The sequence below is a fragment of the Salvelinus alpinus genome, chromosome 33 (genome assembly GCF_045679555.1).
Source record: "Salvelinus alpinus chromosome 33, SLU_Salpinus.1, whole genome shotgun sequence".
In the NCBI taxonomy this organism is placed as follows: domain Eukaryota; kingdom Metazoa; phylum Chordata; class Actinopteri; order Salmoniformes; family Salmonidae; genus Salvelinus; species Salvelinus alpinus.
Window position 1 is genome coordinate 9,169,710 of NC_092118.1, and position 72,089 is coordinate 9,241,798.

The 72,089-nt window shown below is 43.7% G+C and overlaps 2 protein-coding genes and 1 pseudogene across 9 annotated transcripts in view; 2 read left to right on the forward strand and 1 right to left on the reverse strand.

Moving 5' to 3' along the window:
- Positions 1-13,748: 13,748 nt before the first annotated feature.
- LOC139563303 (USP6 N-terminal-like protein) lies at positions 13,749-48,015 on the forward strand. 3 transcript variants are annotated; one of them, XM_071381881.1, is made up of 15 exons: positions 13,749-13,988; positions 20,141-20,214; positions 20,806-20,893; positions 30,948-31,033; positions 31,131-31,170; positions 31,844-31,924; positions 32,802-32,909; positions 37,132-37,241; positions 41,394-41,442; positions 41,665-41,785; positions 42,038-42,132; positions 42,619-42,684; positions 43,508-43,607; positions 43,802-43,954; positions 44,274-48,015. In XM_071381881.1, the coding sequence occupies exons 2-15, from the start codon at positions 20,207-20,209 to the stop codon at positions 45,050-45,052; spliced, it is 1,884 nt and encodes a 627-aa protein (XP_071237982.1). In that variant the 5' UTR covers positions 13,749-13,988; positions 20,141-20,206; the 3' UTR covers positions 45,053-48,015. The 3 variants fall into 3 exon arrangements, with proteins under 3 accessions (XP_071237982.1, XP_071237983.1, XP_071237984.1); XM_071381882.1 differs by lacking the exon at positions 20,806-20,893 and having other exon boundaries at positions 13,750-13,988; XM_071381883.1 differs by lacking the exons at positions 20,141-20,214; positions 20,806-20,893 and having other exon boundaries at positions 13,751-13,988.
- Positions 48,016-59,558: 11,543 nt separating this feature from the next.
- Positions 59,559-68,268, forward strand: LOC139562851 (ankyrin repeat and BTB/POZ domain-containing protein 2-like; annotated as a pseudogene).
- A 1,014-nt stretch (positions 68,269-69,282) lies between these two features.
- The window catches only part of LOC139563302 (serine/threonine-protein kinase BRSK2-like), a 178,083-nt gene continuing 175,276 nt past the window's right edge, over positions 69,283-72,089 (reverse strand). For 4 of the 6 annotated variants that reach the window (XM_071381880.1, XM_071381877.1, XM_071381879.1 and 1 more), the window contains one exon: positions 69,283-72,033. In XM_071381880.1, coding sequence (XP_071237981.1) covers positions 71,765-72,033 — 269 coding nt within the window. In that variant the 3' untranslated portion in view covers positions 69,283-71,764. The remainder of the gene's footprint in view (positions 72,034-72,089) is intronic. The other 2 variants (XM_071381878.1, XM_071381875.1) reach the window with 2 other exon arrangements.

Consider the following 72,089-nt stretch of genomic DNA (forward strand, 5'->3'; position numbering starts at 1 on the left):
AAAGCCAGTGTCCTTCTCAGGGGGTCGATTCTTTATTTTTAGCTTTACTTTCGCCTCCTCACAAACTATCCATTTAGCACAGCAATAACATTACCCTCCACAGTGCTATGAAACAGAAATGAGAAGAAGGAGAAACGCCCAGAAGTCATTGGTTTCAGTTCCAGCCGGCTGGGTAATATTAACACAGCCCAGGAATCTTATTTACTCTCAGAGCAGAGACATTCATCTTAACCAGGGAGAGAACTGGCCCAAATTACACTATGACTTATGAACGGCTGGGGACTCCCGTGTGTGTGTGTGAGTGTGTGTGGGCATTGTTACGTGACACTTTTGTCTAAATAAACTCCAGGATACAGTTGATTATTTGAGCAAGAGTTTGATGATTTATGGAGAGCGGTGTAGGATTTATACAATCATTCACACACATTATTCTCCCAACGGGACAATAGCGGCATCAGTCTTGAGGGTGTGGGGGACAGAGGGGGTGAGGATGGGGTTAAGGGTCAGGGGGAGGACAGAGGTGTACCACAGCTGCTCTAATGTTTACTGGAACCCAAAACTGCATGAAAGTATATTAGTAAGTGCATTAAGAATACCCAAGGATAGCAGAACACATTTCTGCATGTCCTCCTAAAATCATTGAACAGATCACGTATAACTGAGTTGTGCTGCAAACCCAAGGTAAGGAGTAAACAAGCATTGTCATCAGCCAACTTAAACTGGGCCAGATCTATCTAGAGTTGATGTGATGTGAGTGAATCTACTACCGATGTGAATGCAGACAAGGCTACCTGGGTTGTAAAGTATCTTATACGATATTATCAGGACCTGACAGCATCCTTCTTTATTCCACAGTCTGTTGGCCCACATTTTGTTATGAGGATGGAAGCTAATGTTTGCCGTTTTTAATATGATACCTGATGATCAGAGGATCCCACCCGGGTCAGTAATTCAACCATGCTTAGATAGCTGGCCGCTAGACTAATTTATCAATCTAAATAAATGTAGCTGATATGGACTAATTGAGTGACTGCTGATGCACAACCAAATATCGAAATTGCACCTTGTGTATTCTATTATTCGAACTCTCAACAGTAAGTTGAAACCCCGACTGAGTTCCCCGCCCCCAAAAAATTCTGCGGGCCTACAAAAAGGGAGTCCACAGGTCTACAAAAGGGGAGCCGCACGCCACCAGATGCCCATCCCTGAGCTAGCTACTAGCTAGTTCAATTTCTCTCACGCGTAAAAAGCCAACCATTTTTAAAAATAAAAGCAGCATATTATTGATCTGAAAGGTTAGCTGTGTTAGCCCAGTTGATAGCTTATCCAGGGTCAGTGATACATAGACCAACCATGTACTTTCTATCTCGGGAACAACTGCAGTCATTTTGCAAGCATCAATGCCAAAATGAATGAAATTAAATAAAATGAACTTCATCAAATGTTACCTGTAATGCTCATCTCCTGTAGCCTAATTGTCGTCTCCTTATTTTCATTCTGTACCTAAATGACAAAGGTTGGATATGCACTAAGCTATTTTATATGTCAGCACTTAAAAGGTATGTACAACATCTGGTATATGGTTTGCCTCATATACATTGTTTACTGGTATCATTTTAAATTGAGAACATACTGAGTGCACAAAACATTAAGGACACCTGCTCTTTCCATGTCATAGACTGGCCAAGTGAATCCAGGTGGAAGCTATGATCCCTTATTGATGTCCCTTATTAAATCCACTTCAATCAGTGTAGATAAAGGGGAGGAGACAGGTTCAAGAAGGATTTTTAAGCCTTGAGACAACTGATACATGAGCTGTGTTCAAATACTCATACTATCCACACTAACCATACTATTTGTGACATAAATTGAGTATGTGGTATGGTATGCTTATTGGTCATAGTATGGTTATAGTTAGTATGCCAAAAGTTCCTGGATGGGAACTTGACTACTAATACATCGAACGTGTCAGTATATTAACTATATGCTATCTAACTAACTACCCAACACGTACTGACTTAATTATTCACATCATTTTCAGCTTAGGCTGTTAATGGATATTATTAATTAAGTCGGAAGATGTCTAGCTAGTAATATGTTATGCTAACAACCTAGCAACAAGTTGCATAGCAACAGCATCAACTTCCGGTAGACAGGCGAAGCGCTAGTACACTCAACTGAAAGGATACCGTTCGTTTACAGTATACTAAAAGGAAATAATAGTATGTAGTATGTAGTATATACTCATTAAGTATGTAGTATACAGTATATTAGTATGGGTATTCGAACACAGCTATGGATTGTGTATGTGTGCAATTCAGAGGGTGAATGGGCAAGACAAAAGATTTAAGTGCCTTCTGAATGGGGCATGGTGGTAGGTGCCAAGCGCACTGGTCTGTGTCAAGAACTGCAACACTGCTGGGTTTTTCACGCTCAACAATTTCCTATGTGTAAGAATGGTTCACCATCCAAAGGACATCCAGACAACTTGACACAACTGTTGGAAGCATTGGAGTCAACATGGGCCAGCATCGCTGTGGAACACTTTCGACACCTTGTAGAGTCCGTGCCCCAACGAATCGAGGCTGGTTTGAGAGCAATAGGGGGCGGAGGTGCAACTCAATATTATGAAGGTATCCTTAATGTTTTGTACACTCAGTGTATAGCTCAACATGTAAGCAATGTATGAGTTTAGTTATTCCACGCTTCAGATGAAAGATGCCCATACGGCCAGTAATGTAGGCCTATGGTTGCATTGGCGATGCAGGCCATATGATAAGCTGCTAAATGGATTCAGATAGCTGATATACTGAGACAGTGACAACCAAACAAAACAGATTGGAGATCTTACAACTCAACAAAAAGGAAATGTACATTTGAGAATATAACACAGAAACACAGACACATTACAGACAGAACCCCTTCCCCTCTTTAGTGGAGGATTGTGAAATATCCTTACAAAAACAAAATAATGGGCAATCCTCACAATATATTTGGTGGTAGAAAAGCGCAGCCAGCAGCCATGTGGACGAACGGAGACAACAAGTTTGTCACCAGAGCTCTTAGAACGTGTTGTGACGTTTGACTTCGTCCGCGTAATCCCATTTTCAATTTCAATTTCAATAAATCGCTAACAGTCGGCTCCACTTGATAACTTGAAATCTAGCACTTGAAACTAGCATAGGTAACAACTACAAAGACGGAAAACCGTGATGCACATAACACACAGCTCCCCTTCTACGGGCGTGAGGGGGAGGGTTCTTGAAATGTAATAGCCAATAAAAATCTTGCCTCTGGGAGCCAGTGGACCATTATAAACTTGGCCCAATCACTGCCCCCTGGTGTAGCGGAGGTTACTACTAATTGTGGTGAGCTCCGGGGAGCAACACTTCTTTCGGTATTACTGTATGGCTCAGTTTATTGAGCGTGGCGCTAGCAATGCCTGGGTTGTGGGCTTGATTCCCCGGGGCCACCTATAGGATAAAAGTGTCTGCTAAATGGAATATATTATTATTTATACATATTATATTTGTACCCATAATCATAATGCTGTCTGTAATATAACATCATTGAGAAAAACTCACTTGTATTGTCCAAAATGACAGCGTTTCGGTCAAAGACCTACTCTCCGACATGGGCCGTGTCATAGGCCAGGAGAACTGCCTGTTCTTCAATGCGTGGACCCCCACCTTTAAGCCTGAGGCTGGGCCACCTGTGATGGTGTGGATCCATGGTGGCTACCTCCACATGCTAAGTAGGGGAGAGGAGGGGTACTCCCTGAAAGAGGAGCTGGCAGCCATGACTGAGGTGGTGTACATCAGCTTCAACTACAGGTTCAACTCCCTGGGCTTCCTGACTCTGAAGCTGCTGGGAGAGTGCTCACCCACTAACACGTATAAGTTCAGGTAGTTCCCGTTTCGGCCCTTTTGCTTCTGTTTGATGAACTCTAGTGAAGGAATACAATGTATAATAACCTACAACAGTACAGCAGAAGATGCCAATTCATAAATTCGTAGTCGCACGTGCCAACGTGACAAACTGCAAACGTCATCGGCATGAAGAAAAATAGATCCTCTTCTTCTTGGCATTTTTGCTGGCAACTAATGTGCAAATAACCCTTGACCTTCGGACATTAACAAAGATGATACATTTTGTATTCCTTATCAAATTCCCTCATCCCTGCCCTCGCCACAGTTTAAGGTTATGAGCATGCATAACTGCAAACTCCTGGCCCAAATAATTTAGCACCAACTTAGCATTGCAAGCGCTCAATGTCTACAGCAGTTTTCTACCAGATAGCTCATGGTGTGTTCAAGTATGATAATGTAGCCATTTTACAAACTATTTACCGCACTTAACAGAGCTTTAAAATATTCATGGTATTTATATTTGTACTTCCGTCACGTTGAATATTTTAAAGTGTGTATACCTACCCATTAAGATGTGAATATTTAATGTTCTTTGTCTTGTCTTGGTACCGATGCTGGGAGAAAAGGTTTTCTTTCTTGCACGCTAACACAGATACTGTACACACAACACACACACACATCTATGTGTGTAGGGAGCATGTAGAGTCTACATTCTTATAAGACTCACCTCAGCTTGGGCGACTTTCAAGCCAACAACTTAACCTGATATGACCCGTTAAATCAAATGAAGCTTTTTCATGGTGTAACTTTGGTGTAGCTTTTTCATTGTGCAACAGTTTTAACTCTCGAGGAAGCCGTACATGCACGCACGCACACGCAAGCACACAAAAGAGGTGATCTAAGTCCCCTGTCCCATGTCCTATATCCGTATCCTGATCTGAAAGTGTTGGGTATTGGCACAAGCTTTCAGGTACCCTAGGTTAGATTGGAGATCCTGAAATAGGAACAAGGATATGGAACATAGAAAATGAGGCCATGTCAGACTGGGATTGAGCCAGGCTTCTCTCATCTCTAATTGGTGTCCCGCCTTTTTGTGTCCCCCAGGAAACTACGGCTTCATGGACCAGATAGCAGCGCTGAAGTGGGTCCAGAGGAACATCCATGCGTTTGGAGGAGACCCCAATCAGGTCACCATATTTGGGCAGAGCTCAAGTAACGTGGGGTGTTAAAGAATTCTCTTTTATCTGTGTGACAGACATGGAGAGTTTGGTCGAGTCACTTTAGAGATTTTTAATTTTATGGTTGGTACCAAAAATCTTGTTCTTCAAATCAAATCACATTTTATTGGTCACATACATGTGTTTAGCAGATGTTATTGCGAGTGTAGCAAAATGCTTGTCTTTCTAGCTCCAACAGCGCAGTAAAAACTAACAAGTAATATCTAACAATTTCACAACAATACACACAACACACCTAAATCTAAGTAAAGGAATCAAATTAAGAATATATAAATATATGGACAAGCAATGTCAGAGCAGCATAGACTAAGATACGGTACAATATAATAGAATACAGTATATACACATAAAATGAGTAATGCAAAATATGTAAACATTATAAAAGTGAGTAGTGTTCCATTATTAAAGTGGCCAGTGATTTCAAGTCTATGTATATAGGCAGCAGCCTCTAATGTGCTAGTGGTGGCTATTTAACAGTCTGATGGCCTTGAGATAGAACCTGTTCTTCAGTCTCTCGTCGCAGCTTTGATGCACCTGTACTGACCTCGCCTTCTGGATGATAGCGGGGTGAAATGGCTGTGGCTCGGGTGGTTGTTGTCCTTGATGATCTTTTTGGCCTTCCTGACATTGGCTGTAGGTGTCCTGGAGGGCAGGTAGTTGGGCAGACCGCACCACCCTCTGGAGAGCCCTGTGGTTGCGAGTGGTGCAGTTTCCGTACCAGGCAGTGATACAGCCCGACAGGATGCTCTCAATTGTGCATCTGTAAAAGTTTGTGAGGATTTTAGGTGCCAAGACAAATTTCTTCCTCCTCCTGAGGTTGAAGAGGCGCTGTTGCACCTTCTTCACCACACTGTCTGTGTGGGTGGACCATTTCAGTTTGTCAGTGATGTGTACGCCGAGGAACTTGAATCTTTCCACCTTCTCAACTGCGGTCCCGTCGATGTGGATAGGGGGCTGCTCCCTCTACTGTTTCCTGAAGTCAACAGTCCACAATCAGCTACTTTGTTTTATTGACATTGAGGGAGAGCCCTCACCTCCTCCCTGTAGGTTGTCTCGTCATTGTTGGTAATCAAGCCTACTACTGTTGTGTCGTCTGCAAACTTGATGATTGAGTTGGAGGTGTGCATAGCCACGCAGTCAAATCAAATCAAATGTATTTATATAGCCCTTCTTACATCAGCTGATATCTCAAAGTGCTGTACAGAAACCCAGCGTAAAACCCCAAACAGCAAGCAATGCAGGTGTAGAATCACGGTGGCTAGGAAAAACTCCCTAAAAAGGCCAAAATCTAGGAAGAAACCTAGAGAGGAACCAGGCTATGAGGGGTGGCCAGTCCTCTTCTGGCTGTGCCGGGTGGAGATTATAACAGAACATGGCCAAGATTTTCAAATGTTCATAAATGACCAGCATGGTCAAATAATAATAATCACAGTAGTTGTCGAGGGTGCAACAAGTCAGCACCTCAGGAGTAAATGTTAGTTGGCTTTTCATAGCCGATCATTAAGAGTATCTCTACCGCTCCTGCTGTCTCTAGAGAGTTGAAAACAGCAGGTCTGGGACCGGTAGTACATCCGGTGAATTGGTCAGGGTTCCATAGCCGCAGGCAGAACAGTTGAAACTGGAGCAGCAGCATGGCCAGGTGGACTGGGGACAGCAAGGAGTCATCATGCCAGGTAGTCCTGAGGCATGGTCCTAGGGCTCAGGTCCTCCGAGAGAGAGAAAGAATGAAAGAGAAAATTAGAGAGAGCATACTTAAATTCACACCGGACACCGGATAAGACAGGAGAAGTACTCCAGATATAACAGACCGACCCTAGCCCCCTGACACATAAACTACTACAGCATAAATACTGGAAGCTGAGACAGGAGGGGTCAGGAGACACTGTAGCCCCATCCGATGATACCCCCGGACAGGGCCAAACAGGCAGGATATAATCCCACCCACTTTGCCAAAGCACAGCCCCCACACCACTAGAGGGATATCTTCAACCACCAACTTACCATCCTGAGACAAGGCCGAGTATAGCCCACAAAGATCTCCGCCACGGCACAACCCAAGGCTGGGTGAACAACTGTCATGGGTGAACAGGGAGTATAGGAGGGGGCTGAGCACGCACCCTTGTGGGTCCCCAGTGTTGAGGATCAGCGAAGTGGAGGTGTTGTTTCTTACCTTCACCACTTGGGGGAGACATCAGGAAGTCCAGGACCCAGTTGCACAGGGCGGGGTTCAGACCCAGGGCCTCGAGCTTAATGATGAGCTTGGAGGCTACTATGGTGTTGAATGCTGAGCTATAGTCAATGAACAGCACTCTTACGTAGGTATTCCTCTTGTCCAGATGGGATAGGGCAGTGTGAAGTGTGATGGCTATTGCATCGTCTGTGGATCTATTGGGGCGGTACGCAAATTGAAGTGGGTCTAGGGTGTCGGGTAAGGTAGAGGTGATATGATCTTTGACTAGTCTCTCAAAGCACTTCATGATGACAGAATTGAGTGCTACGGGGCGGAAGTCATTTAGTTCAGTTACATTTGCATTCTTGGGTACAGGAATAATGGTGGCCATTTTGAAGCATGTGGGGACAGCAGACTGGGATCGAGAGAGATTGAATATGTCCGTAAACACTCCAGCCAGCTGGTCTGAGCATGCTCTGAGGACGCGGCTAGGGATGCCATCTGGGCCGGCAGCCTTGCAAGGGTTTACACGCTTAAATGTCTTACTCACGTCAGCCACAGAGGAGAGCCCACAGTCCTTGGTAGCGGGTCGCGTCAGTGGCATTGTGATATCCTCAAAGCGGGCAAAGAAGCTGTTTAGGTTGTCCGGAAGCAAGACCTCGGTGTCAGCGATGTGGCTGGTTTTCCTTTTGTAGTCCGTGATTGTCTGTAGACCCTGCCACATACGTCTCGTGTCTGAGCCATTGAATTGCGTCTCCACTTTGTCTCTATACTGACGTTTTGTCTGTTTTATTGTCTTATGGAGGGAATAACTACACTGTTTGTATTCTGCCATATTCCCAGTCACCTTGCCATGGTTAAATGCGGTGGTTCACGCTTTCAGTTTTGCGCAAATGCCGCCATCTATCCACGGTTTCTGGTTAGGGTAGGTTTTAATAGTCACAGTGGGTACATCTCCTATACACTTCCTGATGAACTCAGTGACCGTATCAGCGTATTCTTTGATGTTATTGTCGGAGGCTACCCGGAACATATCCCAGTCCGCGTGATCCAAACAATCTTGAAGCGTGGATTCCGATTGGTCAGACCAGCGTTGAATAGTCCTTAGCATGGGTACTTCCTGTTTGAGTTTCTGCCTATAGGAAGGGAGGAGCAAAATTAAGTCGTGATCAGATTTGCCAAAGGGAGGGCGGGGGAGGGCCTTGTAGGCATCCCGGAAGTTGGAGTGGCAGTGGTCGAGGGTTTTAGCAGCGTGAGTACTACAGTCAATGTGTTGATAGAACTTCGGTAGCATTTTCCACAAATTTGCTCTGTTAAAATCACCAGCTACAATAAGTGCGGCCTCAGGATATGTGGTTTCCAGTTTGCATAAAGTCCAGTGAAGTTCTTTGAGGGCCGTCGTGGTATCGGCTTGGGGGGAATATACACGGCTGTGACTATAACAAGTAAACACACATATACACACTCTCACATGCTCATACACACACAAGCTTGCACACATACACAATCCACCAGACAGATACTGTGGGTATACTGGATTCACACAGTGATTTTAAAGTCAACAGTGCCAACCTACAGATAACTGCCAAAATAAAGGAAACACTAACATAGTGTCTTAATAGGGTGCCAGAACATCTTCAATGCACCTTAGTATAGATTCTACAAGTGTCTGGAACACTATTGGAGGGATGCGACACCATTCTTCCACGTGAAATTCCATCATTTGGTATTTTGTTGATGGTAGTGAAAAACGCTATCTCAGGCGCCGCTCCAGAATCTCCCATAAGTGTGTCCTTTCGTTAGTAGGCAAACGGAAGACAGTCCTCCCCTCCTCGATAGCCTTCTTTTGGTGAGGAAGCACAAGTGTCTCCTACCGCGTAAGAGTTTTGCTATCTGCCACACCTCATTTGAATAAGCTGTTGTATTGCCGGAGGAAAAAAGCGTGCGCACATTTAAAAAACGATATGATACTTATCCTTTAATCTATCAAATGTCTCGCACAACTAGCTTAATTTGTTTTAATCAAACCTTTACACATTGATTTTGGGATCCACTGTAAACGTAATATGCTCGAGGGTGCGTGAGTAGAGAAGGAGCTTCTCATTTCACACAAGCTGACCTTCGTAGACGTTCCCTCTCTTCGCCGTCGCTCTTCGATTACCTTTGACCTTTTTCCAAAAGAGGCGAGAGAGGACAGAGGATGCAGGAGTTGAGCAAATGTAACTGAGAAAATGCCGTTGTATCCCTAATTTACGTGTTTCTTTTTATTTAGGCAGTCACCTGTATTCTTTTCATGGCATTGTCTTGCCACCAGATGGCAACTGTGCACAGTACAACATACATTGACACAATAAAATCGAGAGTAACTGTCACTATCTCGCTCTCTTTCTCTGTCCCTGCCAGATGACCTCCTACACCTGCCAACGACGGGGAGCTTGGTGGTGGACGGTCACGTGGAGGAAAGAGGTGACTACAATGATGTTCCCTTCCTAATAGGAACCACAAAGCAGGAGACTGACTTCAGGTGAGTAGTAATGGGCTCTGTTTCCATTACTCTTAAACGTAGCCTCTCTTCCTCTCTTCCTTGAAGTTGATCTGACATGACTGGATTGGTGTAAGCAAGCTCGATTTTGCATTGAATCCAACCTTTATTTAAAAGGCCATGGCTATGGAAACCTCTTTCTTAAAGCCAATTTATGCTTGCTCCAGCAATGCGTCCGGAGGCTCCGTACATAGGGTGTGATGCAATTGCGGAGACTCGGGAGGCTTGCGGAGGCCAAATCGAGCTCCGTACGGCATTGCGATGCGCCTCCCAAATTTCGTAAAATGCTCTGCATGGTCAATCCGACTTCTACAGTGGCCATTCAGCATTTACTGCAATGCGGCCTCCGCAGAAGTCAGAGAATTCATACTTTAAAATAAAGGTGAAAATAAAAAATGTGAAAAATGTATTGCGCTTCGCGGAGCAGAGCTGTTGTGAAGGAAGTTGTCAAGGAAGTCAGTTTGTGTTTATACAGGACATCCCGCCCCCACCTACCGTCAACCAATCATGTCAAAAAAAATTGAGGCGATGCGGTACGGAGCTCCATTTGGCCTCCGCAAGCCTCCGGAAGTTCCGCAATTGCTCAAACCCTCCATATGAAGCCTCCGGATGCATAGCCAAAGCAAGCATAACTTGGCTTCAACAATGCAGAGGGCTCCATATAGCTCCGCATTGACAGAAAGTGGGGGCGGGAGGTCTTGTATGAACACAAACTCACTTCCTTGACAACTTCCTTCACAACAGCTCTGCTCTGCAAAGCGCAAGAAGTATGAATGCCCTGACTTCTGTAAAGGCTGTATCACAGTAAATGCTGTATGGCCACTGCAGTAGTCGGATTAACCATGCAGAGCCTTTTAAAGCTATATGGATACGAATCATGACTTACAGTTACTTATTAGACTGAAGGTACCTCATGTGGATGATCATGAACGTGTCTCTTAAGTGAGTATGTGTGAACCTTGAGTGACACTGTTTGAATGTGTTCATGTGTGTGTGTTCCCAGCTACCCTGAAGAATCCAGTGTAACTCTATGTTAGGCTGCTGGGTACTACATAGAGCCATGACTACATGGAACTCTATTCCACATCAAGTAACTCATGCAACCAGTAAAATTAGATAAAAAAACGGATAAAAATACACCTTATGGAACAGCGGGGACTGTGAAGCAACACAAACAGGCACAAACACATGCACACACACACGATAACATACCCACTATACACACTTGTACACATGGATTTTGTGTTGTAGTTATGTGGTAGTAGAGTAGGAGCCTGAGGGCAAACACTTAATGTGTTGTGAAATCTGTTGCGAATATATTGTTAATGTTTTTAAAATTGTATAACTGCCTTCATTTTGCTGGACCACAGGAAGATTAGCTGCTGCCCTGGCAAGAACTAATGGAGGGTAATCGTATTTATACAGTATTTTCCTTCTTTGTTATTTTCCCCTGAATTACAGTTCCCTCCCCTAATTGGAGTAAACTAATGGACAACAACACTTAGGCTTCTACTTCCAGCTTATACATACTATAAACATTTAAAACACACTATATTTTACATTAGTTATCTTGTTTTTTTGTTATTTTTAGTCCCATCCTTCAGCTCCACTCAACCACTCCCATCTATCTCTGAACACCATCCAGTTTTCATTTCTATTTGCCATCTATTTTTCAACTGTGCTGTGATGTTTCACAAGAGTTCTGAACCTTTCTATTCTCATAGGTTCTACAGATTGCAAATTAAAGATAACACTTTTTTTTTGTATTATTAAATGATTGATTGATTGACTGACTTTTCAAATCACCCTGCAGAGTTAATTCCAGGTAAATGTTGCAATTCTTCAGCCCTTCCTGAAACTGCGACCAAAAACAATCTACATATGCGCAGTACCAAAACAAGTCATGTAATGATTCTGTCCCTTAGCAGCAAAATCTCCAACTAGTAAATGGTGACTCCATTTACAAGTTGGGTGGAAATTATCCAACCATTATGTTGAAATTATATACAAATATAAATGCAACATGCAACAATTTCAAAGATTTGAATGAGTTACAGTCATATAAAGAAATCAGTCAATTGAAATAAATGAATTAGGCCCTAATCTATAGATTTCACATGACTGCGAATACAGATATGGATCTGTTGGTGACAGATACCTTAAAAAAAAGGTAAGGACGTGAATCAAAAAAAAGTCTGTATCTGGTGTGACCACCATTTGCTTCATGCAGCGTGACACATCTACTTCACATAGAGTTGATCAGGCTGTTGATTTTGGCCTGTGGAATGTTGTCCCAATGTTGTCCCATTCCTCTTCAATGGCTGTGCGAAGTTGCTGGATATTGGCGGGAACATGAACACTCTGTCGTACACGCCGATCCAGAGTATCCCAAACATGCTCAATGGGTGTCATGTCTAGTGAGTATGCAGGGCATGGAAGAACTGGGACATCTTCAGCTTCCAGGAATTGTGTACAGATCCTTGCAATACGGGCCTTGCAACATGGGGCCGTGCATTATCACGCTGAAACATGAGGTGAGGGTGGCAGATGAATGGCATGACAATGAACCTCAGGATCTCATCACGGTATCTCTGTGCATTCAACATGTTATTGATAATATGCAATTGTGTTCGTTGTCCATAGCTTATGCCTGCCCATACCATAACCCCGCCGCCACCATATGGCACTCTTTTCACAATGTTGACATCAGCAAACCGCTTGCCCACACGACGCCATACACGTGGTCTGCAGTTGATGGACATACTGCCAATTTCTCTAAAACGACGTTGGAGATGGCATATGGTAGAGCGTTCAGTTCTCTGTCAACAGCTCTTGTGGACACTCCTGCATTCAGCATGCCAATTGCACGCTCCCTCAACTTGAGACATCTGTGGCATTGTGTTATGTGACAAAACTGCACATTTGAGAGTGGCTTTTTATTGTCCCCCAGCACAAGGTGCACCTGTGTGATGACCGTGCTGTTTAATCAGCTTCTTGATATGCCACACCTGTCAGGGGGATGAATTATCTTGGTAAAGGAAAAATGCTCACGAACAGGGATGTAAACAAATGCGGGCATAACGTTTTTGTTCGTATGGAAAATTTCTGTGATCTTTTATTTTAGCTCATGAAACATGAAACCAACACTTTACAAGTTGTGTTTATATTTCTGCTTCGTGTAATAATAAACTACATTTATCAATCTGACTCCAATATTATGTGAATAAATGCTACAGCCCAGTTAGCAATGAGCAATCGGGAGGCCGGCATCCTTCCAGAGCTTGTTTGTCCATCGCCTCATTCACAGGGCACCCGTGATATGCCGCTTGTGCATATCATACAAAACATATGATACAAAATGGGTGATGGACATCCACAAATGAATACACATCATACTTAATTGAGTGACTCGGATTTACATACAGAATAATACAAAATGCTCTGAGACCAGGTTGCCTTATCAGTCATTGATCAATTCTTATGTAGTACCACTGCAATGTGTGCAATTATAATCATTTGTTTTTTATGTTTAGTTTTCAAAATATAAAATCATTCTCACTTGCTTGTTTTGCACTCTGGTGGTATGCTGAACATCATGCCATATTATGCCATGGACTAAAATACAAGGTATATTGCAATCAGTGATCGATGATGCGAATCAACACTCTGGGTGTATGTTTATAATCTTTATTGACACAAATATAATATCTTATTTATTTTGTAGCCCTGAACACCTTGGCTGGTGTAAAGCAGCAGTACAGCCATGAGAGGGCGCCAAAAGCACATCATATACTTCACATCAGCCTCCATTGCAGTGTACATGAGGTGAGTCGGTCCGTAATTTAGGACTGTAAATGCAGGAGGACTGTACCTTTAAGTCATCATCATACAGCGTGCATATTTCTGTCACGCATGCCACGCTGCTGCGCCTGCTCAGTGCACCCACCACAGACTGTTCAGTGACAAATGAACCACTATCCTGTTAGAAGTAGGTAGCCCGTGTGCTCCAGTATGGACCCACTGTAGACGTCGCGGCTATTGTTGCGATTCCGCGATTTGGGTGACAGCTCCCGTGGATCTAAAATTCCAGGAGCGACGGAAAAAATGAGAAAAGGGAATTATAATATTTATACTGCACGGATAGCGCAGAGAGATATCCACAATAAAAGGTAAATAATAATCTATACATTTCCTTTATTGTTTTCTCGTGTAGAATTATCCTGCTGGCATAACGCTACGTTATAGGCTATGAAAATGTTGAGGAATGCCACAACACTCACTCGTGCGGTTTGGTTTTGCCTTTTGTGCGTTGCCTGTATTGCTTTTGAACAGGCTATAGTTTTGCGTCTCCACAACCTTGCAGTTATGCTCTGACATAGTGATCATATAGCAAATACATTATAGGTATAGTTATAGTTACTATTTTCTTGTAATTTTCCCAATGAATGATGGAAGGTTTGTATTAATCTTCCTTTTCAGAACAGTCTATTTCGTAATTCTGCTCAAAACACCCTATTAATATAATTATAAGCTATGAATGTAATTCCATTTGATCCACAACAGGCAAAATCCCCTTGATATCAATGTAGCCTTTCTCTGTAGCATGGCGAATATGGTTGTAAACAAACACCACAGATGTCCTGCTAAGGATAAGATTCAATAGATGGATTTGCATAGTTTGCCCAACGTGAAATACACAGGAACACTTATTTCCTTCCTTTTTTTGTTTTAAGTTCTGGAAAACAGTATCTTTATTGTTTTACAATATTATATATTACATTTACATTTACATTTAAGTCATTTAGCAGACGCTCTTATCCAGAGCGACTTACAAATTGGTGCATTCACCTTATGATATCCAGTGGAACAACCACTTTACAATAGTGCATCTAACTCTTTTAAGGGGGGGGGGGGTTAGAAGGATTACTTTATCCTATCCTAGGTATTCCTTAAAGAGGTGGGGTTTCAGGTGTCTCCGGAAGGTGGTGATTGACTCCGCTGACCTGGCGTCGTGAGGGAGTTTGTTCCACCATTGGGGTGCCAGAGCAGCGAACAGTTTTGACTGGGCTGAGCGGGAACTGTACTTCCTCAGAGGTAGGGAGGCGAGCAGGCCAGAGGTGGATGAACGCAGTGCCCTTGTTTGGGTGTAGGGCCTGATCAGAGCCTGAAGGTACGGAGGTGCCGTTCCCCTCACAGCTCCGTAGGCAAGCACCATGGTCTTGTAGCGGATGCGAGCTTCAACTGGAAGCCAGTGGAGAGAGCGGAGGAGCGGGGTGACGTGAGAGAACTTGGGAAAGTTGAACACCAGACGGGCTGCGGCGTTCTGGATGAGTTGTAGGGGTTTAATGGCACAGGCAGGGAGCCCAGCCAACAGCGAGTTGCAGTAATCCAGACGGGAGATGACAAGTGCCTGGATTAGGACCTGCGCCGCTTCCTGCGTGAGGCAGGGTCGTACTCTGCGAATGTTGTAGAGCATGAACCTACAGGAACGGGTCACCGCCTTGATGTTAGTTGAGAATGACAGGGTGTTGTCCAGGATCACGCCAAGGTTCTTAGCACTCTGGGAGGAGGACACAATGGAGTTGTCAACCGTGATGGCGAGATCATGGAACGGGCAGTCCTTCCCCGGGAGGAAGAGCAGCTCCGTCTTGCCGAGGTTCAGCTTGAGGTGGTGATCCGTCATCCACACTGATATGTCTGCCAGACATGCAGAGATGCGATTCACTACCTGGTTATCAGAGGGGGGAAAGGAGAAGATTAATTGTGTGTCGTCTGCATAGCAATGATAGGAGAGACCATGTGAGGATATGACAGAGCCAAGTGACTTGGTGTATAGCGAGAATAGGAGAGGGCCTAGAACAGAGCCCTGGGGGACACCAGTGGTGAGAGCACGTGGTGCGGAGACAGATTCTCGCCACGCCACCTGGTAGGAGCGACCTGTCAGGTAGGACGCAATCCAAGCGTGGGCCGCGCCGGAGATGCCCAGCTCGGAGAGGGTGGAGAGGAGGATCTGATGGTTCACAGTATCAAAGGCAGCCGATAGGTCTAGAAGGATGAGAGCAGAGGAGAGAGAGTTAGCTTTAGCAGTGCGGAGCGCCTCCGTGACACAGAGAAGAGCAGTCTCAGTTGAATGACTAGTCTTGAAACCTATATATGCGCTATCAATCGTTGTGGTCATGCACAATTAGTTATGTGTTCTTTTTTTTTTCATGCGTGTGTTCCTGTGCATGTTCATCTGTTCGTAACTCGTTCCCTTTGTATCTATGCATGTGTGTGTGGGTCAACTTCCTCTGTACCAGATGTAAAGTCAATCAGTTGGGGCACGACCGGCTCCTTAAACCCTCTCTGGTCTCTTCCGGCCTCTGCCCTGCTAACAGCGACATTCTCAGTAACTCCATATGCCTGCTATGATTTCAGACCACTGACCACATGGCAATTCCAGCCAGATGCTTTGAATAGTATGCAGCGCTTTATAATAGCGAGGATCGCCATCGCCTGTGTTCCCTCTCCTGAGAATGTTGTTCTGAAAGTAAGATCAGAGGTAAAGAGATGAAGCCGTTACTGACCAGCAGTAGCCTACCATATTGGTATTGATGTGTCCCGAACTGAGACCTCTGTTCCTTTGGTTAGGAAGGGTGTGTTGTCACTTTTCTTTTTGCCCGTTAAGATAAACAAACAAATGTTAGGCTACACAGTGGAGGCCAGGAGGGTCAAATGTCGTTCTCCTTGTGGTCACTGGTTGGACAGACATCAGTGTCTGTTGACCATGTAGTTCCAGGTGTACTGTGTAGACTTCAGCCGTGGCCTCAGTCATCTCCCCTGCTGTGTTTTGTTTGTGCCAATGAGTGACCACCATCTGTCTGGCAGACATGTGCTACATCCTCTACCGCACTGAATTATTCAGTAGGTCTAGCCTACATTCACATTCCAGACATTTAGTCCTGTCTGTGTTACCCTAAAGCTTCCAGGCAGTCTTTGTAATTGTATTTTTAAATCATTACTGTATGTCTAATAAATCACTGTGTGTGTTTTATATTGATGAAAATAACGCCAAAATATACTTTTTATAATTTATTGTCCTGAGATTCCTTGAAATGCTCAGGATGATCGTGTGGGCGTTAGGAAACAAATGTCAAGATATTTACATACACAGCCCTGATTGGCTGATATGATGGTATTGAGCTCACCCCTTACCCAGATGCACAGTCTATTATAATCAGATCACATTGTGATGTCATGATGTGGTCCAAAAGTTCCATCCCACCTGAACAGGCTGACATTCCAGGCATTTTTTAAAACTGATCTTACACAAAAAGGACATTATTATAATTTTCACAATTTCAGTGTTATTTCGACCTCATGGAAATATATAAATGGGAAATCACGTTTTTAACTGCACTGCCCCTTTAAGTTGGCTCCAACGTTCCAGTGTGTGTGTGTGCAGGGTTTTGTTCCAGCCCAGCATTGCCAAACCTGATTGAAACAATTATGATCCTCAGGTTAGACCACGGTTAGCTCAATCGGATGTTTTAGGGCCAGGCTGGAACAAATCAAATGTTATTTGTTACATGCACCCAATAAAACAGGTAGACCTTACCGTGAAACGCTTAATTACAAGCCCTTAGCCAACAATGCAGTTCTAGAAATATAGTTAATAAAATATTTCCTAAATAAAGTTAAAAAAAAAAAATATATATGTTTATAAAATAGCACAATAAATGTACACAACAATAACGAGGCTATATACAGGGGGTACCGAGTCAATGTGCAGGGATACAGGTTAGTCGAGGTAATTTGTAAAGTGACTATGCATAGATAATAAACAGCGAGTAGCAGCAGTGTAAAAACTAAGGGGAGGGGGGTTAATGTAAATAGTCCGGGTGGCCATTTGATGGATTGTTCAGCCGTCTTATGGCTTGGGGGTAGAAGCTGTTAAGGATCCTATTGGTCCTAGAGTTGGCGATCCATGCGGTAGCAGAGAGAACAGTCTATGACTTGGGTGACTGGAGTCTTTGACAATTTTTTGGGCCTTCCTCTGACACCGGCCCCAGTGATGTACTCCCTGTAGCGCCTTATGGTCAGATGCCGAGGAATTGCCATACCAGGTGGTGATGCAACCAGTCAGGATGCTGTCGATGGTGCAGCTGTAGAACTTTTTGAGAATCTGCGGACCCAGGCCGAATCTTTTCAGTCTCCTGAGGGGGAAAAGGTGTTGTCGTGCCTTCTTCACAACTGTCATGGTGTGTCTGGACCATGATAGTTTATTGGTGATGTGGACACCAAGGAACATAACTCTCGACCCGCTCCACTTCAGTCCCGATGTTAATGGGGGCCTGTTCGGGCGCTCCGTTTCCTATAGTCCACAATCAGCTCCTTTGTCTTGCTCACATTGAGAGGTTGCCTCCCCACACTGTCTCCGACCCTGTTCAAGCTGCACGTGCCTGACTGCCTGTGCTTGAGGGATGTGTGCAGGGTCTACACGTGTCCAATACGTGCCCCCTAAAAATGAATACCATAAACAGTACAGTTATCTTTCATTAGACTTGTGCCATGTTGATGTTGCATGTATAAACAACATTATGGAAAACATCTCCACTCAGTGATTGAAAGCCAGTCACATAACTTACGCTAAGAGATACCAGAGTGATGGAATTACATTTCCTTTTTTTCCCCCGAAGCTGCCTTTCAATCAAGTTGGAAAATAACAACCATTGGTTGTGTAATCCTGGCCTCAAAGATAGTGATAAGATGTGTCCTGCTGTGGTCCAGATTATGACTGATCTGGGACCAGGACACTGGTAATGATGCAGCCCGTAGAAAGTGTGGATTAACTGGGATTAGGCCTATCCCACTGTTTTGTTTTGGACAGTACAGTATTGACATTCTTGTACTGTAGCGATCCCACTGATACGGTCTGTTCATATGATGGATTGAGTGGAAACCAGTGCTTGTGGTGTGTAGCACCACAGAGGCATAGGCATAAACATGCTACACTCTGTCATGTGTGAACAGGTAAACTCAGTGAGGGCGGAAAGCTTTGTAACGGGTTGGCGGGCCGTGAAATCAATATTCACTTCTCAAACCAAACCAAAACTTCTGTAGGCCTACACTGGCTATCCATCTTCTCAAACAGGCCTACACAACGTACAGTTGAGGACCCTTGAAATTATTGCCTTTGTACTTTTTGGAGGATTAGCGTTACGTAATTTCATTGTGCACAGACGTGTGTGTGCGTGCGTGTGTGTGTGTTTGAGGTAGATTCCTGTGTAGGAGGGTGGAGAGAGACAGGGGAAGGGAGGAGGAAGGTGGGGTTAGCGGTGTTAGGTTCTAAATAAACAGAGTAAAAAACTCACGGACGCTTAATAAAGCTCAATCCAAGTTTATTCATCCATTGGCTCCTCTACATCTGAACAGCCGACACATCTCTGTTGCTCGACAGAAACGTAGTGATATCTGTCCTTCCTCACTTCATCGAACCCGACCTCTACCCAAATTGCTCGCTCCTCCTCAACTCACGGCTGTTGACTGGTACCAGGCGGTGTCTCTTCTCCTCCCACAGGATCCCCGACGGCTAACAATAACATATCCTGACAGAATGTATACGTTCTACATTCTTCTCTCTCCCTCAGTGACACATTTCATATTTTCAAGTGTAAAAGTCAGCTCCCAACAGCAGGTACTGTCAGCCAAACACTGGCAGGAGTTCTTGGTTCCCAGGTGGCTTATATTACAGATCCACAGAACAGACAGACACACCTGACACCCTCTTCACACACTGCCAGCATACTGTACATCCCCACAGCTCTCTGCTTCTCAAACCTGAGTTCTGTTTGGCTTTCACACGTGCAAACCTGCAGTTTTTTACTATGTTTTTATTATCCTACTCAATAGACACACACAATGGCCCACCGTGTTTTAAACTATGCCAACACGAAAGGCATGTGAAGTGCATTCAGCCATAGTGTGACACTGTGTCAACGCTGAGCTGAGGAGTGGACGGACACATGCTGGTCAGGGCTCTGTAGGCACAGTGGCAGGAGACGGGTTACAGGCTTACGATCAACAATCGCGTGAATTAGCCAACTGAATGGACAAAAACAACACCGCCTCCTCTTTTTACAGACATAACCACCGCTGGTTTTAAATTCATCACCAATGCGTATCCAGTAGTCAGTTGGAGCGACATCTAGGGTTGGCTCGCTAGCATGCGGTAAAATTAAGAGCATGTCTGTTATATTTTTGCCAACACATTTGCCCCACAACCAATGCTAAGCAAAGCATCTCGGATTTGACATTGTTTGTTTTTTATTTTCCTTTTCAGATATTGACATGAAGAAAGACATTGAGACGTTGATATCAGAGGAACGCGCTGACATCATCTCGAAATATGATACGGTGGGTGGCGTTCAACAAATATACTGTTCAGAGGGTTTTAGGACGCTGTAAACTGTTTTTAAAGCTCTAAAATGGCCATGGGCACTTCCACCTTAGTTATTTCCCAATTACCGATGACCAAAATAACCCAAGCGACCTGAAGCCTCTCCACTTAGAGAACTAGATAAGGTTTGAAAGTTCACAGACATCAGTTCAGTCATTACAAAGTTCCAGTAATAGTCATATTAGTCACATAGCATAGCATAGCATAGCAATAGTGCTGTTTATCTGCAGGCCTGCATTGATGTACCCATGAATAAGTTCGTCTAAGACTGGTCTTCTTATGTCGGTAGACGGCACCACCTCCATCACCTCCATAAACAAGGAAATAGATCAACCACACCATTCAAAAACCAAACAGCAAAGGTCTTGTTAGGTCCACGCAGGCCCAGTTTGTAATGCACATCCTTGATGATCAGACGTTGATTCACTTGGCCTGAGTTTGTACATTTCAACAAGATGCATTCCATCTTCAGGACATGTCATGGAGTTATCCCATCTGACTGTACACCATGTCTTCTCCGTCTGTGTGTTGTCCGTCTGTTCCCGCAGGAGGAAGAGTTCGCACTTCTTTGAGCGTGTTGTTAGAAAGAGTGACCGTCGCTCTAAGAGGGATAAGAAAGAGAAACCGAATTTGAATGTGTGTGTTGCTAAGCATTGTGTGTGTGGGTTGCTAAGCATTGTGTGTGGGTTGCTAAGCATTGTGTGTGTGTGTGTGTGTGTTGCTAAGCATTGTGTGTGTGGGTTGCTAAGCATTGTGTGTGTGGTTTGCTAAGCATTGTGTGTGGGTTGCTAAGCATTGTGTGTGTGTGTGTGTGTGTTGCTAAGCATTGTGTGTGTGGGTTGCTAAGCATTGTGTGTGTGTGTGTGTGTTGCTAAGCATTGTGTGTGTGTGTGTGTGTTGCTAAGCGTTGTGTGTGTGTGTGTGTGTGTGTGTGTGTGTGTGTGTGTGTGTGTGTGTGTGGTGTGTGTGTGTGTGTGTGTGTGTGTCGCTAAGCATTGTGTGTGTGGGTTGATAAAGAAGCCTAATAGCATGCTTGTGGTTTGTTGTGTAACAGAAAATGATTATATAATATGATGTGGAGGAGATTTAGACACACATATGCAGCTAAAATAGTAACAGTTGCCAGGCAAACACAATCATACTTTGGGGCGGCAGGGTAGCCTCGTGGTTAGAGCGTTGGACCGAAAGGTTGCAAGTTCGAATCCCCGAGCTGACAAGGTGAAAAAAAATGTTGTTCATCCCCTGAACAAGGCAGTTAACCCACTGTTCCTAGGCCGTCGTTGAAAATAAGAATGTGTTCTTAACTGACTTGCCTAGTTAAATAAAAATGAAATACTGTAAGAGTGATGACATAGGCCTATCTGTGCTGTATGTTGTTAATTCTATAAAACCTATAGAAGTATACATTACAAAATGATAGATTATGCAGTCTATTTCGTACAAACTAGAGGTCATGAACTTCAAGCGATCCGAATTACCCTAGCAATATCTGTCTGACAGTGTCTCCTCTTCAAATTTGTGTCAGCAGACACACTGACACTGGAAAGTGCAAGAGGGAGGGAGAGCGAGAGCGAGAACTACAGCGAATGAAATAGAGTTGACACTCGAAATAGTTAGAGAGAGCGAGTAGCAATGAGACAGAGTTAAATTTAGCTCACAGGCAACAAGACATGAGAACATACTGTACATAGGATCTTAATTTGAGCCAGTTTGCTACAGAAGGAAAATAATCCATCAGCCACAAAAAAATGTGAGTTATAAGGACATTTTTGTAGGGTTGATACATTTTTTTGTAAGGGAAAATTAAGTCTGATATTTCAAAGTTGAAATACAAACTTTAGAAGCCTTTTTTAATCCTAAATACACTACAAGTAAACATATGTTGCATTGCAGGAAAGTTATCCTGCAAAAGAGTGATCATATTAAGCTCCTACATCTGTAGAGAGGACCCTGTCTGGCCTTAGCAACACCTGTGACAACGGCCACAGCTAGACCATAGCAATCAATTACACCATGGTCTCTCTCAGCTACTGAACCATAACAGAAATCAGCTGATTGTCTGTAGGATTCTACTGTATGTGGTATTTGACTTCTGAACAGAAGAAGCACACACTGTCTCAGACCTCAGGTGGTGACAGTACAGACACCATGTCTTTAGTGCAATTCACCATGGGTGTTCTGTTTAATGTAAGGTGCAGCTGGCTTAGTCAGGGTGCCAATTCTGTTTCTGTTTGGCAAAGACAACAACTTTGCTGCCCTATGATGTTGTCTTGCCAAACAAGGTTATGACGTATTATAAACTGCGTGGTTCAAGCCCTGAATGCTGATTGGCTGACAGCCGTGGAATATCAGACCATATACCACGGGTATGACAAAATATTTCCTGGTCTTATTACGTTGGTAACCATTTTATAATAGCAATAAGGCACCTCCGGGGTTTGTGGTATAAGGTCAATATAACACGGCTAATGGCTGTGTCCAGGCACTCCGTGATGCCTAAGAACAGCCTTAGCAGTGGTATATTGGCCATATACCACACCCCCTCATGCCTTATTGCTTAATTATACAATGGGTGGGTCTAATCCTGAATGCTGATTGGTTAAAACTGCATTCCAGCCTGTGTCTATTCCATGAGTTAAATCTATGACTTCAAAATGCCTATTTACTCTGTTCCATCTGACTGCACAATCCACTGTCTCATCAGCCCAGCCAGACAATTTATAAACTTTATCTCCACTATAAAAAACATGTAGACTTTATGTTACATTTCTTTTAGACTAACTTTTTTCAACAGCAGAGATTTGTATAAACCTTCCTGTCTGTCTCTCTGACATTTGCAACATTGTTTCAGTATTCAAATTCGATCTCCAGCTGTCGCATAGTAACGAATGTGTCAGGAGTTGGAAGTCGGGATGAGACAGACAGACAGCTTTTCTCAGCCAGTCGAAATCATGACTCAGCATCAGTGTTATGGATATATACAAATAAATATAAATAAAAAACAGGTCAAATGAAACAATAACAGCTAGTTTGCAGGATTTTTTCAGCGTCAGTTTGAAGTGATTGTGTTAGCTGTGTTGTTGGCTAGCTCCTCTGAACAACAGTGTCCTGACGAGTGAGCACATTTTTTATGCCAGGTGAAATCGCGCATCATTAGCTCATTGTTATGGATGTATCCAAATAAATGTCACGAGAAAACAGCTTAAACAAATGTAAATCAAATGTTATTGTGAGTGTAACGAAATGCTTGTGTTCCTAGCTCCAGCAGTGCAGTAGTTTTGAACAATTCGCAACATCTGTTCCAAGGGGTTAAGGATATTAGGGACAATATAGGATGAATCGCAATAATTGTTTGCTAAAATAATAATTGCTTGACAAAAATGTCATGTAATGCTATGGCAATCCTGGTTATAGGTAACAATCCTTTGCACAAAATGCTGACATTATTACGCATATTAATTGTAAATGATGGAAATTAAGATACAAGATATTTGAATATATATATTTTTTTGTAATAGCTATTTATAAAGCAAATTGAGGTGAGAGCATTGGAAATAGTTTTAGCTGTTAATCTGCTTCTGTTCTGTGGGTGGCACTGTGTGCTCTTTTCGAAGGATGGGTCCTGGCCTTTCGGGGGCCTAGGGATCCGGGGGGACAGGGGTGGTCTGCCGGTCACTGGGATGACAACCCAAATTGGAGGGGCTTTGGCGGGTGGAGTAGTGGAGAACAATTGGAGGATTACTTAGTAGCAATGCCAATATCATGGTACAGCTATATGGCCACTCAATCACTATGGTACTTTTTAATGATAAAAAAATAATATTTAACCTTTATTTAACTAAGCAAGTCAGTTAAGAACAAATTCTTATTTACAATGACGGCCTACCCCGGCCAAACCTGGATAACGCTAGGCCAATTGTGCGCCGCCCTATGGGACTCCCAATCACGGCCGGATGTGATGCAGCCAGGATTCGAACCAGGGACTACAGTGACGCCTCTTGCACTGAGATGTGTATAATAAAAGTGTACACGAAAAGTGTTGATGATGAATAGATTTGAAACTTGTATCTCATTATGTTAAATGGTGAAATAAGTATAGCCAGTTATAATTGTAATGGCTTAGCAGATAATAAGAGAAGAAGAACAATATTTACCAGGCTCAAAGAGAGGGAATATAATATCTATTGTTTAGATGAAACTCATTCAAAATTTTAGATGAAGGTGAGTGGAAAATGGACTGGGGGGGTGAAATACCGTTGAAGTCGTAAGTTTACATACACTTACGTTGGAGTCATAAAAAATAAAGAAAATAAACCACTCCACAAATGTATTGTTAACAAACTATAGTTTTGGAAAGTCAGTTAGGACACCTACTTTGTGCAGGACACAAGTAATTTTTCCAACAATTGTTTACAGACAGATTATTTCACTTATAACTCACTGTATCACAATTCCAGTGGGTCAGAAGTTTACATACACTATGTTGACTGTGCCTTTAAACAGCTTGGAAAATTCCATAAAATTATGTCATGGCTTTATAAGCTTCTGATAGGCTAATTGACATAATTTGAGGCAATTGGAGGTGTAACTGTGGATGTATTTCAAGGTCTACCTTTAAACTCAGTGCCTCTTTGCTTGACATCATGGGAAAATCAAAAGAAATCAGCCAAGACCTCAGAAAAAAAATTGTAGACCTGGTTCTACCTTGGGAGCAGTAAGATGAGTCCTATATTGACATAACCTGAAAGGCCGCTCAGCAAGGAAGAAGCCACTGCTCCAAAACCGCCATAAAAAAGCCAGACTACGGTTTGCCACTGCACATGGGGGCAGAGATCGTACTTTTTGGAGAAATGTCCTCTGGTCTGATGAAACAAAAATAGAACTGTTTGGCCATAATGACCATCGTTACGTTTGAAGGAAAAAGGGGGAGGCTTGTGAGCTGAAGAACACCATCCATACCGTGAAGCACGGGGGTGGCAGCATCATGTTGTGGGGGTGCTTTGCTGCAGGAGGGACTGGTGCATTTCACAAAATAGATGGCATCATGAGAAGGAAAATTATGTGGATATATTGAAGCAACATCTCAAGACATCAGTCAGGAAGTTAAAGCTTGGTCGCAAATGGGTCTTCCAAATGAACAATGACCCCAAGCATACTTCCAAACTTGTGGCAAAATGGCTTAAGGACAACAAAGTCAAGGTATTGGAGTGGCCATCACAAAGCCCTGACCTCAATCCTATAGAACATTTGTGGGTAGAACTGAACAAATGTGTGCGAGCAAGGAGGCTTACAAATCTGACTCAGTTACACCAGCTCTGTCAGGAGGAATGGACCAAAATTCACCCAACTTATTGTGGGAAGCTTGTGGAAGGCTACCCGAAACGTTTGACCCAAGTTAAACAAGTTAAAGGCAATGCTACCAAATACTAAACGTCTGACCCATTGGGAATGTGATGAAAGAAATAAAAGCTGAAAGAAATAATTCTCTCTGCTTTTATTCTGACATTTCACATTCTTAAAATAAAGTGGTGATCCCAACTGACCTAAGACAGGGAATTTTTACTAGGATTAAATGTTGTTGTGAAAAACGGAGTTTAAATGTATTTGGCTAAGGTGTATGTAAACTTCCGACTTCAACTGTATACTTTTCCCATCGGCAAAGAAACTCAGAAGGGGTGATGATATTAATTAACAGTTATTTTGATACTGTCCAAACACATCCGCAAGGTAGAGGGATGATCTAAAATATGTTATTGGACAGTAAACAGATATGGCTCATTAACCCTTACGGACCAAATAATGATGAACCATGCTTCTTTGAAAATATATAAACTCAGCAAAAAAAGAAACGTCCTCGACTGTCAACTGCATTTATTTTCAGCAAACTTAACATGTGTAAATATTTGTATGAACATAACAAGATCCAACAACTGAGACATAAACTGAACAAGTTCCACAGACATGTGACTAACAGAAATTGAATAATATGTCCCTGAACAAACGGGGGAGGGGGTCAAAATCAAAAGTAATAGTCAGTATCTGGTGTGGGCACCAGCTGCATTAAGTACTGGAGTGCATCTCCTCCTCATGGACTGCACCGAATTTGCCAGTTCTTGCTGTGAGATGATACCCTACTCTTCCACCAAGGCACCTGCAAGTTCCCGAACATTTCTGGGGGGAATGGTCCTAGTCCTCACACTCCGATCCAACCGGTCCCAGATGTGCTCAATGGGATTGAGATCCAGGCTCTTCGCTGGCCATGGCAGAACACTGACATTCCTGTCTTGCAGTAAATCACGCACAGAATGAGCAGTATGGCTGGTGGCATTGTCATGCTGGAGGGTCATGTCAGGAGGAGCCTGCAGGAAGGGTACCACTTGAGGGAGGAGGATGTCTTCCCTGTAACGCACAGCGTTGAGGTTGCCTGCAATGACAACAAGCTCAGTCCGATGATGCTGTGACACACTGATGGAGGGATTGTGCATTCCTGGTGTAACTCTGGCAGTTATTGTTGCCATCCTGTACCTGTCCCGCAGGTGTGATGTTCGGATGTACCAATCCTGTGCAGGTGTTGTTACACGTGGTCTGCCACTGCGAGGACGATCAGCTATCCGCCCTGTCTCCCTGTAGCGCTGTCTTAGGCATCTCACAGTACGGACATTGCAATTTATTGCCCTGGCCACATCTGCAGTCCTCATGCCTCCTTGCAGCATGCCTAATGCACGTTCACACAGATGAGCAGTGCATCTTTCTTTCTTTCTTTTGGTGTTTTTCCAGAGTCAGTAGAAAGGCCTCTTTAGTGACCTAAGTTTTCATAACTGTGACCTTAATTGCCTACTGTCTGTAAGCTGTCGGTGTCTTAACGACCGTTCCACAGGTGCGTGTTCATTAATTGTTTATGGGTCGTTGAACAAGCATGGGAAATAGTGTTTAACCCTTTACATTGAAGATCTGTGAAGTTATTTGGATTTTCACGAATTATCTTTGAAAGACAGGGTCCTGAAAATGAGGCGTTTCTTTTTTTGCTGAGTTTATAATAAATGATCAACCCTGCAAGCAATACAAGACATTACAATTTTAAATACCTCAATGGACCGTAAAGGAAATCACATTACAAACTATCACCCTCATGCTCTTAAGGACATCATGAATGTCATGGATACATTGGAACTAGTGGATATATGGAGTCTTAAATATCCTGACCTAGTGAGATATACATGGTGGAGGCTCAATCAAGCTAGTCGTCTTCACTTCATTCTGATGTCTATCTTGTTGGCACCAAAATTGAAAAAAGTGTTGATAGGGGATAGAATGCGGTCGGACCATCAGATAATTGGCATATACATTACCCTTACTGAATTTCCATGTGGGCAAGGATATTGGAAATTCAATCAAAGCCTATTGGAAAATAACTTGTTTTTAACTAGAGGAGGAGTTTTTAACTGAATTTTTTCAACATAACATAGGTACAGCAAATCCGCTTATTGTATGGGACACATTTAAATGTGGCATTAGAGGCCATGCAATTCAGTACTCATCTCTAAAACAAAAGGAGTCCATACTAACAAAGGACATAGAAGGTCTAACAGAACAGATAGATAGCAATAAAAGTTGTACCATATAGGCTCAGCATAAGTTAGAGGAAAAACAAAAAGAAATGGAGGAACTTATTCAAGGAAGTTCAAGTGGAATATATCATAATAATAAAGCAAACTGGATGCAATATGTGGAAAAATGCACCAAATTCTTTTTAAATCTTCAACATAGAAATGCTACCAGAAATAATTTACTTAAACTTGTTTTCCTCCATTTCCTCTAACCGAAGCTAATTGTATGGGTTTTTTTCTATTAAAAATGTAACATTAACAGCCATACAGAAAGACTTGTGACGGTGAATTAAAGAGGAGGAACTTCTTGATGCAGTTAAAGCCTTTTAAGTCCAGGAAAACTCCAGGGCTGGATGGCATACCAGTGGAGGGATACCAAACCTTTGTTGATATACTCAGAGGACCGTTATTAGCATGTTTTAATCACTCCTATATAAATGGTAGATTATCAGACACTCACCAAGAATGTCTGATTTCATTATTACTGAAACAGGATACAAGTGGGAAATATAAAGATCCAGTCCATTTAAAAAATTGGAGGCCCCTTACACTTCAGTGTTGTGGTGCAAAAATTCTAGGAAAATGTATAGCGCAGATTTAAAAAGGTATTGTCGGACATTATTCATTCTAATTAGACAGGTTGTTTACATGGATGATACATTGGAGATAATATAAGGAAAGTACTGGAAACAATAGAACACTATGAAAAATCTGGGAAACCAGGCTATTTATAGCGGACTTTGAAAAGTATTTTGATAAAGTACGACTGGAGTTTATATATAAATGCCTGGAACATTTACATTTTAGAGAATCTCTTGTAAAATGGGTTAAAATTATGTATAGAAAATATTTACCAAATAAACAAAAGTTTAAAAAAAATAGAAAAAGTAACACAATAAAATAACAAGGCTATATACATGGGGTACCGGTACCGAGTCAGTGTGCGGAGGTAAAGGTTAGTTGAGGTAATTTGTACATGTAGGTAGGGTTGAAGTGACTATGCATAGAAAGGATAGAAAACAATCAGAATGCAGAATGCAGCGAGTAGCAGCAGTGTACAAAACAAATGGAGGAGAGGGAGGGGGCAGTCAATGTAAATAGTCCAGTGTCCTTTTGATTAATTATTCAGCAGTCTTATGGCTTGGGGGTAGAAGCTGTTAAGAAGCCTTTTGGTCCTAGACTTGGCGCTCCGGTCCCACTTGCCATGCGGTAGCAGAGAAAACAGTTTATGACTTGGGTGACTGGAGTCTCTGACAATTTTGTGGGCTTTCCTCTGACTCCAGGATGACAGGAAGCTTGGACCCAGTGATGTACTGGGCCATAAGCACTACCCTCTGTAGCGCCTTATGGTCAGATGCCTAGCAGTTGCCATACCCGGCGGTGATGCAACCGGTCAGGATGCTCTCGATGGAGCAGCTGTAGAACCTTTTGAGGATCTGGGGACCCATGCCAAATCTTTTCAGTCTCCTGAGGTGGAAAATGTTTTGTTGTGCCCTCTTCACACCTGTCTTGGTGTGTTTGGACCATGATAGTTCGTTGATGATGTGGACACCAGGGAACTTGAAACTCTCGACCCTCCAGCATATCTGAGATATGGCTTTTTCTTTGCAACTCTGCCTAGAAGGCCAGCATCCCGGAGTCGCCTCTTCACTGTTGATGTTAAGACTGATGTTTTAACGGGCACTATTTAATAAAGCTGCCAGTTGAGGACTTGCATCTGTTTCTCAAACTTGACACTCTAATGTACTTGTCCTCTTGCTCAGTTGTGCACCGGGGCCTCCCACTCCTCTTTCTATTCTGGTTAGAGCCAGTTTGCGCTGTTCTGGGAAGGGAGTAGTACACAGCGTTGTACGAGATCTTCAGTTTCTTGCCAATTTCTCAGAATAAGAATAGACTCACGAGTTTCAGAAGATATTTCTTTGTTTCTGGCCATTTTGAGTCTGTAATCGAACCCACAAACGATGATGCTCCAGATACTCAACTAGTCTAAAGAAGGCCAGTTTTATTGCTTCTTTACTCAGTACAACAGTTTTCAGCTGTGCTAACATAATTGCTAAAGTGTTTTCTAACGATCAATTAGCTTTTTAAAATGATGAACTTGGATTAGCTAATGCAACGTGCCATTGGAACAAAGGAGTGATGGTTGCTGATAATGGGCATCTGTGCGCCTATGTAGATATTCCATAAAAAATCTGCCATTTACAACATTAGCAATGTCTACACTGTATTTCTGATGAATTTTATTTTATTTTAATGGACAAAAAAATTGCTTTTCTTTTAAAAACAAGGATATTTCTAAGTGACCCCAAACTTTTGAACGGTAGTGTATGCATGGAGGAACATTGGGAAGTCCAAGCATGTTCTCTGACCATGTGTGTCTCTCTCTCTCTCTCGCTCTCTCCCCTCTCTCTCTCGCTTTCCACACATCCCTTCTCATCTCCCTTTCACTGTTTAATTATATCCATCTCCCCCTTTCCGCTCTCTGCGTTCTCCCCCCCAAATGACATCCGCCAGGACCTATTTTTAGCCCTCTCACTTTCTCACACTTGACACCATTTGCAGTGTACCCTCAGGGCGTCATCGCTGCGATCGTTCGTCTGTGGTGGCATGGTTTGGTTTTCTGTGGTTTCTGTCGGCTGTATGTATCGATCCTCTCTCTCTTTGCCCGCAACCTGGTTTCTGATTGTTTTCTATGCTTTCTAATAGTTAGCCACATCTATGTAGTCCATTGACTAGTCCTGAGAGAAAATTCTCCTCTGACCCTTTGGGCAATATCTGCGCCACAATGTACATATGGCAATGGCATTTTCTGTTCTAATGGCCACGATTTAACACAGCATAGATAGACACAATGCATTCATTTGTATCACCTTTGAGACGGGCACAGCGATGTGATGCGCTTGTACTAAAATCAAATGTGCTGTTCTCTAGAGAACAGCGTGTGTTTTTGGTTTTTCCCAGTGGCTCCAATTCAAAGGCCCAAAGTCTGACTTGAATTAACTCTTTTAAAGCAACAGGCCAACTTACTGCATGTTTTCCCCGTGGCTGTGTGCTGTTTCTGATTTGTCTGTGTGTTATTCCAGGGCAGACAGGAGGGGTTGGTGATTGACTCCTGGGAGGATGCAGACTACAGTATTTACAGAGTCACTGACCGTTTCGGATTTCTGCAGTAAGTCAAACTGCGTTTGTGTGTACGGTATTGTACACGTTACTCGACTGGCAGAATCTGACTGATGTTGTCCATTTCCCCCCCCCCCCCCCCACAGTGACAAGGAGCTGCCAACCCCTAGTGCACAAGAGGAGAAGGTAAGGAGAGGAAATGCAACATATGCATCATAAGGGTCGAAGAGACACACGACAGTTTCCGTTAGGTGGTGTACTGAAGCCACTAACTAACCTTTCAAGTGTGACCGCTAACATATAGAGGTGTCATGTTCCTTGTGCAGCTGTTGTGTGTGTGTGCGTGCGTGCGCGTGTGTGTTAATGCTTAGTGCGTGCTCTGTGTGTGTTAGCCAATCCATGCCGCCCTCCCGCTAACTTAGGGCCACATGCCCCAGGCATCCATCGAAGGCGAAGCCGATCCTTAGGCATCTCACTCACTCCTGAAATGGGAGCTACGCTTCCTCACACCTTAGAACCGGTCATGTGGTCGTGATTGATTCAATTAATACCACATTTAACCTTGGGCAGAATTTGACAAACTCTCCTCAATTTTAAATGTCAATACAGTACAAACCAGCACATGCCAGTCATAGCATTGGGGTCAGGACACCAGGTTCTCAAGTCAAGTGATATTTTATATGATCCCACGAAGGGAGTTAATTTGGTTGTAGTTTTAGGAGAAACATTGTAGGTACTGTGTCTATTACTGTACTATACTGTATAGTGTAAATGCGTCTTGTTAATGTAAATGTGTTTTCATTTTGCATACATAACTTTTCACCTAGTTTACATTGTATTTTCTGTTTCGCCCTGACAGAAAAATAACCTGGAAATTGAAAGGGTGGAGAAATGGCTGAAGATGGTGAAGAAATGGGATAAATACAGGAACAGTGACAGGGTGAGAATAACACTCCTCTCTCTCCTCTGTCTCCCTCTCACTCTCTCTCTCTCTCTCTCTCTCTCTCTCTCTCTCTCTCTCTCTCTCTCTCTCTCTCTCTCTCTCTCTCTCTCTCTCTCTCTCTCTCTCTCTCTCTCTCTCTCTCTCTCTCTCTCTCTCTCTCTGTCTCCCTCTCACTCTCTCTCACTCTCTCTCTCTCTCTCTCTCTCTCTCTCTCTCTCTCTCTCTCTCTCTCTCTCTCTCTCTCTCTCTCTCTCTCTCTCTCTCTCTCTCTCTCTCTCTCTCTCTCTCTCTCTCTCTCTCTCTCTCTCACTCTCTCTCTCTCTCTCTCTCTCTCTCTCTCTCTCTCTCTCTCTCTCTCTCTCTCTCTCTCTCTCTCTCTCTCTCTCTCTCTCTCTCTCTCTCCCTCTCACTCTCTCTCTCTCTCTCTCTCTCTCTCTCTCTCTCTCTGTCTCCCTCTCACTCTCTCTCACTCTCTCTCTCCTCTCTCTCACTCTCACTCTCTCTCCTCTCTCTCTCTCTCTCTCTCTCTCTCTCTCTCTCTCTCTCTCTCTCTCTCTCTCTCTCTCTCTATGTCTCTGTCTCCCTCTCTCTCTCTCTCACTCTCTCTCTCTCTCTCCCTCTCTCTCTCTCTCTCTCTCTCTCTCTCTCCCTCTCTCTCTCTCTCTCTCTCTCTCCTCTCTCTCTCTCTCGGTCTCCCTCTCACTCTCTCTCACAGACACACTCCACACCCTTTCCTTGTGTTTATAAATGTTTATATTAGCCTGAAATGCTCAGTCAACATTTACACTCCTGCCTCAACCCACCATTTGTTCATCCCCTGACTCCCCCTGTCTACCCCCTGTCTCCCCTGTGTGTGCCACTGCTCCCCTCTCAGATGGTAAAGCGTGTGTATAAGGGTATCCCGCTGCAGCTGAGAGGCCAGGCCTGGGTCCTGATGCTGGATGTGGAGAAGGTGAAGAATGAGAACGAGGGGAAGTATGAGGTAAGAGAGTATCCAGTATCTAACACGCACACGCACGCATGCACGCACGCACACATACACACACTGTTGGTTCATCAAACATCTACTCTAAACAGTGGGATTTGATACCGTGCTCCAACCAGCACGTTGCAGTCTAAAGCCAGTGGTCACTCAGGACCACTAAACCATGTTGTTATGATTTGAAGGCGACTGCTACTACAGGTCTCAGGAAAGTGATGTCATTGTGCTAGGCTACGCTATCAGTAACCAGGTTCACTACATGGGCAGAGTACATGAAAAAAAACGTTTCAACATTACTGAATACCCTATACTTGGCCAGAGATAAATACCCTGTGATTCAACAATGACGTTACGGTAATGTCCCTTTCCTCCCCCTCCATTGGTAAAATGTCTTCAGAAATGATTCACACCCCTTGACTTTTTCCACATTTTGTTCTGTTACAAAGTGGGATTAAAATGTATTTAATTGTCATCTTTTGTCAACGATATACACAAAATTCTCTGTAATGTCAAAGTATTAATGGAACATAAAACACTGATATATTTTGATTAGATAAGTATTCAGCCCCCTGATCAATACATGTTAGTATCACGTTTGGCAGTGATTACAGCTATGAGTCTTTCTGGGCAAGTCTCTGTACAATATTTGCCCATTATTTATTATTTTAATTCTTCAAGCTCTGTCAGGTTGGTTGTTGATCATTGGTGTACAGTACAGCTATTTTGAAGACTTGCCATAGATTTTCAAGCCGATTTAAGTCAAAACTGTAACTAGGCCACTCAGGAACATTCAATGTTGTCTTGGTAAGTTTCTCCAGTGTATATTTGGCCTTGCGATTTAGGTTATTGTCCTGCTCAAAGGTGGATTTGTCTGCCAGTGTCTGTTGAGAAGCAGACTGAACCAGGTTTTCCTCTAGGGCTTTGCCTGTGCTTAGCTCTATTCCTTTTGTTTTTTATCCAAAACCAAAAAAATCCCTTGCCAATGACAAGCATACCCATAACATGATGCAGCCACCACCATGCTTGGAAATATGAAGATCGGTACTCAGTGATGTGTTGTGTTAGATTGCCCCAAACATAATGCTTTGTATTCAGGAACAAAAGTTCATTTCTTTGCCATATTTTTTGCAGTATTACTTTAGTGCCTTATTGGAAACAGGATGTATGTTTTGGAATATTTTTTATTCTGTACAGGCTTCCTTCTTTTCACTCTGTCATTTAGGTTAATATTGTGGAGTAACTCCAATGTTGTTGATCTATCCTCAGTCTTCTCCTATCACAGCCGTTTTAACTCTGTAACTGTTTGAAAATCACTATTGGCCTCATGGTGAAATCCCTGAGCGGGTGTATTGATACACCATACAAAGTGTAATGAATCATGTCAACATGTTCAAAGGGATATTCAATGGCTGCTTCTTTTTGCTTTACCCATCTACCAATAGGTGCCTTTCTTTGCGAGGCATTGGAAAACATCCCTGGTCATTGTGGTTGAATCTGTGTTTGAAATCCACTGCTCGACTGAGATAATTGTATGTGTGGGGTACAGAGGTGGGGTAGTCATGATTTTTTTTTAAACACCATTATTGCAAACAGAGTTAGTCCATGCAACTTATTATCGAGCCTGTTAAGCTAATCTTTAGTCCCGGAGTTATTTAGGCTTGACAAAGGTGTTGAATTCTTATTGACTCAAGACATTTCACCTTTTTCTTTTTTACAAATGTGTAAAGATCTATAAAAATCTTAATTCCACTTTGACATTATTGGGGTATTGTGTGTAGATCAGTGACACAAAGTAAAAATGGAATCCATTTAACTTCAGGCTGGAACACAGCAAAATGTGGACAAAAGTCAAGGGGTGTGAATACTTTCTGGTGGCACCGTACATGAACACACATAGAAGTGTGCTAATCTTCCCCCACATATTGCAGCCTCAAGCCAGCGTGCTGAACACAAAATATTGTAATGTTATACACCAAGACCATTTCATGTTTATAGGACCATTACTTTTCACAACTACCCCCACTCCCATCCACCCGTTGCTACATTCAGCAGGATTAATAATAGTGACTGGCAGGTGTCTTCACTGACATTTTCAACATGTCCCTGATTGAGTCTGTAATACCAGCATGTTTCAAGCAGACCACCATAGTCCCTGTGCCCAAGAACATGAAGGCAACCTGCCTAAATGACTACAGACCCTTAGCACTCACGTCTGTAGCCATGAAATGCTTTGAAAGGCTGGTAATGGCTCACATCAACACCATTATCCCAGAAACCACTCCAATTTGCATACCGCCCAAACAGATCCACAGATTATGCAATCTCTATTGCTCTCCACACTGCCCTTTCCCACCTGGACAAAAGGAACACCTACGTGAGAATGCTATTCATTGACTACAGCTCAGCATTCAACACCATAGTACCCTCAAAGCTCATCACTAAGCTAAGGATCCTGGGACTAATAACCTCCCTCTGCAACTGGATCCTGGACTTCCTGACGGGCCACCCCCAGGTGGTGAGGGTAGGTAACAACACATCTGCCACGCTGATCCTCACCACTGGAGCCCCTCAGGGGTGCGTGCTCAGTCCCCTCCTGTACTCCCGGTTCACCCAAGACTGCATGGCCAGGCACGGCTCCAACACCATCATTAAGTTTGCAGACGACACAACAGTGGTAGGCCTGATCACCGACAATGACGAGACAGCCTATAGGGAGGAGGTCAGAGACCTGGCCGGGTGGTGCTAGAATAACTACCTATCGCTCAACGTAACCAAGACTACGGAGATGATTGTGGACTACAGGAAAAGGAGGACCGAGCACGGTCCTCCTTGAGGACCGTGCTCGGTGAGGATGAGGATGAAGATGAAGGATGAAGGATCATTCTCATCGACGGGGCTGTAGTGGAGCAGGTTGAGAGCTTCAAGTTCCTTGGTGTCCACATCACCAACAACTAGAATGGTCCAAACACACCAAGACAGTCATGAAGAGGGCACGACAAAGCCTATTCCCCCTCAGGAAACTAAAAAGATTTGGCATGGGTCCTCAGATCCTCAAAAGGTTCTACAGCTGCAACATCGAGAGCATCCTGACTGGTTGCACCACTGCCTGGTATGGCAATTGCTCGGCCTCCGACCGCAAGGCACTACAGAGGGTAGTGCGAACGGCCCAGTACATCACTGGGGCTAAGCTGCCTGCCATCCAGGACCTCTACACCAGGCGGTGTCAGAGGAAGGCCCTAAAAATTGTCAAAGACCCCAGCCACCCCAGTCATAGACTGTTCTCTCTACTACCACATGGCAAGCGGTACCGTAGTGCCAAGTCTAGGACAAAATGGCTTCTCAACAGTTTTTACCCCCAAGCCATACGACTCCTGAACAGGTAATCGAATGGCTACCCGGACTATTTGCATTGTGTGCCCCCCCCAACCCCTCTTTTAGTAGCTGCTGCTACTCTCTGTTTATTATATATGCATAGTCACTTTATCTATACATTCATGTACATACTACCTCAATTGGCCCGACCAACCAGTGCTAGCCGGGCTATCTGCATTGTGTCCCGCCACCCACCACCCGCCAACCCCTCTTTTACGCTACTGCTACTCTCTGTTGATCATATATGCATAGTCACTTTAACCATATCTACATGTACATACTACCTCAATCAGCCCGACTAATCGGTGTCTGTATATAGCCTCGCTACTGTATATAGCCTCACTACTGTTATTTTTCGCTGTCTTTTTACTGTTGTTTTTATTTCTTTACTTACCTATTGACCACCTAATACCTTTTCTGCACTGTGGGTTAGAGCCTATAAGTAAGCATTTCACTGTAAGGTCTACTATTCGGTGCACGTGACAAATAAACTTGATTTGATTTGACATTGTTTTTGATTGATTGTTGGGTGTGGCTCCAAAAAGAGAGAGGATGATGTTACTGTATGTAGGATGAAAACAGGCAAATGGCATTGACATGGAGATACAAAGATCACACGCACATCACACAATAACAGAGGTTTACTGACAGGGGATTATGGCTTTTGATATAAAGTTAATATAATAATATATTGCCTGTATACTATAGAATCTATGATTGAGAGAGAAAAAATTGGGGGAAAGATTTTTTTACCAAGACAGTGTACTGTTGCTGTTCATTTATTTCTAATATGTTTGAAGTGTGCAAGGGATTTAGAAAATGTGTATATTGTTTTAATTGACATTTTCAGAGGATGAAGGATCAAGCCAGAATCTTCTCCCAGGAAATCAAACAGATCGATCTGGACGTGAACAGGACGTTTAGAAACCACATCATGTTCATGGATCGATTCGGAGTCAAGTAAGTCAGCAGCTGTATTCCACCGTAAGGATGGCTGTTCATGTACAGTGGCAAGAAAAAGTAAGTTAACCCTTTGGAATTATCTGGATTTCTGCGTAAATTGGTCATAAAATCTGATCTGATCTTCATCTAAGTCACAACAACAGACAAACACAGTCTGCTTAAACTAATAACGCACAAATTCTTCTATTTTTCTTGTCTATATTGAATACATCATTTAAACATTCACAGTGTAGGTTGGAAAAAGTGTAAAACCCTAGAGTCTGCTAACCTGGAGTACAATCATTGAGACGAGATTGGAGATGTTGGTTAGAGCTGCCCTGCCCTATAAAAAACACTCACAAAATGTTTGTTTGCTATTCACAAGAAGCATTGCCTGATGTGTACCATGCCTCAAACAAAAGAGATCTCAGAAGATCCAAGATTAAGAATAGTTGACTTGCATAAAGCTGGAAAGGATTACAAAAGTATCTCTAAATGCCTTGACGATCATCAATCCACGGTAAGACAAATTGTCTATAAATGAAGAAAGTTCAGCACTGTTGCTACTCTCCCTAGGAGTGGCCGTCCTGCAAAGATGACTGCAAGAGCACAGTGCAGAATGCTTAATGAGCTTAAGAAGAATCTTCAAGTGTCAGCTAAAGGCTTAAAGAAATCTCTGGAACATGCTAACATCTCTGTTGACGAGTCTACGATACGTAAAAAATTAAACAAGAATGGTGTTCATGGGAGGACACCACGGAAGAAGCCACTGCTGTCCAAAAAAAAAACGTTGCTGCACGTCTGAAGTTTGTAAAAGAGCATCTGGATGTTCTACAGCGCTACTGGCAAAATATTCTGTGGACAGATGAAACTAAAGTTGAGTTTTGTGGAGAAAAAAAGGCACAGCACACCAACATCAAAACCTCATCCCAACTGTTAAGTATGGTGAAGGGAGCATCATGGTTTGGAGTGGTTTTGCTGCCTCAGGGCCTGGACAGCTTGCTATCATCAACGGAAAAATACATTTTGCGGGAGAATGTAAGGCTATCTGTCCGCCATTTGAAGCTCAATAGAAGTTGAGTGATGCAACAGGACAACGACCCAAAACAGAGAAGTAAATCAACAACAGAATGGCTTCAACAGAAGAATATACGCCTTCTGGAGTGGCCCAGTCAGAGTCCTGACCTCAACCCGATTGAGATGCTATGGCATGACCTCAAGAGAGCGGTTCACACCAGACATCCCAAGAATATTGCTGAACTGGAACAGTTTTGAAAAGAGGAATGGTCCAAAATTCCTCCTGACCGTTGTGCAGGTCTGATCCTCAACTACAGAAAACGTTTGGTTGAGGTTATTGCTGCCAAAGGAGGGTCAAACAGTTATTAAATCCAAGGGTTCACATACTTTTCCCACCCTGCACTGTGAATGTTTACACGGTGTGTTCAATAAAGACATGAACATGTATAATTGTTTGTGTTATTAGTTTAAGCAGACTGTTTGTCTATTGTTGTGACTTCGATGAAGATCAGATCAAATTTTATGACCAATTTATGCAGAAATCCAAGTATTTCCAAAGGGTTCACATACTTTTTCTTGCCACTGAATGTCTCAGTGCTGATCTAGGATCAGATCTCACAGTCTATTTAATATTAGAATGGCTCCGGTTTCGGATATTCTGGAGCTCCTGGTGCTATTTATACATAGATTTTTACGTAGCTGCTGCCCGCTCTACTGCCTACGTAGCTCCCACCGTCCGCTGCTGCTTCCCCCTCATTGACATGGAGGGGGAAACGTCATGTTGTACACAAAAGACATGATCAACATGTTCGTACAATCTTTGTTGTCTGTTGTAACAGTGTTGCAAACATAAGCACAACACAAAGGAAGCCTATTTCATGTAATTAGGCAAGGACACGACGTGACCAAAAGTATGTGGACACCTGCTCGTCCAACATCTCATTCCATAATCATGGGCATTAATATGGAGTTGGTCACCCCCTTTGCTGCTATAACAGCCTCCGCTCTTCTGGGAAGGCTTTCCACTCCGCCAAACCCAGATTATTTTGTCGGGCTGCCAGATGGTGAAGCGTGATTCATCACAGAGAATGTGTTTCCACTGCTCCAGAGTCCAATGGTGGCGAGCTTTACACCACTCCAGCCGACGCTTGGCGATCTTAGGCTTGTGTGCGGCTGCTCGGCCATGGAAACCCATTTCATGAAGCTCTTGACATTGCTTTCAGAGGCAGTTTGGAACTCGGTAGTGAGTGCTGCAACCGAGGACAGACTATTTTTACGCGCTACGCTCTTCAACACTCGCCGGTCCCATTCTGTGAGCTTGTGTGGCTTACCACTTTGCAGCTGAGCCGTTGTTGCTCCTAGACGTTTCCACTTCACAATAACAGCACTTACAGTTGACCGGGGCAGCTCTTGCAGGGCAGACATTTGACGAACTGACTTGTTGGATAGGTGGCATCATATGTCGGTGACACGTTGAAAGTCACTGAGCTCTTCAGTAAGGCCATTCTACTGCCAATGTTTGTTTATGGAGATTACAAGGCTGTGTGCTCGATTTTATACACCTGTCGGCAACGGGTGTGGCTGAAATAGCCAAATCCACTAATTTGAAGGGGTGTCTACATACTTTGGATACATCATGTATATATATATATCACAAGCAAGACACAGACAGGCAGTCAAAAAGGCGATTATTTTCTCATCATTGCAAAGATTGGCTATTTTTTTTACATCAACTCTCACTACGATAACTATGAAGATTAGCATCACAAATAGTAGGCAGTCTAAAGCACAAGTTAAGTGTAATACCATGGAAATGAATGTTGAAAGTTACATTTATATTCCTAAAACATAAACACTATGCAAAGGCCACAGGGAATCTTGAAATAACCTATACATGCTGTGACATTGTATTGATTTCGGGGGGCTGCAAAAGGGAACAACCCGCTTTTTCTGTGAAGTTCAACGAATCACGACCCGCCATAGGTTATCAACAGTGCTATTTATGTGATAGTTTGGCTGTCAAGTCCATGTGTTGGCGTGGGTCCAGTGACTTTTATTAAGAGACTTTTATTGAGAAAGAAATAATAGCTCTAAGTCCCGCCAATCTGAGGTAAAAAGGATGTGTAATTCCCCCGCAATTCAATGTGGTCAAAACGTCACCATGTGTAACGTAGTCTACACAACATATTGTCCACACATCATGGAAAGTAGCGAAATTAATCACATTTCTATTTTGCGAAATAATTCAAAAAACACAAACGGATTAATAGTCTCAATCGCTTTACTGACAATAATATTAAACTAACTCCGATGGTCCAATCTACAAATGTTTGATATTTAACATTAGTTACAGAGGGGTGGTCGTTGAAAGTCCAGCATAGATGAACAGCCGACATGTTGATGATGCAATTTAGCTACTCTAAAAGGTCAAAGGTAACGCAGTAGCACGGGAACGCGCCATCTTCTCAAATGTAAAATGCATGCGTTCTCCACACTCTCGTCCGAATAAGAACCTACTCGAGAATGCCCTCGAAGAACTCACTCAGAGCATGGGAGTATGCATGTTGAGAAACACCCACAGACACGCAGTCTAATTAGAAATGTAATGTCATTTTTTTCATCGTCATTCCGAACAAATAAAATAAAATGTAATTTGTCACATGCTTCATAAACAACAGGTGTAGACTAACAGTGAAATACTTACGGGGCCTTCCCAACAGTGTAGAGAGAAACATATATAATAATTATAACACAAGGAATAAATACACAACTTATTAGTAAATAGACAGCTACGAAAAAATATAGATAAACTGCATTGGTAGATAGTATGGTCTGCAGCTTATCATGAGATATTCTATCTCAGGCGAGCAAAAACTTGGGACTTAACATTAGAGATCGGGCACCAGCTGTTGTTAACCAAGAGACTCCCCCCTCCCCCCCCTCATCTTTTCAGTTAATTTATTTAAATCACGAAGCTCATCTGCCTTTACTGTGGTGCAGGAAAATTCTCAGCAACAAAAGAGTGATCAAATTCAGATCCTACATATGTACAGTATATAAAGGTTTTGACGTGAAAGTTGCCTGAACCATGGCAATTACCCTTCTCTGTCTCTGAACGACTGACCTCCCTCTCTCCTCTCTGCGTCTACACAGGCAGCAGTCTTTATTTCATGTCCTGTCTGCCTATTCAGTCTACAACACGGTGAGTTTGTTTTAGTCTTCCCTCCGTCATAAATAATGGCAATATTTACATAATGTTTTGCATTAGGATTCAGCCCGATTTTCAGCAATTAACTGCTTTGTAACACTAAATCTAGTGGCAACTGAACTGCCTCCAACTTTAAGGAGACAAAACCTACACCAGGACAAATGTAGCCTGGTGATCAATGTGACATTGTTTGACCTCTAACCTCTGACCCTATAGGAGGTGAGCTACTGCCAGGGCATGAGCCAGGTTGCCGCCTTGCTGCTGATGTACATGAACGAGGAAGACGCCTTCTGGGCCCTGTCACAGCTACTGACCAATCAGAAGCATGCCATGCACGGTGAGCTGACCAATAAGATATCCCGTAAACATTGTTTCAACCGATCAGATATGTCATGCACGGTGGTCCGACCAATCAATAATAGGAATCAGCTACATTACCAGTGGAATAATATGTAATAAAATCTAATTACAGTTATTGACTAGTAAGTACATTCTGTTATGGAGTTCTAGCCACAAGATGTACCTGTGTGTTTACACAAGTTAATAAAGCAGTCTAATCGTACACTTTCCCTCTCCTTCTCCCTCTAAGGTTTCTTTATTCCTGGGTTTCCCAAACTGCAGCGCTTCCAGGCGCACCACGATCAGATTCTCTCCAAACTCATCCCCAAACTGAAGAAACATCTGGTTAGATCAGTTTTTTAACATTTTTTATTAACCCATCGACTACCCCCCCCTCTTCGGAAGACACATATCTTGTTTGTTTTTTACAGCTTTTCTGCTACATACTGTATACATACGTTTTACATAGACATTTTACATTCACATTTTTCATGCATTATTTGACATAGGTCACTGTTTAGGTTGCCTTCACACACACAACCACATACATGCATACACACACACACACACACACACACGTGCACATACACACACTCACATACATACACACACACATTACGTAATGGCATCATGTTTGATAATAGTGAGGTTATTACAGTAGTTGCATATAGTTACATTGAAATGCGTGTTACTGTGTAGAACTGACCATCGTTCTTTCTACCCGTCTTCCATCTCTTTCTCCTCTCTCTCCCTCCTTTTTCTCTTTCTTCCTCCATCCCCTCTCTCTTGTTCTCTCTCCCTCCATCCCTCTCTCCCTCTCTGTCTCTCTAGGACAGGGAACAGATGTCCTGTGGGATCTACAGCACCAAATGGTTCCTGCAGTGTTTCATTGACAGGGTGAGAGAAAGTGTGTTTTAAAGGACCGTTGCCATTTTCAGCCGATTTAAATAATTATTTGTTTTTCTATTGGCCCGTGACAACCAAGAACTCTTCTCCTTTAAGGTACAATCTGGGATCTGGGATTGCTGACAAACGATTGGCATATTATAACTTTTAGCAGAGGAGAAAGAGGTCAAAGAATTCATGCCGTGAGCCCCATATTCACCAACAATAATAACTTCAAATAGCAGAATCGCAATTGTATTCATGGGCGTTCATTAATTTCACATGATTACAACTCCAAGCAGGATGAACTTACAAAGTAAAACTTTACTTCAGCGTTTATTAGCGTTGTTAACTGCGTATAAAAGGGAGCGTAACATAAGCATAATCGCGAGGCTTAATAACTACTCGGTGTGTCCTCGACTCTGTTCATACACACAATCCTATGGCTTTGGTGGTTTGGTGAGAGATGCTGCTGTCAGCGCTTCTCAGTCCCGCCGGGGCCCACCACAGAGATGGGGCTATGGGCTGGGGCTGTGGGTTTGGAGGGGACGCCACATATCCCCCCTCACTACCACTGGACTGGAGACAGGAGGGGAGGGAGAGAGAGAGAAAGATGAAGACAAACAAAGACTTAGCCTAGCAACCAATGATTATGTCATGGATCGATAATGGACATCTTGGGGATGATAAGCCGATGTGTTTACAGATAGGAAAACAATCGTATTAATGTATAGTATGTGAACTCATGACTTGTGGTATTTTTGGACCGCTGATTTTAAGAATAGTTTTACCGCTTTGTGAATGGAAAATTATATTTTTTCCCCTCTCCTCATAGACCCCGTTCACCCTGACTCTACGTCTGTGGGACATCTACATTCTGGAAGGGGAGACAATTCTTTCCGCCATGTCCTACACAATCCTTCGAATATTTAAGAGTAAGGAGTGCATCTACCTTTGACAAGTAGCCTTTTAGCTACTTTAGCCTATTAGCTATTAGCTACTCATTACATAACTTTACATAATTATTGCTCTCAGCTATGCATGTTCGACTCCTGTCCTGTGTATTGTGTCTCTGTTAACTCCAACGATGTCGACTCCCGTCCCGTTTGCTGTCTCTGTGCGTCATCAGAGCGTCTCCTGAAGATGAATCTGGAGGACCTGAGAGAGTTCCTTCAGGACAAGATCGGCCTGTCTTTCCTCTACAGCGATGACGTCGTCATCGATCAGCTGCAGGCCTCCGTGGCGGAACTACGGAAGATGAAGCTGAACCTTCCACCCCCAGGTAACACGCTGCTTAGCTGATCTACGTACCGTTTGACGAGGATAACAAGTTTAAATCGGTAGAAAATGCAGAGGCCAAACATCTCATGAGGGCTTGTGAATGAGCTCTCCCTTGTGGAAAGATATTCGGTCACATAATGACCATTTGATGCTGGTTAGTTAGTTGTGGGGTATTTTTGAAAGAGGGTACCCGTAATTACCATTTAATGTTTAAGCATAAACCAGGTTAACACTTACGTACCAACTGAAACAGAACTGTAAAGCAAAGCATAGTTCCTATAATTTACCTCAGTTTTAATGTTCCTGTCTTTTATTTCTAGCCAAGCCAGAGGAAGTGCCACAGAAGGCCCTGGGTTTGGAGCTACCTGTTCTGCTCACCCCTCTCAAGCCCCCCAGGGGAGTCACCCCTGACCCGGGTACCAAACAACCAGGAGCAGGGGGTCTGGGTCTCCACATCATCACCCACCAGCCAGACGTCATCTCCCAAGACAACAGCCCCTCTAAGGAGGAAAGGAAGGACAAGGAAGCTCTAAATAGGGAGGAAGAGGAAGATGAGGAAGTCCCTCTTCCATCACCAGACCCCATTCTCATCCACACCGTCCAAGCTCAAGTGACCCCCGATGGGCCTCCCCAGGCTGGGGCTGGGCCACCACCTTATGAGCCACCAGGGGGCAATGAGCACAACGTTATAGGACAGCCTGCCATTCTTATGGCACTCCACAAAGAAAAAAGTGTTGAGAGCTCCTCTGGTCCAGTGGCTTTACCAGAGACACAGGCCGTAGTTCAACAGGGTACAAACACACCTTCACAAATCCCCATGGAGGAGCTGACCCTGACTGCCCCAGTTGCCCCTTCATCCCTTAGCCCTCCCCAGCCACCCTGCAGGGTCCCCCGGACTCAGTCAGCATCCTTAGCCCAGGCTTCCCAGCGGCCTATGGGCGTTGCCCAGAGTGAGAGCCATTCGGTGCGGGTGGGGGAGAGGGCGGAGGATGGGTACCTGCCCAGGCTTCTGGAGCAGACCTTGGCTCTGCCTAAACACAGGGCCCAGACAGGAGACAAAGGAGAGCCGGGAGACCCAGAAGGGCCAGTTAGATTCTAGAACATTGCAAAGCATTCTAAGTTCCCCCCTGTTGTCTACAAAACAGACATTGCAGAAAAAAGTGTTATGTTGTAGGAGAATCTGCCATAGTGGAGTTTCAAGGGACAGTGCCACATACTCTCCCATCATAGTGAAAGCATTACAGCTTACTTCATTTGAGTAGTTGTGTAATATTTTAACAATGGACATTATGTTTGCTTAGATAGCCTCTGTAAAATATTTGCTAATATAGTCTTATTTTAGTATAGTTTTATTTTTGTATGTGGACACCTGCTCGTCGAACATCTCATTCCAAAATCATGGGCATTAAATACATATGGAGTTGGTCCCCCATTTGCTGTTAAAACAGCCTCCACTCTTCTGGGAAGGCTTTCCAATATATGTTGGAACATTGCTGGGGGACTTGCTTCCATTCAGCCATAAGAGCACTGATGTTGGGCGGTTAGGCCTGGCTCGCAGTCAGCGTTCCAATTCATCCCAAAGGTGTTTGATGGGGTTGAGGTCAGGGCTCTGTGCAGGCCAGTCAAATTCTTCCACACCGATCTTGACAAACCATTTCTGTATGGACCTTGCTTTGTGCACAGGGATATTGTCATGCTGAAACAGGAAAGGGTCTTCCCCAAACTGTTGCCACAAAGTTGGAAGCACAGAATCATCTAGAATGTCATTGTATGCTGTAGTGTTAAGATTTCCCTTCACTGGAACTAAGGGGCCTGGCCCGAACCATGAAAAACAGCCCCAGACCATTAATCCTCCTCCACCAAACTTTACAGTTGGCACAATGCATTAGGGCAGGTAGTGTTCTCCTGGCATCCGCCAAAACCAGATTCGTCCGTCGGACTGCCAGATGGTGAAGCGTGATTCATCACTCCAGAGAATGCATTTCCACTGCTCCAGAGTCCAATGGTGGCAAGTTTTACACCACTCCAGCCAACGCTTGGCATTGCGCATGGTGATTTTAGGCTTGTGTGCAGCTGCTCGGCCATGGAAACCCATTTCATGAAGCTCCTGATGAACAGTCATTGTGCTGATGTTGTGTCCAGAGGCAGTTTGGAACTCGGTAGTGAGTGTTGCAACCGAGGACAGAATATTTTTACGCGCTACACACTTCAGCACTTGGCACTCCTGTTCTGTGAGCTTGTGTGGCTTACCACATTACGACTGAGACGTCGTTGTTCATAGATGTCTCCACTTCACAATAACAGCACTTACAGTTGACCGGGGAAGCTCTAGCAGGGCAGAAACTTGATGAACAGACTCGTTGGAAAGGTGGCATCCTATGATGGTGCCACATTGAAAGTCACTGAGCTCTTCAATACGGGCCATTCTACTGCCAATGTTTGTCTATGGAGATTGCATGGCTGTGTGTTCGAATTTATATACCTGTCAGCAACGGGTAAGTCTGAAATAGCCAAATCCATGAAGATGAAGGGGTGTCCACATACTTTTGGGCATTTAGTGTATCTTTGCTTCTAGAGCAAATGCCTTAATTGAATCTGTACCATCAATGCTGCAATTAGAATCATGCTGGCTTGATGACAGGAGATGTATTGTAAATGTAAAGTGAAGTGTCATTGAAAAGGTGATTACGAAACAGAAAGGACAGCAATTGCTCATGTTTTCAAATTACGAAACCTGACACACTGGGCGAGTTCGTTTTGCATGTCCAGGTGCCCCGTGTGGGCAGAGTTTGCACACTTTCCATTGGTCCTTAAGTGAAATCTCCATCCTCCCGGGGCACCGGGCCATGCAAAACGAGCTGGCCCAATGTGTGCAAGGTACTTCATAATAAAGAGTGAGCTGGCTCACTGATCATTTGGATTGTAAACAGCAGCAACAGTGAGGGCGGGATTCAATCTGAGTACGCTTTGTCAGCGATGCAGGTTTCGCAGGGACCACATTCACGGTAAATGCTGCATATGTCGGCTCAATCTGGAATGAACTTTAAATGGTGCACTGTCCAAATCTGCGACCGGATTGAATCCCAGCCTAACATTAGTGCACCAGGTGTTCAGATCTTCACAAGGCTGCATTTCTTAGGCCATTAATTGAGGTCACTTGAGGCCAAATGCTTGATATTTTAGGTGTAGGCCTAGTGTAGATGGACTTTGTACTGGTCATCCACAACAACAGCAAAAACAGCATAGGCGAAGGCAATTGGGGCTATGTGTGACTTGGGCTTAGATTTGTCGTTTAGCAAGAATAATTCATATTTAAATCTAATTTTCTATTTTTGTAACGTTGAAGCTTAAAATGGAAAGATGTTTTGTGTTTTCTTGGCTTATCATTGGCCTAGCAAAAATGTATTTTCCGAATATTGGATCTTTGCTGTAATATATTATAAAGATGATTTGTATTTGTAAGAAGTGCATGTGTTGATATTTGTACTCATTGTGGTGTAGAAGAAACACACTGAAGTTTTAAATACTGGCTATAGAGATGCTGTAGTAGTAAATAGCCTAATTATGATGAAGTAGCCCTTAACATTTTTCAAAATGGTTAGTGGTCGATTGTACTGTAGCACCATGTGATTTTCTTACTTTACTGACATCTAGTGGACAATTTGCGTATAGCATTTAATTTGTCCACTGGCACGGTGGTTGCTTAAATGAAGACAAAGTTTCATCATAAGCCAAAATATTATAATCATCAATCATAAGTGTTGTTAAATAAATGGACCGAGTGCTCCACTGCAGAAGCCCAGTATTTATTTACCTGCATAGGTCTACAGCAATTTCAATGGTAATGTTTTGCACTTTGCTATTTATCCACAGAAAAACAGGCTAAGGAAGAATGGTTTTGTATGAGTTCTACATTCATGTTTGTACATTGATATGCCTTAGTTTGTAAAGTGTTGACAGTCAAAGCCAAACAGACGTGGTTATAATTAGTGTGTGATCTATGCTATGATCCCCTGAGACTGTTCAATAATGATTTGTCAAATACAGTACATGTTTTCTACATTTTTATTGTCTCTTTGTCGAGAACCAAAATGTTACATCTGTGTTGAGTATTATTTTCAAATCAACTTACATGTGACGGTATGCAGGAGTGTTTTAGTATAGTGGTTCCCAAACTTTCTCAGTTGCTGTACCACCAAATTAATTGTTGCTCTGCCCGAAGTACACCTGAAGTTCCCCCTCATGTGCATTTTAGCAGTAGGCCTATGGTCTCATGAGTCTTCTCAAGTACCCCATGTGATATGCTAAGTACCCCCAGGGGTCCTAGTAACCCTGGTTGGGAACCTCTTTTTTTAGTAGAAGATTATTAACACATACACTACCGGTCAAAAGTTTTAGAACACCTACTCATTCAAGTGTTTGTTTAAAAAAAAAAAACTATTTTATACATTTTAGAATGTTATTGAAGACATCAAAACTATGAAATAACACATATGGAATCATGTAGTAACCAAACAAGTGTTAAACAAATCAAAATATATTTTATTTTTGAGATTCTTCAAGTACACCCTTTGTCTTGATGACAGCTTTGCATTCTTGGCATTCTCTCAACCAGCTTCACCTGGAATGCTTTTCCAACAGTCTTGAAGGAGTTCCCACATACGCTGAGCACTTGTTGGTTGCTTTCCTTCACTCTGCAGTCCAACTCATTCCAAACCATCTCAATTTGGTTGAGGTCGGGGGATTGTGGAGGCCAGGTCATCTGATGCAGCACTCCATTGCTCTCCTTCTTGGTAAAATATCCCTTACACAGCCTGGAGGTGTGTTGGGTCATTGTCCTGTAGATCGCTGAAGTCCTGCGTGAAGTAGCAGGCGAGGAGGTGGCTTTATCCGGCGACGCAGTCGGCCGTCTCTCGCTGCTCTTGCGGAGGGGTCTGGTTCGGATGTCCCGGGAGGCTCAGAGACTGAGCTCGCTGCCGTTTTTTATTATCAATTTGTATATTTGAGTTTAACCACAATATTTGTTGTATTATTTGTTCTCTCTTTTCAGGTGGATTAAACTGAAATTGCAACCAACTTTCTAAGGCTTGTTTAACAAATAAAGATATTTTGGAGATTATTTCCTTTTCAAACAACCGAAAGTGTGCAGGTGTAATCTGAATAAAGGGGAAAATGGCCCTTCTTAAACAAAGGATGAGACATTCTTACCAATTTACTAGAGAACCAGATTGGATTTAAGTATAACTTTTGTATAATTGATGCCTTTAGTGAGAGGTCTAATGCTTTAATATTTAATAATTTCTGCCCCCCGAATTCATATTCGTTTAAACAAATAGGCCCTTTTAATTTTGTCTGGCTTGCCATTCCAAATAAAATTGAATATTTTTGGTTCATATAATTTACAAAGCAGGTCAATAGGTGTAGGCAAAACCATAAGCAAATAGGTAAACTGTGATATAACTAAAGAGTTAATCAGAGAGATTTTTCCACAAATAGACAGGCATTTTCCTTTCCATCGTAGCAAGATCTTATAATTTGGTTTTAATCCAGAGAGGATAGCAAAAGTATCTAGATACTCTATGAGGCTGTGGAGAGATTCTAATTGTGGTTTTAAAAGAAAACATGAATCATCAGCGTACAATGACACCTTAATTTTTAAACCACGGATTTCTAATCACTTAATATTATTGTTTGATCTAATTTGTGGGTTAGAAGTTTATATACACTCAATTAGTATTTGGTAGCATTGCCTTTAATTTTTTTTTACTTGGGTCAAATGTTTTGGGTAGCCTTCCACAAGCTTCCCACAATAAGTTGGGTGAATTTTGGCCCATTCCTCCTGACAGAGCTGGTGTAACTGAGTCAGGTTTGTAGGCCTCCTTGCTCGCACACGCTTTTTCAGTTCTGCCCACAAATTTTCTATAGGATTGAGGTCAGGGCTGTGTGATGGCCTCTCCAATACCTTGACTATGTTGTCCTTAAGCAAATTTGCCACAACTTTGGAAGTATGCTTGGGGTCATTGTCCATTTGGAAGACCCATTTGTGACCAAGCTTTAACTTCCTGACTGATGTCTTGAGATGTTGCTTCAATATATCCACATAATTTCCCTGCCTCATGACGCGATCTATTTAGTGAAGTGCACCAGTCCATCCTGCAGCAAGCACCCCCACAACATGATGCTGCCACCCCCGTGCTTCACGGTTAGGATGGTGTTCTTCAGCTTGCAAGCCTCCCCCTTTTTCCTCCAAACATAACAATGGTCATTATGGCCAAACAGTTCTATTTTTGTTTCATCAGACCAGAGGCCATTTCTCCAAAAAGTACAATCTTTGTCCCCATGTGCAGCTGCAAACTGTAGTCTGGCTTTTTTATGGTGGTTTTGGAGCAGTGGCTTCTTCCTTGCTGAGCAGCCTTTCAGGTTATGTCGATATAGGATTCGTTTTACTGTGGATATAGATACTTTTGTACCTGTTTCCTCCAGCATCTTCACAAGGTCCTTTGCTGTTGTTCTGGGATTTGCACCTTTCGCACCAAAGTACGTTTATCTCTAGGAGACAGAACGCGTCTCCTTCCTGAGCGGTATGACGGCTGCGTGGTCCCATGGTGTTTATACTTGTGCACTATTGTTTGTACAGATGAACGTGGTACCTTCAGGGGTTTGGAAATTGCTCCCAAGGATGAACCAGACTTGTGGAGGTCTACAATTTATTTTCTGAGGTCTTGGCTGATGATTTTCCCATGATGTCAAGCAAAGAGGCACTGAGTTTGAAGGTAGGCCTTGAAATACATCCACAGGTACAAGTACATCCTCCAATTGGCTCAAATGATGTCAATTAGCCTATCAGAAGCTTGTAAAGCCATGACAATTTTCTGGATTTTTCCAAGCTGTTTAAAGGCACAGTCAACTTAGTGTATGTAAACTTCTGACCCACTGGAATTGTGATACAGTGAATTAGAAGTGAAATAATCTGTCTGTAAACAATTGTTGGAAAAATGACTTGTGTCATGCACAAAGTAGATGTCCTAACCGACTTGCCAAAACTATAGTTTGTTAACGCGAAATTTGTGGAGTGGTTGAAAAACAAGTTTTTAATGACTCCAACCTAAGTGTATGTAAGCTTCCGACTTCAACTGTATGTGTTGTGATAATTGCGTTGTTGGCTCCATAACCTGTTAGTTCATATGCCTTGCCACAGTGATATAGAGGCCTAAAGGCTGAGACAATAAGAAGACAACCACACCTTTGTTTCATCACAAAACTGGAGCGCATATTGCATATAACAAACAGTTGTGTATGGAGTAAAAATCACATTCTTTTCTTTAGGAATGTAGTGAATTAAAAGTAGCGAAACATATAAATAGTAAAGTACAGATACCCCAAAAATCTACTTAAGTAGTACTTTAAAGTATTTTTTAACCTAAGTACTTTACACCACTGGTTACATAACCTACAGCATGGTCAATCAAGTTAACATTTCCATCATTTTCAGACTACTAAACAACGATTGATGTAGAACACAGTAGAGTTACCAAAAGTAGCAAAGAAACCAGGAGCTGCCTCCACTATTCCAGGACCATTTCATCTTCAACATTTCAACATCATTAAATCACCTATGCTTAGTCTAAAAGATTCCTAAAACAATTTAGTCCAATCAACGTAAACTAAATATAATTTGGCTGTCCATGGTACTGATTTGTGTGTGTGTGTGCGTAAGTAGAAAAAACCTACTTGTAGAGAAACGTCAATGCCATCCCCCTCTCTTTCATGATGCCCGAAACGGTCTATAACGGTCATACAGTACACACTTTTAGTTTTTTGTTGTTCTGGGCTAGCTGGCTAAAATGCTTGCTCGCTAGCGAGTCAAAATAGGTCCCCACGTGTTGGACACATGCAATACAACACAGGCTCTCCTCAGGGATGTGTTTTGTCCCCACTCCTGTACACCTTGTACACTAGTAGTTCTACTAGTTCCCATCCTGACAGACACCTCGTTTAAGTTCGCTGATGACACTGCCTTGATCAGCCTGTTGCATGATGACGTGGAACATCATGGCCCGGTCCTAGATGACTTTGTAGAGCGGTGCGAGGAATCCCACTTGGTCCTCAATACCAACAAGACCAAAGAGATGTGCATAGACTTCAGGAAGTGTACAACACCTACCTCTGCAACATCTGTCAGAGGTCAGAACATAGAGATTGTAGAGGAATACAAATATCTGGGTGTCCTCTTGGACAGTAAGCTTCAGTGGAGTAAATGTACAGATCTGATCTACAAAAAGAGCCAACAGAGGCTGTACTTTCTCAAAAAGCTGGGATCTTTTAATGTAGACTGGACTATACTGACTCTGTTTTACAAATATTTCATTGAGAGTATTTTAACTTTTTGTATTGTTGGTTGGTTTGGCAATGCCACTGTCAGTCAGAGAATTATTCTGAGAAGGATTATCACCACAGCAAGCAAGGTACTTGGAGTCAAACAGTCAGGCCTGGATGAGATCTTTAAGGACAGTGCCCTCCACAAGACTCACAAAATCATTTTAGACCCAAGCTACCCCCTGTACCCAGACTGTGAACTACTCCCCGCTGGGCGCAGGTACAGGGCACCCCTCAGCAGGAAAAACACAACGAGACAATCATTTGTGCCAGGTGTGATATCCTTCCTAAATAGCTCGGGCTAATGTTCCTATCGACTCAGTAAGGCCAGCAGGCTAATGTTCCTATCGACTCAGTAAGGCCAGCAGGCTAATGTTCCTATCGACTCAGTAAGGCCAGCAGGCTAATGTTCCTATCGACTCAGTAAGGCCAGCAGGCTAATGTTCCTATCGACTCAGTAAGGCCAGCAGGCTAATGTTCCTATCGACTCAGTAAGGCCAGCAGGCTAATGTTCCTATCGACTCAGTAAGGCCAGCAGGCTAATGTTCCTATCGACTCAGTAAGGCCAGCAGGCTAATGTTCCTATCGACTCAGTAAGGCCAGCAGGCTAATGTTCCTATCGACTCAGTAAGGCCAGCAGGCTAATGTTCCTATCGACTCAGTAAGGCCAGCAGGCTAATGTTCCTATCGACTCAGTAAGGCCAGCAGGCTAATGTTCCTATCGACTCAGTAAGGCCAGCATGCTAATGTTCCTATCGACTCAGTAAGGCCAGCAGGCTAGTCTTTTTTTCTTAAAAAAAAAAAAAGTTTTATTGGTATGGAACTGTTATGAAAGTTGTATTGTCAGTTTTGTTTTGTATTTAAATGCCACTTTAAACGTGTAGATGACACTGCAACAAAATTTCCCCCTGGGGACAATAAAGTCAGTAAGTAAGTAAGTACCCCCTCATGTGCATTTTACCAGTAAGCCTATGGTCTCATGAGTCTTCTCAAGTACCCCCTGTGGATAGGTTTTTATTTATTTATATATATTTTTTTTATTTAACCTTTATTTAACTAGGCAAGTCAGTTAAGAACAAATTCTTATTTACAATGTCGGCCTACCCCGGCCAAACCCGGACGACACTGGGCCAATTGTGTGCCGCCCTATAGGACTCCCAATTACGTCCGGATGTGATACAGCCTGGATAGCTACCCCCAGGGGTCCTAGTACCCATGGTTGGGAACCACTACTGTAAACACTACATACACGGCTAGAGGCCCGCATTCCTCTCTCATACTGGGCAATGGGTTTATGGCTCTCTGGGCTGTGCTAACGCTTGAAAGAACTGTCAATAAAAACACACATTGGGTGTTGATTATTGCTTTTTATGGGAGAAAGAGTCAGGTTTAATGTTACTGTGAAGATGACATTGGTAGGTTGGCAGGTGTTGTTACTACAGTCATGAACAGGTCTAGGAGAGGATGGAGGGAACTGGATATCTAGTATTCTCTCTTTCTGCCTCTGTCTCTCTATTCCTACCTCCCTCACATTGCTTTCTCTCAATTTTAGATACATCTCAACCTACACTTAATATGATCAAATGACCATGACAAATGATAGTACCTAACCCATAAACTTTGTGACAGTAAATCCAACATAGTAGATTCTCACTGTCCAACTAGAGAAAATGCTTCCTCTCACAAGAGAATCCCGTTCTCAGCATACTCTCCTCTCTGCGCTATCCACACACACACACAACTTGATATCTCATCATCATCCTCCTCCTCTCAGATCTCCGTAGCAGCAGGCTCATACTGCCTCTGCACCATAGCATCTCCAGATGTATCATCTTGTATGCCTCGTTGTCTTCCAGAGTAGCGGTTATCCCTTTATAGTTTTTACTACTCTCTTTGAGTACGGTCCTGGCTTGTGTTAACTGGGAAGCTACATCATCAGTCCACAGTGTGAAAGAGAAAGTAAAATGCTAGTGTTTCACACACACGGTCTCTGTTTTGGGCGGGGAAAATGTTGTTTTTGCCTAATCCGGAAAACAGTTTTCGACTTCCTAGTTATTATAATGCCTCATTGCCTTACAGAGTGCAGTGCATCCATTTATACATTCACACACAGCTTCTGTTTTGGGCAGGAATAAACATATATTTTTGACTAATCTGGAAACCCGGTCACTGGTTTGTATTGAATAGGGCTCAGGATGTCTGGACCCTGTGTGTCCGTGGATATGGACGATGTTGTCCTATATTATACTTAATCATGGTGGTTTCCCGGGTTAGTCAAAAATGTAAATGTTTTTGCCCAAAAGAGAGACAATGTGTGAAACACCAGCAGTCTCTTAGTTGCACACAGTTGACTCATTCGGAGTTTCTCTCAATGATGTAGAATCACTTTACTGTTAATACAAACCAGACAGACGGAGACGACACAGGCTTTCGGCCTAATAAGGGCTGCGGGTTATTTAGACGCTATGCGAGGAGGTCAGAGGTCTGACGACCTCTGCGCAACCAGGAAGTTGCCATGCACCTCTAGGCAGCGACCTCTGAACTTGGGGTCATTGTGTACAGTTGGTTCATAAAATCCGACCACGTTTATCCCTACTGTTATATGATCGATTACAAGCACATCATGTTGCCTAGTGTCTGTGACACAATCGAAACGCCCTTTACGGTGCTTTTGTAAGGCAAATGGATATGAAGTCACTGTGTGTGGCGTTTGTTGAGAAAGACACAAGGTGTGATTGGTGTGTAAATCTAACGTATCGTAATTTCAGTTGATCCGTTAATCAAAGAGCCTCATTTCTTTGAAGACATGTGCTTCCCCCTTTTGGACGTCAGGAAATGTAATTCACACAGATGTCTCACTCTGAGAGATTGCAACAGATACTTAAGCCTGGAAAACCTTTGCTGGAAAATCATCTGTTTTCTAGTTTGATGAACACAGACGGGAATGTTATTTAATAGCGGTTTCAGTCGAGGTCTGTTTGGTCCATGGGTCTCTCCATGGGGGAGAAGCTTGGTTTTGGCCCAGGTACTTCCTTCACCTGTCAGCTCTGGTACCGACTCATCCCTGATCCTAAGGACCCTAGACGTCAGATGTCAACGCCGAGACAGGACATGCAGACTGACCCCTGAGCCCTGTGTCCATTTCCGACAGGTTCCCTCCGTTCCACTCTAACTCGCACTTTAACTCTCACTCTTACTCTAACTCTCTCTCACTCGCTCCTTTGTCCTTTGCTTTTTTCTCTTATTCTACCCTCTCACTTTTAAATATTAAAGAATTAAAGTTTTGTTTTACCACTACTGCTTAATTAACCACTTTGAGCTAATTGAATTTTGAGAAATGTGCTGGTAATCAGGTTAGTCATACACTTGTGTCAAAAGGGAGTCTCAGTAAAGTTTGGGTTGCATATGTGTATCTCAGGGTAGGATTGGTCCCTATGTCTCCCCTCTATCCATACTGCTGTTTTAGTCTGACCAAACAGTCATGGCATTATGCCCTGCCACAGAAAGGCAGTGTGTCACAGAAAGGTGACTGTGCCTCTGTTTACACACACACACACACACACACACACACACACACACACACACACACACACACACACACACACACACACACACACACACACACACACACACACACACACACACACACACACACACACACACACACACACACACACACACACACACACACACACACACACACACACACACACACACACACACACACACACACACACACAGGAGGAGGGAGGTAAAGGAAATAACTTAATCATCCATGATTAGGGAAGCAAGCATGGCTTGTGTTCACACACACAGTAGCCATAACCTTGTGGAGTTAGCATACACAAGTAGGGTTTGTGCTTAGTACCCCCTAAAGACTGGCCTCTTGTTGTGAATGAATGGACTATATGAACAAATACTTGTTCAGACGGCACACATGATTTTTCTTTCGTAACAATGTAGCTAGGGGTTATCAATGTAAGTTATTAAAAAGGCTTGTATTGCGTTATGCCAAGAAAATATTTATTTCAAACCAAGATAGTCTAGGTGTTTTAAAAAAGACTTAAGTCAGTTGGATTGAGACCCACTTGGGAGTTACAGACTGGCTTAAGCTTAATTGTGAATCGAACAATTCATTGTTGGTGTGATCTACAATTGCTACAAGTAGTCCCATTCTAAATATTGGATTTCTTATATCCAAATGAAAGTCTCCAGTTTTGTTAGTAGTTACACTGTAACTTTTACCTACAGTTGAAATCGGAAGTACACTTAGGTTGGAGTCATTAAAACTCGTTTTTCAACCATTCCATACATTTCTTGTTAACAAACTATAGTTTTGGCAAGTCGGTTAGGACATCTACTTTGTTCACGACACAAGTCATTTTTCCAACAGTTCTTTACAGACAGATTATTTCACTTATAATTCACTGTATCACAATTCCAGTGGGTCAGAAGTTTACATACACTACGTTGACTGTGCCTTTATACAGCTTGGAAAATTCCAGAAAATGATGTCATGGCTTTAGAAGCTTCTGATAGGCTAATTGACATCATTTGAGTCAATTTGAGGTGCCTCTTTGCTTGACATCATGGGAAAATCAAAAGAAATCAGCCAAGACCTCAGAAAAAAAATCGTGCTCATCCTTGGGAGCAATTTCCAAATGCCTAAAGGTACCACGTTCATCTGTACAAACAATAGTACGCAAGTATAAACACCATGGGACCACACAGCCGTCATACCGCTCAGGAAGGAGACAAATCTGTCTCCTAGAGATGAACGTACTTTGGTGCGAAAGGTGCAAATCAACCCCAGAACAACAGCAAAGGACACTATGAATATGCTGGAGGAAACAGGTACAAAAGTATCTATATCCACAGTAAAACGAGTCCTATATCGACATAACCTGAAAGGCCGCTCAGCAAGGAAGAAGCCACTGCTCCAAAACCACCATAAAAAAGTCAGACTACGGTTTGCAGCTACACATGGCGACAAAGATCGTACTTTTGGAGAAATGGCCTCTGGTTTGATGAAACAAAAATAGAACTATTCGGCCATAATGACCATTGTTATGTTTGGAGGAAAAAGGGGGAGGCTTGCAAGCCGAAGAACACCATCCCAACCGTGAAGCACGGGGGTGCCAGCATCATGTTGTGGGGGTGCTTTGCCTCAGGAGGGGCTGGTGCATTTCATATAATAGATGTGGCAGAACTAAAAAAGCGTGTGTGAGCCAGGAGCCCTACAAACCTGACTCAATTACACCAGCTCTGTCAGGAGGAATGGGCCAAAATTCACACAACTTATTGTGGAAAGCTTGTGGGAGCCTAGCCGAAACATTTGACAATTTAAAGGCAATGCTACCAAATAAAAGCTGAAATAAATCATTCTCTCTACTATTATTCCGACATTTCACATTCTTAAAATAAAGTGGTGATCCTAACTGACCTAAAACAGGGATTTTTTATTAGGATTAAATGTCAGCAATTGTGAAAAACTGAGTTTAAATGTATTTGGCTTAGGGGATGTAAACTTCCGACCTCAACTGTACTTGAAAAGTTATCTTAACATACACATTACACACAAATATATACATACATTTCTCAGAGCAGACTTTGGGCTGGTGGTGAGTATGAGGCTGTGTGTAGAGCCACTGATGACACATGATTCGTTTTGGGGGTTGCCAGTGTGTGGACCGTGGTTTGAGGGAAGATGGGTGGGGTGGGGTGTGACTGTGTTATGGTGTGTGTGACTGTCTGTCTGTCTGTCTGTCTGTCTGTCTGTCTGTCTGTCTGTCTGTGTGTGTGGCTTAGTATGGGGCGGAGAGTGGACAGTAGTTGTTGGTTCAGTTCATCAGGATCACTCTGAATGCTCTCCTAAGTGCGTCCCAAATGGCACCCTATTCTCTATATAGTGTACTACATTTGACCAGAGCCCTATGGGCCCTAGTCAAAAGTATTGCACTATAAAGTGTCACACCCTGATCTGTTTCACCTGTCTTTTTGATTGTCTCCACCCCCCTCCAGGTGTCGCCCATCTTCTCCATTAGCCCCTGTGTATTTCTACCTGTGTTCTCTGTTTGTCTGTTGCCTGTTCGTCTTGTTTGTCAAGCCCACCAGCGGTTTTGTGTCAGCTCCTGCGTTCTCTCTTTTCTCGTCCTCCTGGTTTTTGACTCTTGCCTGTCCTGATCCTGTACCCGCCCGCCTGACCACTCTGCCTGACCCTGAGCCTGCCTGCCATCCTGTACCTTTGCCCTACCTCTGGATTACCGACCTCTGCCTGACCTGACCCTGAGCCTGCCTGTCGTTGTGTACCTTTGCCCCTGTTGTTGTAATAAACATTGTTACTTCGACACGGTCTACATCTGGGTCTTACCTTGATACCTGATAATAACATGAATAAGGGGCCATTTGGGACACATCCTTAGTCATCCAACATCAATACATCATACACAGCCCTCTCCGGCACTCATATACATAGCTGAGTAAGACTAGTGGCTTGGGGGAGGGAACTTTGCATACTGTGCCTGTAGAGAGCAGAGCTATCCTGGCGTGTATTTTGGCTTTTGGTGCCTTTTCCATTGTGTAGAAGACGAGGGAGTCAGCAAATACCCATCTCACACAATGTGTGAGAGTCTGTGCGCGCGTGTGTGTGGGAGTATGCGTGTGTGTGTGAGTCTGGGAGCGCGTGTGTGTGGGAGTACGTGTGTGTGTGAGTCTGGGCGCGTGTGTGTGGGAGTATGTGTGTGTGTGAGTCTGGGCGCGTGTGTGTGTGGAAGTACGTGTGTGTGTGAGTCTGGGCGCGTGTGTGTGTGGGAGTATGTGTGTGTGTGTGAGTCTGGGCGCGTGTGTGTGTGGGAGTACGTGTGTGTGTGTGTGTGTATGTATTATATTTGTGTTTCTAGGAAATCTCCCTATAAGGGGTGTTTCTATTTGTGGGTGGGTGTGTGCGTCATATACACAGATGACTTATTTAGTGGTTTGTAGGGCTGTAATTGAGAAAGCAAGAGATTAGTTAAAACCCCCTTTTGGTCAGGGCAATACATGGTTGAACGTTCCATTACTAAACTCTTAGAAAAAGAGGATTCCAAAAGAGTTCTTCGGCTAATGATCTTGGAGATGGGGAAAGGGCCGATAAATGGGGAAAGGGCCGACAGTTTGCAAGACTCCACCCGGAGGGGCAGATCCCGGGTGGACAGCCTTCTGCCCGAGACGATACCGGGAGCTGGGGTCCGATGGCGATCTGCTTGTCATCGATACCTGGAGGTGGCCTTGAGGAGGGCCGACCGGGCTCTCCTCCAGGTACGACGACAGCGGTGGACAAACATCTGGGCAGAAGGTATTAGTTAAAACCCCTTTTGGTCAGGGTAATACATGGTTGAACGTTCCATTACTACACTCTTAGAAAAAAAGGGTTCCAAAAGAGTTCTTCGGCTGTCCCCATAGGAGAACCTTTTTCGGATCTAGGTAGAACCATTTTTGGATCCAGGTACAACTCTTGTATGTTCTATATAGCAGCTTTTTTTCTAAGAGTGCACCTTACAGATGAAAATCACATTTTATTTTGGGGTATGGTTAAGATGGGATCACATGCATCACGGCATTATCTGTCTCATTTCCTGAAGTTTTAAATGAAAGGTTAAATTCTAATTTTAAAGGTGGGAAAATAGAGAGAGAGAGGAATATAGAGCGCTAAACATTTAAACATTTATCCGCTAACCTCATGTCTCCTCCGTATTTTCTCTCCCAGAGTTAATCTTAGTTCATAAAACAAACTAAAGCCAATATGATCCCCTCGTTATTTTCCCTGATTACATTACTGTCCAGGTGACTAGCAGTGCACTCAACCATCACCTCCAAGTAAGCATTTTATATAGTTAGTCTGTGGTCCTGGGTGTTTTTGTGCAGATGTCAAGCCATGGTGGCATACATTGACAGCGTTAGTGTGAGTTGAAACACTGCGTTAATTAATGCTTAAATAAATTGAGGGATTTAGTAACACGTATGGAGTAAATGTTCCTTTGATACCTTCTACCTTTTAAATATATTTTTAGAGCTATTTTTTGTGAGTACATTTTGTATGTACAGGTGAGCTTTCCCTGCCGGCCCATGTCAGTCCGTACACGGAGGATCCCCGGGCACCAATGGAGAGCAGGGAGGATGCCTATGCCCACCTGGAGCTACGCACCTTGGAACAGTCCCTTCTGGCCACATGCGTGGGCAGCATCACAGAACTCAGTGAGTGTGTGTGTCTTTGTGTGTGTCACGTTCTCAATCTTCACATTCACTCAAACACTCTCAAACGTACTACATACCCTCTTCATTTTACATTCAAAGATTCCCTCTCTCACACACTCTTTCTCAAACACCAACATACTCCTCTCACTTTAGTCCTAGCCAGAGAGGAACTATCTTGTCCTTATGCATGTGATCAATCAGTCAATCAGTCGTATCTAGTCAGGAGAAAGAGACTGTTCTGGGCACAGACTCTTACCGACCATGTTCAACCTGGTTCTGAGTAGAGGTCCGTCTTTCACATTTAGAGATACAGAGAGCTACCAGCTGTTAACTCCAACATCCCCAGTCTGTCTTGTTCATCTTTATTAAAACTAGGGCACCTAAATATGGCAGCACTGAACACCACCATTGGTTACTTGACGTGGATGTCGATTAAGGCAGTCCCCCGCACCTCTCTGATTCATAGGGGTTGGGTTAAATGCGGAAGACACATTTCAGTTGAAGGCATTCAGTTGTACAACTGACTAGGTATCCCCCTTTCCCTTTTCCTTTACTTTGAAGGATGGCACCCAAAATTCAAATTTTGAATCCATCCAACTCTCATGTCTTTTGTTAGAACGTAAACTTACTTAGACGTCTCTTTCTGTAAGTCAGTTGTTCCCGAAACATTTTAAAGCGCTGTGCCCCACCCTAGCTAAAGCGTCTCACATAGACAAAACAAGTTTTTAGCCAAAATCCTAAGGCCGGGAATCAATCCCATCATGCTTTGTCGACAATGCACCTTTTAAAGGCAACGTTCCCGCGCTCGAGGAGACGCTGCATATGTCGGCTCAATCAGAAATGACCTGTAAATGGCGCATTGTCGACAAAGTGTGATTGGATTGAATCCCGGCCTAACTCTTTAGCCACAATCCAGTAGGGACTGGTCGGGAAACACTGCTTTACGATTTATGTGAAAGCTAGCGTTGTAGAAAGAATGACAGACAGACAGTGTTGGTGTAGGTAACAACACTGGTCTCAGGTCTGCCGTTAGCATAATAAAGTTAACCCTGTTCGCTGTCTGTTTGTTTTTCTGACCCTTGGTCTTTCTCAAGGGTCCCTTCATTAGAATCAGACGGGGATGTCGTATTCACTGAACCATTAGGCGACATAACAGACCACTGTGTGTTGCCAAAACATAAGGGTACTTTCACGTCAGCCACGGGGTGTTATAGACCCCCTTGCTCCCTCCGCCTAGCACACACCCCAAACACACTCACACTCTCACTCCCCTGTTTCCACAAACCAAACAAGTTCCGTGTGGGTCCTTTTCTCTCTGGTCGTCTTGGGAGTAGTACCTAGCAAGACAGTGCACGCCCTTGTTCATTCTTGGAGACCAAGCGCATAAATTAAATGGGACAACATACAGTTTGTTTCACCATAGAAAGATTATTTTTTAAATAACATAATTGTGGTGCTTATTGCTATCACTAGAGATTTAAGATTGTCTAGTATATCTACCCATATGGATTTACAGTACATACTGTTCTTGCAGTATGATATTAACTAAAACCTGCATATACTTTGACAGACACTGTGGCTACTTCAGGAGCCTTAGCGTCATCAAACAAGGAAGTAGTCATTTTAAGATTGCAATCTCTTTCACAGGAGCAGATTCTCTCACTGCTCTCTGGTTGCTACGTTTAAGAGCTGGCGCCTCTTCTTTCCAATGCCTTCCACATATGTTGTGTGATAAGTGACTGCTATAGCTACGGCTGAGGACCACCATTCCTGGTTTAAGGGTCTATAGGGAAGGACGTGCTGTTGAGCCCAGCTAAACCCGACTCTGCTCCCAAACGTGACATCTGATGAGTAGCTGAGACTCGATCGTTGAACCGTTCGTATTGTTTCATCTGCATAGAGATATAATAAGACACAGAATTGATTCAACGTTAGCTCCGGCTGCTACCTGTGATATCTCAGAAACTGAAGGGCAAAACCGCGATGTAGCTCTGTCTATAACTCTACTGACAGAAGTTGAAAGTCCCACAGTTTTGCATTGCAAACGCATTGGCAAGGAAACGGATATCGTATACAGAGCATTATGGGTACTGCAGTGCATCACGCCACAACTACAGCATCCGTGTTTAATTGATCATGTATAGCTGAGGTTTTATGGATCTGTATCAGATTATGACGTGTGTGATACCGATTGTGTGTGTGACTGTTTCCTCTCAGGTGACCTGGTGTCACAGTCCATGCACCACATACAGCGCCTCCGCGTGGTATACCCCTCCCTCAGCCCTATTCACCCAGCTAATCAGCATTCAGTATTCTGGGCGCCCAATGCCATGCGTACCCTCTACTACTTCCTGTCTAGCCCACAGATGGAATCACTGGAGAACCCAAATCTAGAGCCCCCCAGGATGGCCCTGAGCAGAGAGAGGTAAGGGGTGTGTGTGTGTGTGTGTGTGTGTGTGTGTGTGTGTGTGTGTGTGTGTGTGTGTGTGTGTGTGTGTGTGTGTGTGTGTGTGTGTGTGTGTGTGTGTGTGTGTGTGTGTGTGTGTGTGTGTGTGTGTGTGTGTGTGTGTGTGTGTGTGTGTGTGTGTGTGTGTGTGTGTGCGCGCGCGTGCGTGCGTGCGTGCGTGCGTGCGTGTGCGCGTGAGTGCTGTGTGTATGCATGTGCCTTCTTGTATGCTTAGGCACACAGAGATATTGTTTCCCTCCACCTGGTACCAATTATAATCACATGCCCCATTAACCTGTTAGCGTCCAGTTAGACTCATCTCTGTGTCTCTGTTGAGCCCTGTGATCTCAGTAACCATAACCAGAGAGGAAGAGGTGAAGTGCCAAAATCTGTATAAGCCTAATGGCCTTATTTTGGACCTAAGCTTGTCGCCTGCTTTTCTGCATTTGGGACGACTCCCACTGTTAGAGCGGAGACATGAGCATCTCGACATTATATACAGATCTTTGCCGTAACGACCTGCCTCTGTGCTCTGGGGAGGTGAAGAGACCGCATGTTCTAAAACAAACGTCACACCAAGGAACCAGTGTTCTATCTATAGTCCTTTGTTAACGGTAAAAAGCTGCCCTTTTTCTCAATTAGGGCAAAAGTTATGGGACGCACATTAAGACTACCAAAAAGCACCCTGCGTGAACCTGTTTTAGCCCCCTGCAGGAAATTAAGTAGTTGTTTTTGTAAAAAAGGCTGAGGAATTGGTCCTTTACGGCAGATTTGAAGGCATTGTGGGACTTTGAGTCATTGAGGAAAGTGAATAAACTATAATACTTCATTGCTTGAATCTTTGCTCCTCCTCACAGACTCCCCCTCTGATGGAGTGGATACGAGTTGCCGTGGTGCACGCGGCGCACCGCCGCAGCCTATTGGTGGACAGCGATGATGTCAGATAGACCGCCAGATAGCTCCTCCCAGGATTGGACTGTGAGCCTAGACCGCTGAGGTAGAAACACACTGAGCGTTGCATATTTAATGGCATACTGTTGTACTGAGTCAGTGTTGTGGCCCGCCTGTCAGCTTGCACGATTCTTGCCATTCTCCTCTGACCTCTCTCGTCAACAAGCTGTTTTCGCCCACAGGACTGCCACTAACTGGATGATTTTTTGTTTTTCACACCATTCGCTTAGGTCACTCTTTTGCCCATTCTGATGTCCAATCGAACAGTAACTGAATGTCTCGATGCCTGTCTGCCTGCTTTATATAGCAAGCCACGGCCACGTGACTTACTGTCCGTAGGAGCAATCCATTATTTGTGAACGGGTTGGTGTACCTAATAAACTGGCCGGTGAGTGTATATTACTGTAACATGCAATAGAAAGATGCTGAACCATACTGTTGACTTGTGAAACCAGCACATAACAGTAGGCCTGCTGTCATTATTGAAGAGTTATGAATGTTAGAAGTTTTCATTGTAGCCTCTCTCTCTCTCTCTCCTTATCCTCTTGTCTCTCCCTCTCTCCCAGGCCCGAGTGTTGTTCCAGCTCATTTAGGCGTCTGGACTCTAAGGCAGCTACAGAGAAGCTTCAGCTGGATCTGGGCTTCCGCATGCTGACCTGTGGCAGAGCAGACCTGATTGGTCAGGCAACACAGCTACTGGGACCATCAGGGGTTGACACTATGGATGACCAGGTAGGACTGGGGATAGGGAATAAGAGATACATGGTGGGGGTAGAGGTAGGGGGGAGTTGGGGAGAGGGGTAGGACGTATACATATTCCGACATAAGACTGACAGGTTTTGACAGGGAAGGTAAAAGAGACTGAGTATTTATCCTCCCTGTCAATACTTGCCAGTCTTCTGTTTGAATACGTATACTGCATGCCCTACCCTGACTGGTGTTAGAGAGTGTAGAGAGTCAATAAAACTGTTCAGAGTAAGATGTGTATTCTCTGACCTACAGGGTGTGACCACTCTGATGTGCGCATGTTCATGTGGAGACGAGGCTCTGGTCCAGATACTGGTGGAGGCTGGAGCCAACCTGGACCTGGCGGTAAACACTACTACTCTCTAGATATTATCATAATATGATATAGATAGTATATCATGTAATGGTAATGGTAATCCTCTAGAAAGAGTATTTCTGGAAAACCAGGGATTTTTGAAAAGCTACTGGAATTTCGCCTCATCACTGCCCAGTGGAAAGGGTCTAACACGGTTTCTTACTCACACATCTCCGCCTTGATGGTGCTACTGTGCGTACCCTGTGGGAAGTTTTTTTTGTCTGTGTCTGTGTAGTACTAACCATTCCTCTGGGTTTCTGTGTTGTATAGCTCCTGTTGGAGGTGGGTGCAGATGTGGAGGGCACTGCTGTTACTTCCAGCCAGGAGAGCTCTGCTGAGACTCCTCTACAGCTGGCCTCTGCTGCTGGGAACTATGAAATGGTGAGCCTGCTGCTGGCCCACGATGCCGACCCTCTACTCAGAGTGCATGACTGGAACGCTCTGACATCCCCGCTCTACGAGGACATGAACTGCTTCAGCTACGCCGCTGCACACGGACACAGGTAGCTGCACCTGTCTGACTAGTCCAGGCTTGGGCCATGTCTCAATAGTCTAAAGTGTCGTTCTTTCCTTGTCTGTTTCCTTCAGTCAGAACTGAATGAATGAATGAATGAATGGATACTCATCCCCTACTCTCCTACAGGAACGTCCTGAGGAGGCTTCTGACCCAGCCCCGGCAGAGGAAGGAGGACATTCTCTCTCTGCAGGAGATACCGGCTGAGGGGTTCCAGGAGAAGGAAGAGGAGGCTGGCTCACTACCTCCCCCCAGCCTCAGCCCTTGTAACCCTGCTGTCTACCCCAGTAGCTCCAGCCCCATGCCCAGGCTATGTAAGGCCAGGATGAAGGCCCTGCAGCAGGCTGCCTACTACAGCGCTGTGCACGGCTACCTGGATGTCACCATGGAGCTACGATCACTGGGTATGGATTATTTGTAGACCTACTTCTTTTGTATATGCCATCGTCATTGTTTTCTGAAGGACTTGTGAATCATGCATTCCGAAAGCACAGAAATATGAATTGATCCACTTTAGACTTTGTTCTCAATGACTGACCTAGGTAAATCATCTCTTGGGACCCTAATTTGTGGCCCTATTTGTTCCCCAGGTGTCCCCTGGAAGCTCCACGTGTGGCTGGAGTCCCTCCATGTAGCCCAGCAGCTGTCCAGGGACGAGGTGACCCTCTCTCTCCTCAGAGACTTCACCACTATCAGGCCACGGTCTACTGCCAGGAGCTGGTCTCGCCCGCCCTACCTCTCTTGTTTAACATGCTTGCAACCAGCAAGGTAGCCATGACTTGCAGTCCATGACTTGGGCCTTGCAGTCCAATTTCTCCTTCAGTCGGTGTTGTTTGGGTTGACCATGCAGACTGCGGTTTTCAGCGAGTAAATGTTCAGTGAAACGTCAAACCAGAAGCAGAGTGTGAATCAGAAAAAGCGATCCAACGTCTTACGAATTCTCAAATCAGTTGTTATAAAAATGGGTAGCACACGTACAATGTCTGTTATATAAAATCACGACTCTTTCTGAACACGATTATGTCCCTTTAGGACTATGCCATAACCAAGAGACTGTCAGCCGTCTTCTCTCACTGTTACGGCTCTGCTCCTACTCCCTTCTGTTCCTCAGATGGACCTCACTCTCTCCACGCAGCTAGATATGAAGACCGGCATACTCTCTCGATATGGAACAAACTACAGTCTGTTTAATTGCTCCGATTTTTAGGGTCCGAGTTTTCACTACATTTTAGCAAGAGTAACTCCAACGTTTTGTGTAAACCATGCTTAGTTGTGTACATGTATTTCAATGTATGTTTCTGACTCTAAACGGTGTAAACGTCACTTCGCTTTCTCTCCTCCACCAGATGCTCATTTCCTGAACAACCCAGAGATGTTGTTAGTGGAAGGCCGTCCCTTCTATGCCCACAGGGTCCTCCATGTCTGCCTCCAAAAGGTGAGCTAGCACTTCCCTCCTTACACCTGAGGTGGCAGCCTGAGACTGAAAGCATAGTACGTTTTCCATCAAGTATGACCTCGAGTGCAGGCTCGAGTGTTTTCAGGGCCGCCTGTGCTTTTGTGTCCACAATTTGGTTATCAAGACTCTTTTGTCTCTTTCAGGTTTCGGTCCCTGCTGAGTTTCTGTGCGTCAGACACCAGCACCAGTCACATCTCTGACATCACATACAGCACCTTCCAGAGGATGATGAGTTGTCTGTACTGTGGAGGGACTGAAGGCCTGATGCTGTCACAGGCTGACGCTATGGAGGTAAGAAACGCATCCTCATTTACACTGATAGAACTTCATTCATACATCCCATTGTTGATCCGAAACATTTACGACAGTGGTTAAGCTTTAGGAATGGCCCCCACTATCACTTGTCATTGAGGAGTAGAAAGACAACATAGTGGAGTTCATTCATAAAACGTAAGCACTTTGGAAAGTTGTAACTGTATGTTTGGAGTGGTGACTTGTGATGGAAGTATTCTCTGCTCCTCTGTCAGCAGCGGCTGCCAGTGGTCTGTTTCTTCCAGCTGAGAGGCCGTGTGACATCCTGCTCTTCCAGAGTATCGCCCTGGACAACGCTGTCAGCATCTACTTGTTGTCCAGGGTAAGTATTCAAACCTTGTTATTATGAAAGGTAGTCCCAAGCAGGCTTTAAGCTATGTCATAATGCTATCTGTGTGTTGTCTGCACCTTGACAGTAGCACGTGCAATCCCTTATAACGATCATCAACGACGAAAAGTGTGCCTGTGTGAGAGGTGCTTGCATCAGTGTATCTCTCTCTCTCTCTCTCTCTCTCTCTCTCTCTCTCTCTCTCTCTCTCTCTCTCTCTCTCTCTCTCTCTCTCTCTCTCTCTCTCTCTCTCTCTCTCTCTCTCTCTCTCTCTCTCTCTCTCTCTCTCTCTCTCTCTCTCTCTCTCTCTCTCTCTCTCTCTCTCTCTCTCTCTCTCTCTCTCTCTCTCTCTCTCTCTCTCTCTCTCTCTCTCTCTCTCTCTCTCTCTCTCTCTCTCTCTCTCTATATATATATATATATATATATATATATATATATATTCTGTACAGGATCACGGGGCGGCAGAGCTCAGGAGGTTCTGCGACAGAGCCCCGGAGTGGCACATGTCAGGACCGACACTCCTCTCTCCTCATGGAGGATTTTGGAGGTCACATTGGTCCACAGGCTGCTCTTGCTCTACCCTCCCTGCAGAGAGTAAGCCACTGGCCGCATTTCAGTAGTCATAGTTGGCTTCTTTGTTCTTCCATTGTTTTGTTTCCTTCAACTGTACTGATGTGAAATAACTACATAAGTGAAAGCCAAGAAGCTATATCTGTTCTTAAATGTCAGTTATGGTGAAGGAAAGGGGATGAGGAGAGGAGGCCACATTCAAATATTGAGATGGACCCCATGTGGGGAGAAGGACAGACATACCAGCAGGAGATAAAGTAGTATCTCGCAGTGCGGCGATGTCACCACTGTCGCCAGCACAGGTTGGTAATGGTACTCTGTCATGAAGGAGAGAAGAGGCAGGGCCTAGGTGAAGCTGCCACCAGACATAACACTTTTACTGTGATCCTACAGGCCCTCAAACCTGCTCCTGTGAATGCCCAACGTACTGCTAGGGTAGTTAGCAGCTTCTTGCCACACGTGCCACAAATAGTGAAAGGACAACTGAAGGTGCTGCAAAAAGTTAGAGCTGGAAGCATAAAGAGTTTTGCAGTTGTTGAACGCAAACTCACCATCAGTTCCTCATGTAGCCCGGAGAGCAGGAAGGAGGATCGATGGATAACTGGAGAAGTACTGCTGCCATCTAGTGATGTGTGGGACTTGTTCCATAGGACTGACGTAGGAAATCTAGAAATGGTCCATTGCTTAAGAGAGGAAATGGATGCAACATACTATGGCTGGAATTGATCTAGAATACGAAGAAGGTTTATGGATATACCGCCAACATAATAACAGGTACTGAGACTCTGTTGGTAAGAAATAAAGCATTTAGAGGCTGCTGTTACTTACTAGAGTCCGTCCTCTCTCGTGTGGATGGAACTAGGGGAGATAGATATTGGACAGGAATAACAGAACTCTGGATATTTTATTCTACTGTACATACAGTGTGTCAAACGTTTGGCTCACAATAATTAGCGTCGGCGTTTTTATATTAGCCCCCTTTTTAGAATAATATGCACCCATGGAAGTGTATAAGATCCAATCAGAAATCACCACCACGCAATTCCAAAGTCAACAGATTTATTTCCTTTTGCACTTGAAGTTGTTCACAGTTATGTCACAAGGGGATACATTGCCAGTGGTTTCCTGCTAAATACCAGCGCTCCTGGCGTTGTGTTCTACTGTATGTCCATCGTCCTGTGTGGCCTGGTGACCCAATAGTACAAAATAGAAAGAATAACAATAATAGGTATTGCTTTATTTTATCTCTTCTGATACCAATTCCCAACCCAGACAGAGTTCGTGACCAGAGTATCAGGTCTCTCTTTGAGAGAAACGGTGTGTGTGTGTGTGTGTGTGTTTGTAACTGTGTGTGTGTGCAGAGGATGCATTGCACGGTAAATGTGCACAGTAGTATAAGGAAGGAGAAGGGAGGTTGCGAGAAAGAACTCCAAAGACGAACAAACAACCGAAGTGGTGAGAGAAAATAAAAATAAGAAGAAACAAATTAAGAGACAGGAAAGAAAGAACGGAAGAAAGAAAGAGGGGGGAAGGGGGGAAAAGGGACAGAACAATTCCAACAACAACATGCAAAGAAAAGACAAATGTTGGACATGCAAACGACAATACAAGGTAAAAGCTAAGAGTAGGAATCCCCTTGGTTTTTTAAATAAGTTTGTCAGCATTTTTTTTTGTATTTACAAGGCGAGTGGCTCGAGTGTTGCCTTTGTCGTCGTACACACACAACGAGAAGGAACGCACAATTATTATCAACAGAGGGCTCGTTCCTCTCAAAGAGACTAGTCTACATTCTTAAATTACCGTAAATCATTTGCCAAATGTATATATTACAAGCTTTCTCATCGAAGCTGGAAAAAAAATGAATGTTCACAAAAACATTTAGAGAATTCTCAATGATCAATAAATTAAACATGACAAAAAAACAATCTTTAAATTATCTAGTACATTTTCTCCATCATTTATATAAATAACCCAGAATAAATTAAAACAAACATGACACAAAAATACAATAAGGGAAACAAATATACACAATAATTATGTCCACTGTTGTCTGAATCCTGCAGATATTTCAAAGGAACATGAACAAACCAAAATGGAAGAAAATAAAACCCTGAAATTATTCATCCCTCAAAAGGTAACCGAAAATAAAATACAACATTTAATCGATAAAACGCGTCGAACAAGTAGAAAACACAAAATATAGCGATAAGTTAACACAATTCTTAGCTAAACATAATGTCACAACTACACAAACGTTGTTTGTGGGAACATAGTTAGTCATATGGGAACATAGTTAGTCTGTACAACAGAATAGATCATTCATTTGTGTACCCCTCCCTCCCAAATGCCCACCCAAAGTCAACTAACTCAATTTCATTTCATTTACAGCAATGACACAGAGTCTGAAGAAGTCTAAAGTGTTAAAATCCTGTAGTTCACAAAGAAGGACTACATTAAAAAGAATTACAATCCAGCCAACGTTTAGCCAACGTTCAGCCAACGTCCATCCAACTTCCAAGAGTCGTGCCACCTCTCTCCAACTTTCATAGGAGCCAGTGGTTCTACTTCCATTCGTCTTTGTGCGCAAGTCTTTACATCCCCCAGGTGTGTGTGTGTGTGTGTGTGTGTGTGTGTGTGTGTGTGTGTGTGTGTGTGTGTGTGTGTGTGTGTGTGTGTGTGTGTGTGTGTGTGTGTGTGTGTGTGTGTGTGTGTGTGTGTGCGTGTGTGTAGGAGGATAGACAATGAGGAGAGAAAGGAGGAGAGAGGATGCGTGTAGTATAGGTTTGACAAACATCATTGTCTTTTTAAGGCTTTTCTCCAACTCTTCGGCTAATATGTCTCTGGGTGTCTGTCACGATGATGAGAGAGTCTCTAGTACTCTAATGTTTAGTGTAAGTGTGTGTGTGTGTGTGTGTGTGTGCAGGTGGAAAGAAGGAGGGGTGCATGGGGAGGAGGGGGACAGCAGTGTGAAGTATGTGAAGTCTTTCTCTTGTCCTCCGTCTCTGGCTCACTTACTCCCGTTGTTGACAAAGTGCCCCAGGTTGGGATACACACTGTCCTCCATCTCGTTTCTCTAATAGGTTTTAGTGATGATCCCTGGTGGTAGAGACAAGGTCAAGCCATCATCACAGAGCAGAGGAGACACACACACACACACACACCGACACACACACCCCACGGCGTGGGAAAGGGACGAGAGGGTAGAGGAACAGAAAAGAAACATGGCTACATGTGGTACTTAATATTGTCAAATGCTGATCAATGATCGATTGCTAAACTGAAATTGTAGTCATTCCATTATTATACAGTACAAAAGTTTATCTCGGCGATAATCAAAAGTCGATTTTTTTCCGAGACACACACACACTAAGCCTACTGACTAAAGCAAAGAAACCAGCAGCATCTCTCATTTCATTTGTCATCTCTCACACACTCTTGTGGGTTTTGTATTGGGTGTTGACCACCTGATAACAGGTGGTTATTATCTAGCCATGCAACAGAGAGCTAGCTACTTCTCTCCGGTCTTAAGGTTGTTCCCCAGTCCGGCTGGTGGCGGACATCTTTGTTTGTTTGTCTTTGCCCGGAGGCGGGGGGCATTTAGAGTCAGTGGGCTGGGTGGGCTGGGGCTGAGTGGGCGGGGGACATGACTCGTTTCGCCTGCTGCCGGGGGCATGCTTGGCGGGGGCGGGGCTAGGTGTGCCGGGCGTGCCAGGGGAGTTGTGCGACGCCTGGCTGTTCTTCTCGTCTGAAAAAAGTTGTTTAATTACGTCAAAGAAGTTACTCAACGGGCTGCCTAGGTACACAGATGGGAAGAAAAGAAAAAAAGAGAGAGAACAAACAACGAATGAG

Bases quoted from the DNA above. Each gene is read 5' to 3' on its own strand.
- LOC139563303 (XM_071381881.1), top strand. The intron at 37,242-41,393 runs GTAAGTCAGCAG...GCGTCTACACAG, and splicing joins ATGGATCGATTCGGAGTCAA to GCAGCAGTCTTTATTTCATG. The intron at 41,443-41,664 runs GTGAGTTTGTTT...CTGACCCTATAG, and splicing joins CCTATTCAGTCTACAACACG to GAGGTGAGCTACTGCCAGGG.